This window comes from Globicephala melas, chromosome 16, assembly GCF_963455315.2.
Source record: "Globicephala melas chromosome 16, mGloMel1.2, whole genome shotgun sequence".
NCBI classification, from domain to species: Eukaryota; Metazoa; Chordata; class Mammalia; order Artiodactyla; family Delphinidae; genus Globicephala; species Globicephala melas.
The window spans coordinates 25504460-25576035 of record NC_083329.1 but is presented as its reverse complement, the minus strand read 5'-3'; the positions used below and the strand labels follow the sequence as shown (position 1 = coordinate 25576035).

Genomic DNA, 71576 nt, shown 5'->3' with positions numbered 1-71576 from the left:
ATGATGGAGGCTGGGCTCAGCCACAGCTCCCCACCGACTCCTCTGGGCTCTTTAGCAAGGCCTTAGGGTCACGGGCCAGTGAAGGCCAGCACTGAGTTGGGGGGCAGTGGGGAATGGTCGACTACCCCTGGATTAGCAAAGCTCTTTGAAGGAAGAAGAGGCTGCTGTGGTGGAAAGCTTTGGCCCTCCCTCCTTGCGGGGGCTCCCTTGATTTCTTCTCCCTGGAACTTGGCCAGGCGGAGTCTCAGGCTTGCCCTGTCGGCCCGTCCAGAGCCCTCCTCCAGTCAGAAGGGAAGGACCAGGTCGCTGATGATCTGACCCTGGTCTGGCTGGCGCCAGGGAGCCGGGGTTGAGGCCTCTCTCTATTCTAAAGGGCAAGGGTCAGTTTCTCCCAGGGCGTCTCAGGACACCTTTCATTTGCGGACTGGCCAGCGGCCAAGGTTTAAAGATGTCGGTTTTAAGGTTTGAAGAAGTCGGGGCTCCATTTTCTAGTGAGGCATTTACAGACTTCCTGGGGTTTGGGCGTGGGGGGCAGGGGCAGAGCCTGAGCACTTGAGCGGGAGGCTGCCGTGAAAGCCCTTTCCTGGCGGTGTTTACCCCAGTACAGAATGAGGAAAAGGAGACCTACCAGTCTTTGGGGACCAAGACGAGAGGAATGGGTAGTTGTGGGTTGAGTTTATGGATTATAGACACTTCCCCAAAGCCAAAGCTTTGAGATACATGCAGCGATGAGTGGATCAAAGCAAACATGATCTGCTTTGCTTTCAAAATGTAAACTCAATCCCACCACTTCTTGCCATCTCCACTGCTGTCGCCAGGGTCTAAGCCACCAGCATCCTTCTGTCCGGGACCAGCACAACCTCCTCCCCAGGGCCCTCACTTTCATCCCTCTGCAGACCAGTGTCTACTCAGCAACTCGAATGATCTTTTAAAAATATTAACCAGACCTTTCCACTTGAATGTGTAAACGCTCCTGTGACTTTCTCTCATACTTGGAATAGAAACCCAAACTCCTTCCTGCTACTTAGAAAGACGCCATGGGACCTGACCCTGCCTGCAGTCTGACCTCATCAGGGACCACTCTTCCCTTCATTGGCTCTGCTCTAGACTGAATGACCTCTCCTACCTCGAGAACTGCTCACCTGCTGCTCCCTCAGCATGGGACACCTTCCCCCCGCCATCTTCACGCCTTCCCCAATCAGTCATTCACAGTGGCCGCCCCCCACCTCTGCCATTCCCCTCATATCACCAGCACCTAGTATAATTGACTCCAAAGCACTTGTGAGTCTCTGAAATGCTCATTTGTCAGCCCTCACTAGAATGTAAGCTTCATGTAAGACCAGGGAGCCTGAGGGTCCAGGGACAGTGAGTGAGTGGTACATAGTAGATGCTCAATAAAATACTCTCTGAAAGAATGAGTGAACAAACAAATGAATGAACTGCTCAGGGACCTTCTGAAAAAAAAACCACAACTGTTTATGCACAGCACTGCCAGGGCTGCAGGCTGGAAAAGAAGGCAGAGTGGGTGGGGAGGAGGGAGGAATGGTTGGGGAAGGTGGGGGAGCTCCTCTAATTCCGTGCTGTGGGGTCACACAGGGCGGGGTCACGAGGTGCTACCCTCGGCCTGGGCTTCCTTCCAGGCCTGGCGCACCTTGATCTTCACTTTGAAAGGATCGATCTGTAAGACTAAACCGGGGTTGCCCTCCAGAGAGGGTAGCTTCCCATCATCCGGGATCTCCAGGTCGAACCTCTGCAGCAACCAGGTCATGAAGAGGAAGAGCTCCTGGCGGGCTAGCATCTCACCTATGCAGGAGCGGGGTCCTGCTCCGAAGGGCAAGTAGCTTAACGATGGCGAGATGAGCTTGGTCCCCGTGGGGTCCAAGAAGCGCTCTGTGGACATGGGGAGGTGTCAGTCAGGGCCCAGGGCAGGAGTAAGCAGAGGAGGGGGGGCAACATGGTCCTGCCCAGGGGACCCCACCCTGAGAAGGTGGATCACCTTACTTGGGGGAGGGGGGCCCAGTCTGAGGAGAGATACAGCCCTGCTCTCTGGTAGCCCTTAATCACACAGAGGAGATGAAATATTCAGGACAGATGGAAAGAAGGCGTATTAACAGATGCAAATGCCACCATCCTAGGGGAGAGGGGGCTGACTTCATGGGAGACATATGCCTAGAGGGCTTCTTAGAGGAGGAGATTTGCAGTTGGTGGAAGGAGAAGGTGGGAACCCAGCTGTGAAGAATCTGGCTAAGTCTAGCATAGGATGGGGGTGTCAACAGGTCCACGTAGTTGGAGTCAGGAGTTTGCTAGTGGCAAGCTCAGCAGAGGGGAAGTGGTGCTGGAAAGGTGGGCACAGAGGTGGCTGTGTGGCCAGGGAGCAGGACAGAACAGGGACTCACCGGGCATGAACAGGTCGGGCCGGTGCCACTCCTTCTCACTGTGATGCAGTGCCCACAAATTGACCACAACATCTGTGCCCTTGTCAATGGTAAGGTCACCAATGCTGCCCCAGGGAGGGAGAGGAAAAGAGGGTCTGGAATATTGCCCTTCCCCACCTGCTCAACCCCAAGCCTCTGTGGTCCCCCACTTTGGGGAAAAGAGCCCTTTACTCCCTCATGGCCACTCCCTCATCTTTTTCTCAGCTTCTACCAGGTGGACTATGAATCCAGCCCTTTCCTCCTGACAAGCACTTATGTATCAACACTTGTGGCCCACAGGTATGCATGTTGAGCTGGTGCCTGTGAGTATGTATGTGTGTTGCGGCTATTGGATTGGGTAGGAGCATCCCACACCACATGTCTCCACGTGGCAGCAGTCAGCTTCTGAGGGAGGTCAGGTAGATCTGTGGATTAGTCAGTGGGTGTCAGTGGGTGGTAGACACATTGGTCAATAGGGTCATGGGTAGGATGAGTGGTAGTCAGTGGTTGACTGTAGCCAGCTGGGGGTGTGGGGTGATGGAGGAGGGACCAGGTGGGCTGGATGTTACTGGGAGGGAAGGCACACCTGGAGTCAACAATAGCCTTGTGGGGGATGAGCGTGGGGGACACAGGCCGGATTCGAAGCACCTCTCGGATGGTGGCCTCCAGCAGGACAAGGCGGTTCCGGTCACTGATAGTTGGTGTGCGATTGAAACCTATATTCTGGTCGACATCATCCTGGATCCTCTTCTTCAACTGAGGGCCAGAACAGGGTGGATATTACCAGGGTGTTTAAGCCCAGGAGAAGCAAGGGCTTAGAAGAATCCTACTGTCACATCCAGAAGAACTGGCCCAGACCCTTCCCAGTGATGGCTCTGCGAGCCCAGGCTTTGTTTCCAGAAGACGGGGCAGTTCCACCCAAGGGCCAGAGCCAACCACTGCTTGGGTAAGGGGTGCGGCAGCCCATTCATCCTGCAAAGAAGTCCTGAGGGTATAGTCTCTTCCTCCCTCTCTGCTCCCTCTCTGGAGCAGAGGTGAGTCTGGCTGGGGTCAAGAGTGGTTGGGAAGGCTGGGGTAGGGAGAAGCTCACTGGAGGATAATGTAGCAGGAAGGCCACAATCCACTTTATCACAGAGGTGGTGGTTTCCACGCCGGCCCCGAAGATGTCCCCTATGGTGGTGAGCATGTGTCTGTCTGAAAGCAGCTTTGAATCCTGGTCTGGTCCAGCATTGTTATTGTCTGCGTTCATCTTGGCTTGGATCAGTATGTCCAGCAAGTTAGTGATGGAGTCACTGGTGAAGTTCTCCTGGTTGGGTGAGATTGGGAGAGTGATGAGGAAGAAACCCCATCTGCAACCCCTGCCATACTCTCACCCCAGACTGTAGATACAAAGGCTTCTCCCACTTGGAAGTGAGGGAGTGGAGTGAGGCTAGTCAGGACCCATGAGCTTGTGGAAGTAGGAGGAAGCACTAGGTCCTCTTTAAATTTGGGGGGTAGACAAGTCCCTTCTAGGATCCTCTTCAATTCCTCACTTCTCCACGCCTATTCATTAGTTGAGTCAGTTTTTATTGAGCACTTACTATATGCCAGGCTCTCTGCTAGGTGCAGGAGATCCTACAGTGTCCAAAATGGACCCAACCCTGCTCTCATGATGCTTTCCACCTAACTCATCATCTCTTCTGCTCCATCACCTACCTTACTTTTTTCAAGGATTTCACTCAGCAATTCGTTTCGCATTCGAACACAACTCTTTATCTTTTCCAGGGCTTTGCTGGGGAAAATCTGCAAAGTAGAAATGTCAAATCCTATCTTTCTGACTCTGGAGAGTTCCCACTCTAACCCCAAACTTCAGCCAGAATGGAAGGCAGGATACGGACCCAGAATGGGACCATCAGTGACAACTAGGACAATTCCAAACAAGGGAGAAAGGAGTCACCTCCACGTCCCCTTCCCCATTCAATCAAACATCCAGCACTGATTCAGGGTTTACCCAGTAGTAAGATAGACTTGAGTCTCAAGCCTTGGTTAGGTTCCTTAACTTCTTGAAGCCTGTATTCTCAACTGTATGGGGATAATAAAACCCACTTCCAAGGGAAATGCATGATTAATGCTTGTGGAGTGCTGGTACTGGCACATGGCAATTGGTGAATAAACGAGAGCCATTATCATGAGTATTCAAATGCATAATTTAAAAGCTAAACCGATTTCTGTAGAGGAGCAGCAAGGTTTTAAGAGTCAGAGGAGGTAGAGGTCACTGTGGCTGAGGTGGTCAGAAAAAAAAGGTGGGTCTGGAGCTGAACTGAAAGAGGAAAGAAGAACTGGGGGTGCTGTCAGGGTCTGCTGAGATCTGACAGTGGGGCCCGGCCTCATCCTCACCTTAAACCCAGGGAATATGTCTGACAAAATCTCCTTGCCCTGAGCCTCCAGGATGCCATCATTGAACTTGTATATGGCCTTCAGGGCAGGATCCTCATTCTTGAAGGAGAAGTTGAAGCAGATAAAGCTGATTATGTTGGTCACCGCCAGAGAGAGATGCTCCGACAAATTTATGGACTCTCCATGCCGGGTGGCCAGGGAGTCGCAGAGTAAACTGACTTCCCGATTAACTGAGGGGAGAAAGGGGCATGAGGGTGGGGAATTGAGCCGCCCGTCACCCGCTCTCTACCAGTTCCATCTTAGTCAAGGACAGAGAGCAGATGTCCAGTAGATGGCAGCGGTAGCCAAGAAAATGCTAGATGGAATCATCCAGAACCCTCTCCCCTCCCAAACCTCTTCTCCCTCCAGCAGCCCAGGACTGGCTGGGCACTCACTGATCTTCTCTAGCTTCAGGTTGCCATCCTTGAACAGGGCAAAGGCGTTCTGTGCCAACTTCCGATGCAGCTGCCAGACGGCACCATGGTCGGCGAAGGCGATGCCCTTTTGGTTGTCTGACAGGATGTCTAGAGTCAACTTTGGAAAGCAGGAAAGGACATAGGAATCAGACACCATCCACCGGTCCTAGCTCTGGGGAAGAAGGCAGGTACCTGCCGTTCCGCCTCCGTGTGGGACCTCCCTGCTCCACTCTGTCATGACTGTAAGGCCTTGGTAGGACAGAACCTATGACCTCACACTCCCAACTCCATCAGAGAGACAGAGCGAGGAGAAAAAGAACACTGAATTAGAATGCAGCGGTCCTGGGGTTCAGGTCAGTGACAGGTGACCTCTGAGCCTCTTTTTCTCATCAGTTTCTGACCAGGGGAAGGCAGCTGTGGATGGGATGAACTCTCTAAATTGTGCCTGTCCCGGGAACAGGAGCGGAGACCGAGGACAGCCCAAACCCCTGCCTTTCCCTGGGCCCTCTGGGGGCGGAGGCTGCTGAAGGCACAGCAGCTCAGCCGCCCTTAGTTTATTACCCTTCCATTGCCAGGCTGTGTGCCCACCCCAGGGCCGCATCTGGAGAGTGCAGATTTCTTGTCCACCCAGTCTGGACTTGGGCCAAGCTGCCTCTTCTCAGAGGCACCCCCCAAACCATAAAGCTCCCAAACCTCCCCTCTTCTATCCCCTGACCTGCAAACCCCATCTGACTAGCCTCCTCCTTCCTCTTTGCTCTGGAGAGAAGAGCTCAGCAGAGTTGGAAGGGGGACAGTTGGCCCGCAGACCTGGCTGACTGGTCCAAGGTAAAAAGAGTCAACCCTTGGTCTGATCAAAGATGAGCAGCCAGGGGGCCTTGCCCGCGATGTTCAAGGGAGTTCTCAGCAGCCGGGTGCTGCAGTGGGGGGCTGGCAGTGTTGCTGGATGGTTAACTCCCACTCCCCTCTGCCCCCCAGGAGCAAAACAGAAAGCTCAATAGGCTGGCTCATCAGCATCCTCCCTCAAAGTGCTCCCATGGGTCAGTTCCCTGCGGCTGGAGCAGCTGGAGAAAGCTCCAGGAATACAGCAATCCCAGCCCTCCAAGAGCCAGGGTTTTTCTCCCTCACAAATTTCCACGGAGGACGGCAATCACTCCCCCCCTTTTCCATGTGAAGAACAGCACTCATCAAGGCTGTTTATTGAGCACTTCCTGCACTGGGCACTGGGTAAGTGCTTTATATGCACTGTCTCAGTTCATTATGGAAGTCTAAGCTCAGATCATCATCCAGTTCACGGGCGAGATGACTGTTTTAAGGGCTCCCTGACGCCCTCAAACCACCACTCCCACCCCACCCCACCTCCTGGGAAGCCCAGAAAATGAAATCTTCCTTTAATTCTTCCTGCCTAGTTTAGAGACTGGATGGGGTCCAAGGGGTCACTTCCCACCCACAGCCCCGGCAGTCTGTTTTTGGAAGAATCACAGGTTGTTGGAGCTGGAAGTGTCATTCCAGGCATGGCCTTGCCTGGAGAACTGAACATCCCCAGGGAGTGGTGAGAGAAGAGGGATGATAGGTACTGCTTACCACTTTGGACCGCCCGGAGAATTCCTTGCCCTTCTTGAGAAGCACCTCCCTGGCCAGCTGGTAGTGGCCAATCATCACAGTAGTCTTGGAACCCAGACGAAAGGAATAGATGGGGCCATATTTTTCCTGCAGCTTGAAGAAGTTCACGTGCTGGTGGCCATGTCTGGGGAGGAACGGCAGGCTGCCCACCAGGGGCAGGGATGGGAGGCTCTTGGGGTATTTGGCACCAGAGCCCGTGGTCTTGGGCCAAAATAAATAGGCGAGGGTGAGCAGCAAGAGAGCCAAGAGCACCCACATGGTGGCCGGGTGGCGGCAGGCAGGACAAACAGCTGTGGAGTGGCGTCAGCCACTTTAGGGTGCAAGGAGGCCTTTTTAAGGGCTGCCCTGATCTTCACCTTGACTTTATATTATTGCTCGCCTTGTGGAAGTTTATCCTGGAGCACAGCCAGGCCCGATCCCTCTCCTAGAATGGGGAGAGGAGTGGAGGCCTTCTTCAAGAGCTGGCTCGACTCCAGGGCAAACCCCTAGGGGAGGGGCTAGGTAAGGGGTGGACAGCCGGTCCCTCTCCCTCGCTCCCTGTCCATCAGTGTCTCCAGAGTGCGCCAGAAGCAAATGATATCTAGGTCAGGAGTCAAGGCTTGGGATTTTCCATGCTGTAAAATCACAATCAATGCATAGCTGACACTGTCAGGACTGTTATGACCAGCAGGGATTGTCAAAGCTATTCAATCTTATCATTTAACAGCTGGGCAAAGTGAGGCCTTGGAAGATCAGGCTTGTATAAGGTCACACAGATGGTGATGACAAGAATCCAGCCCTCCTGGCTCCCGGTTGGCTGCTTTTTCTAGGGGGAGTAAAACTCTTGGATTGAGAGCATGGGCCCTAGAGTCAGAAAGGTTTGGGCTCAAATTCTAGCTTGACCACTTTCTAGCTATACGACTTAAAAAAAAAAAGTTTTATTATGTTAAAATGTACATAACATAAAATTTACCATTTTAAGTGTACAATTTCGTAGCATTGAATATACTCACAATGTTGTACAGCCATCACCACTATCTACTTCTAAAACTGTTTTCATCACCCCAAACAGAAGGTGTACCAATGAAGCAATAACTCCCCTTTTCCCCCTCCCCTCAGCCCCTGGTAACCTCTAATCTAACTTGTCTCTATGAATTATGCCTATTGCACATAAGTGGAATCATATAACATTTGATCTTTTGTGACTGGCTTATTTCACTTAGCATAATGTGTTCGAGGTTCATGTGCTTTGTAGCATATATCAGAACTTCATTCTTTTTTATGACTGAATAATATTCTATTATATGGCTATACCACATTTTGTTGGTCCATTAGTCATGGACACTTTGGTTGTTTCCACCTTTGGCTACTGTGAATAATGCTGCTATGGACATGGGTGTACAACAGGGGTCCTCAACCCCCTGTTAGGAACCGGGCCGCACAGCAGGAGGTGAGTGGCGGGCAAGTGAGCAAAGCTTCATCTGCCGCTCCCCATCGCTCCCCATCGCTCACATTACTGCCTGACCCATCCCCTCACCACCCCGCCGTCTGTGGAAAAATTGTCTCCCACGAAAGCAGTTCCTGCTGCCAAAAAGGTTGGGGACCGCTGGTGTACAAGTATCTGTTTGGGTCCCTGTTTTCAATGTTGGGGGGTATATACCTAGGAGTGGAATTGCTGGGTCATATAGTAATTTTATGGTTACTTAGCTGTTCAAAGTTTCAGTTTCCTCCTCTATAATGGGGATAAGAATGGAATGTACTTATTTTTTTTTTATTTATTTTTTTTTTTGCGGTACACGGGCCTCTCACTGTTGTGGCCTCTCCCGTTGAGGAGCACAGGCTCCGGACTCGCAGACTTAGCGGCCATGGCTCACGGGCCCAGCCGCTCTGCGGCATGTGGGATCTTCCCGGACTGGGGCACGAACCCGTGTCCCCTGCATCAGCAGGCGGACTCTCAACCACTGAGCCACCAGAGAAGCCCTGGAATATACTTCTTAAGGCTGTTGTGACTCAGTGAGATAATGCATGTAAAAGTGCTGCCTGGCACGGTGTAAGTACTCATTCAATATTTACTCTTAACATTGTGATACCAAAATGGCCTTCCTACTTTTTCTGAACTCTTATTAGTGGATCTTCCTAACAGACAAAATCCTCATTTTCTGCTGCAAACCTTCAGTGGCTGTTAGTATTAATCAATGATTTGATAATACCAGGTAAGGTCACAGTCCCAAGACAGTGTCAGTCATCACCAGCGTGACTTCTGGTGTCAGTCATCGTAGAGGAGGTGGGTCCTCAGGCAGGCAACCAGGACTCACTGAGTGAGACTCACAAAGGTGAGAGATGGAATTTCTGCCCCTCTCGGGGGGTGATCTGCCAATGTCTGTACTTTGAGGAGAATGGACTGGCGTGAGGGCTGCTGGGATTAGGCAGGAAGGCAGCAGGGCGGGGACCTCATGATGAAGATGAATCCTCAAGGCCTTGTAAACCAGACTTCGCCCACTACTTCAACAGTTCAAATGTTGTTCAGACTTGTAGGCCCATTTGCGGTCAGAGGTATGAGCTGGGGTAGTCTTCATGAAAGAAAGGGGATTTGAGCTAAGCCTTGAAGGAGAGTTGGGACTATTTATTAGGCAGCGGCATGGGGTGGGGGGAGGAGGGGCACGGCTGGAAGGGAGAGCAGCAGAGTCAAGTATGTGGAGGCCGAAGGGGCACGACGTGTGTGGGATGGTGATGGTCCTGCTACAGACGTGAAGGGGGTGTACTGTGGGGCGTCCCTGAGAAGTAAGATCTGACAGGTACATTGAATCAGGCTCTGGAGCCCTGAATTGGAAAGCTAGGGAGGGTGGGGAGCTATTGAAAGTTCTGCGGCAGGGAAGTGACAGGTACAGTGGTATTTGAGGAGGGTGAATCTGGCATCAGTGCTGGGGTAGACTGGATGAGATCTTGTGTAAAGTTTGACAGCTGGGTGAGAAGTGGGGAGGCCTGTGATCCAGGCTGGGCCCTAAGTGGGGTCAACCAGCTGGTAGAGAAATACGAATGAGTACTTTCTGTTCCTAAAGTGAATGCCAAGGTGATTCTCTGACATTTCACCCCCAATCACAAACAAGAAACAGGAATTTAAAAAAGTGGTTGCTTCACATCCTTATCACTATATTGGAGAAGTTATACATGATAATTGCAAAAAATCTGGAGAATGCAGATAGCTAAAACTAAAAATTTGAAACGTATTTTTTAACCTACATGAGGCCATATTGCAGTTTTTTGGCATGGATATTTTTCTATGTTATTAAAATACTTTTCTACAACATTATTATTATTTATTTTATTTTTTTTTTTGTGGTACGTGGGCCTCTCACTGTTGCGGCGCATAGGCTCCGACGTGCAGGCTCAGCAACCATGGCTCACGGGCCCAGCCGCTCCGCGGCACGTGGGATCCTCCCGGACCGGGGCACAAACCTGTGTCCCCTGCATCGGCAGGCAGACTCTCAACCACTGCGCCACCAGGGAAGCCCTACAACATTATTTTTAATGGCTTCATATTATTTCATTGTCATAGGTTATTTCATATGTATGTAGAGGATAGGTTAGCTGACCCTGTATTGTGTTCTTTCTGTTTTTGTCTTTGTTGTTGATATAAACAACACTAAGGAATAGCCTTGTGGTGAAAGCTTTGTGCATAACTGTTATATTTTCTTAGGATAGAATCCTAAAAGTGGAGTTGTTGGTCAAAGGCTTTGTATACATATTTTAAAGATTTCTGACAAATACTGAATTATTTATGAGATGCATTATATTGGTAGATTTCTTGGTATCCCACCATTCCTAGAATAATACTAACTTATCCAGAGTGTCTTCTTTTAATACAGAATTGGATTCTCTTTGCAATTTACTTAGGATTTTCTTTCTTTTGCATCTTTAGTCATATGAAAAAATGGGTTGAAGTTTTCTTATTTATGCCTTGTTAAGTTTTGGTATTATGATTTTGTTAGTTATGTAAAGTTATTGGAGAAACTTTCCATCTTTTTCTATGTCCTAAACCAGATTAAATAGCATGGGAGTTATCTATTCTTTGAAGCACTAAAGAAAGGTGACCATGAGAAGTGTCAGGTCCTAGTGCTTTTTTTGGAGAGAGAATTCTCTAACGTAATTTTCCGGTTTCTTCAATAATTATTAGTCTCCTCAACTCTTCTGAGTCTTCCTGAGTCCGTTTTGGCAATTAATATTTCTTAAAATTTTATGTTTTCTATTTTTTTCTTGACTTGTCAGAAGTTTTATTAATCTTTTCAGCGAATCTCCCCTTGGGTTTATTCATCCAGTCTTTGATTGTTGTGGTTTTATTTCATTCTCAGTATTGATAAATGATCATTGCAAAACATCTTGTATAACTTTATACTAGAATTCGGGCTGAAAGCTTGTATGAATTCCACTTCCCCTGCATCCCTGTTTTCCTTGTTCCTTGTCAAAACATAAGACCCATTATCTACTAGAGCTGAACCTATGACCTGGGAACTCTATTCTTAGGTGTATAACCAACAGAATGTGTACATATGTTCACCAAAAGGCATGTGCAAGAGTACTTACAACAGCACTATTTGTAACAGTCCCAAACCCAGATATTTATGGATTGTAGAATGGATAAATTGTCATACATCATACAGTGGAATATGATACAGACATGAGAATGAATGAACTGCAACTCCATGCACCAACATGGATGAACCACCCAAACATAATATTGAGTAAAGAAACCGGACTTATAAGAATGCATCATTATGATTTTATTTATATAAAATTCAAAAACAGATCAAACTAGTCTATGGTTATAGAAGTCAGGATATCGGTTACCCTTGCGGGATGGTTAGTGACTGAAAGAGGACTCAGGGCGGGGATTCTGAGGAGCAGGTGATGTTCTGCTTCTTGATCTGGTTTTTGGTAACATAGGGAAGTTCACTTTCAGTGGGAAACCAATTATTTGCATGTATATTATACTTCAATAAAAAGTTTACTTTAAAAACAACGTTGTAGGGCTTCCCTGGTGGCGCAGTGGTTGAGGGTCCGCCTGCAGATGCGGGGGACGCGGGTTCGTGCCCGGTTTGGGAGGATCCCGCATGCCGCGGAGCGGCCGTGAGCCATGGACGCTGGGCCTGCGCGTCCGGAGCTTGTGCTCCGCAGCGGGAGAGGCCACGGCAGTGAGAGGCCCGCGTACCGCAAAAAAAAAAAAAAAAAAAAACAACGTTGTAAATCAACTATACCCCAATATAAAATAAAAATTAAAAAATATAAAATACACATGAAAAAAATTTACCTTAAAAAGTTGGGGGGACTCCCCTGGTGGTCCAGGGGGTAAGACTCTGCACTCCCAGTGCGGAGTTAAATCCCTGGTCGAACCCTGGTGGCGGAACTAGATCCCGCATGCATGCCGCAACTAAGAGTCTGCATGCCGCAACTAAGAAGTCCACATGCCGGCACTAAAAAACATGCTGTAACAAAGATCTCACGTGCTGCAACTAAGACCCGGCACAGCCAAAATAAATAAATATTTTTAAAAATTAAAAATGTTGGGTGTCCATGGAGTTTGTGACCTACCTGAGATTGCATGCAACATTTGCATGTACGTATAAATATATTTTTTTCTGGAGAGAGGATCCATAGCTTGCATCAGCTTCTCACAACAGTGACTTCACCGTTGACTCAAGGTTCCCTGTATCCTCACTTATTCCCATCCCCATCTTTCTTTGTTATTCTTCTGCTCCACGCATCCAATTGCTTTTCTCCTTCTCTCCAAAACCTTTCCCCTGACCCCTCTGGTATTCTCTGTTTCTAGAACAAGCATACTTCCTTTTTTTAACAAATAGATGCTATTTTTAAATTTATTTATTTATTTATTTGGCTGCGCTGGGTCTTAGTTGTGGCATGAGGGATCTTCATTGCAGCATGCGGGATCTTTAGTTGCAGCGCGTACACTCTTAATTGCAGCATGTAGGATCTAGTACTCTGACCAGGGATCGAACCCAGGCCCCCTGCACTGGGAGCGCAGAGTCTTAGCCACTGGACCACCAGGGAAGTCCAAGCATACTTCCTTATTTTCCTTATCTGGCTATAGAATGTTCTCTCTACTTCCTGCCTTACCTAAACTGGACTCTTCTTCGGACAGCATTTCCCCCATTTGTCCTTTTGTTTTCTTCCAATTTTATTGAGATATAATTGACATACAGTACTGTATAAGTTTAAGGTGTACCGGTTTGGCTTCATATGTCATGAAATTATTATCACAATAAGTTTCGTGAACATCCATCACCTCACGTAGATACAAACTAAAGAAATAGAAAAAATATGTTTTCCTTGTGATGAGAACTCTTAGGATTTACTCTCTTAACAACTTTCTTTTTTTAAACAACTTTTATATATAACTTACAGCAGTGTTAATTATATGTGTCATGTTGTACATTACATCCTAATATTGGGTTGGCCAAAAAGTTCGTTTGGATTTTTCCATAACAGCTTACAGAAAAACCTGAATGAAATTTTTTGGCCAACCCAATATTTATTTATTTATGTATTTATTTATTTATATTTATTTTTGGCTGCATTGGGTCTTCGTTGCTGTGCGCAGGCTTTCTCTAGTTGCGGCGAGTGGGGGCTACTCTTCGATGCAGTGCGCAGGCTTCTCATTGCGGTGGCTTCTCTTGTTGCGGAGCACAGGCTCTAGCGCACGGGCTTCAGTAGTTGTGACACGAGGGCTCAGTAGTTGTGGCTTGCAGGCTCTAGAGCGCAGACTCAGTAGCTGTGGCACTCGGGCTTAGCGGCTCCACAGCATGTGGGATCTTCCCGGACCAGGGATTGAACCCATGTCCCCTGCACTGACAGGCGGATTCTTTTTTTTTTTTTTTTTGGTCTATAAGTCCTCATCAAGCACTATTTTTTAAAAATAAATTTATTTATTTATTTTTTACTTTTGGCTACGTTGGGTCTTCATTGCTGTGCGCGGGCCTTCTCTAATTGCAGTGAGCATGGGCTACTCTTTGGTGAGGTGCGCGGGCTTCTCATTGCGGTGGCTTCTCTTGTTGCGGAGCACAGGCTCTAGGCACCCGGGCTTCAGTAGTTATGGCACACGGGCCCAGTAGTTATGGCTCGTGGGCTCTAGAGCGCAGGCTCAGTAGTGGCGCACGGGCTTAGTTTCTCCTTGGCGTCAGGTGGATTCTTAACCACCGTGCCACCAGGAAAGTCCGCGACCCAATATTTATTTATCTTATAACTGGAACTTGTACTTTTTAACTACCTTCATCTAATTCCCCCTCCTTCTACCCTTTCCTCTGGTGACCTCAAATTTGATCTCTTTTTCTATGAGTTTGTTTGTTTTGAAGTATAATTGATCTACAACACTATGTTAGTTCCTGTTACACAATATAGTGATTGGATATTTCTAGACATTTCAAAATGATCACCACGGTAAGTCTAATTATGGTAAGCCTATCACCATACAAAGATATTACATAATTATTGCCTAAATTCCCCCCACTGTACATTTCATACCTGTGACTCATGTATTTTGCAACTGGAAGTTTATACCTCTTAATCTCCCCCATCTATTTCTTTCTTCCTCCTATCTCCCTCCCCTCTGGCAACCACCTGTTTGTTCTCTGTATCTATGACTGTTTCTGTTTTGTTATGTTTGTTCATTTGTTTCATTTTTTAGGCACATGTATAAGTGGTGTAGTACCGTATTTGTCTTTCTCTGTCTGATTACTTCCCTTGGCATAATACCCACTTGGTCCATCCATTTTGTTGCAAATGGCAAGATTTTATTCTTTTTTCATGGCTTAGTAGTATTCCTTGTATATATATACCACATCTTCTTTGTCCATTCATCTATTGATGGGCACTTAGGTTGCTTCCATATCTTGGCTATTGTAAATAATGCTGCAATGAACATAGGGGTGCATATATCTTTTCTAATTAGTGCTTTTGTTTTCTTCAGATAAATTCCCAGGAGTGAAATTGCATATGATAGTTCTATATTTAATTTTTTTGAGGAACCTCCATACTGTTTTCCATAGTGGCTGCACCAGTTTACATTCCCACTAACAGTTCACGAGGGTTTCCTTTTCTCCACTAACATTTGTTATTTGTTGTCTTTTTGATAACAGCCATTCTAACAGGTGTGAGTTGATACCTCTGCTGTCCTTTTGAATGAAGACACTTGATGTCCTTGTAAGGCAATGGAATCGACATTCTCTTCATTCCCCACAGCCTCCAGACTACCACTCCTCCACCTTTGAATTCTTGCTCCTTTGCAGTTTCTTTTTTTTTTTTATGAATGTAAAATTTTTATTCATTTCTTTTGGTACAAACTAGTGTTTATTAAAAAAAATATTTAGGAATTTATACTCACAGGACATGTTATAGTTAACATCCAAAGACAAAAAATATTTATTGACCATTTATTATATGCTTAGTACTAAAAAGCTCCTAAATCAGTGTTGGCATTACAAGATTAGAGAGTTGTTTTTGGCTCATGATTGTTATAGAAAAACACTGAGGAAAATTTCAATCATTACAATTGGTAAAAGTATAATTTTACATTTCATGAAGGATAGTAGTCATATTTGGCAATAGCCTCATTTATAAATTGAAGTATACTCACTTCGAGATTGTATTTTGATGCTGTTTCTTTTCACTTCTCGCAAATAACCAACAAGGCAAAAACTGCTTCCAATTGACAGTCCAAACAAAGGAGGAATCATGGCTAACCGTCTGGTTGCTAATATTTGTTAAAGGCAAATTGCAAACTTCGGAGTATGGTTCAACATCACCAGAAGGAGTAAAGTTGCTCCCTCTGACCACCTTATTCCATGAAAAAAGTGTACTTTGACTTCTAAAGTGGATTTCAAAAATTCAGTAGAAAGATTTAACAACTATCAACATTTCCAGCACTGATTTTTCTAATACCCAGAAACATCCACTTAGCAGTTGTAAGACTAACTTGAAAAACTGAATATACAGATGTAAATTATTGCCATTAGCTAGTAGGAATCATCACTTGATTCTTAACCCTGTTTATATTTCATTATAATCATAAGACTGATTTTTTAGAATAAAAAGAATGAAGAACATCTCCATCACGTGTCTTTGTTCCCAATAATCCCTTTCAGATAGATCTGTGAAGTAATACAGAGTACAGTGTCGACATACCTTTCATTTCAAAGGCCAAAAAAAATAGGGCTTATTAAGTAGTGAGATCATTTCTATTAGGCTTTATATTAGTATCAATTAATGAATTAATCAGTCAAACGAGTATCAGTTGATTTAATCTTGCCCAAATGAATGGGTCTCTGTTGGTTGATCAATGCGATAGAGAAACTCTGCAGGTAAGAAGTATCCAAGATATTCCACTATATCTGGGGTGGTGTCATAATGGTAGTGTCCCCCTTCTCCATGATGACTAAAACAATGAGTGTGCTCCAACCGCAAATCAAACCGTGGGTCTCTGGAGATAAAAACTGGCAGGCAAACCAAAGGAGCCTTCATCTCATAAAAACGTAACCATTTATTCACGTCTTCATCAGAGTTCAATGGGCAGGAAGAAAATTCTGCCGGCATAATATATGAGTCTTTACTTTTCCCTTCTGAATCACGAAAGTACCTCCCATTCCTACAGGCTTATCTCCATAATGTTTTTTGTTTTTTGTTTTTTTTTCCGGTACGCGGGCCTCTCACTGTTGTGGCCTCTCCCGCTGCGGAGCACAGGCCCCGGACGCGCAGGCTCAGAGGCCATGGCTTATGGGCCCAGCTGCTCCGCGGCATGTGGGATCCTCCCGGACTGGGGCACGAATCCGTGTCCCCTGCATCGGCAGGTGGACTCTCAACCACTGTACCACCAGGGAAGCCCCTCCATAATGTTTTTCAAGAGTCTGTCTCATACAAGTCACAAAGTTAAGTTTTCCAGGTCTTCTTTTGGATTTCACCTCAATGACTTTTCAAGGTTGGCCTTCACTGGCAAAAAGATTAGCCAGTAATGCAAACCCCAAATCATGATATTTCTCACTGTATTTCTCCAGTAGGCACCCTCCATCTGCAGAGTTAACATGAGCAAAGTAACTTCCATTCACAGGAGGTTTGTGTTCACTTTCTGTTTGAACAACTGGCATAAACTCAGAATTGAATCCAAGAGTCGGAAATGGGCCTGCTCCTGCTCCAAGAACAAAAGCTCCAGGAAGCTGGATTTCTTTTGTGATTTTATTTAGATCATAAACTTTTTTTTTTATTTATAAGAGGCAATAAGTAAGGCACACCTCCTACTTCTGCAATTCTAGTTTTCCCACAGATACCTTTTACAGGAAAGGTAAATGGCTCCTTGGTCAAATTAGGGCAATCAACTACAGAGACCTGGACATCAGCAAAGTTATCCGTTAGCCCCTTCCGCAGAACTCCAGCAAGCTCCTCTAGACTTGGCACATGAAAAGAATACTCAGCACAAGACATCTTCTTTCTCGAGTGCACAGGTGATGAGGTGTGCAAGCAGAGAGAGTTAAATAAAATCGCTCTTTTGCAGTTTCTAACCTCTATTATTGCAATTCCTTACTGACCTCATGTTGCTCATTTTCACTGAAGATTCATTTTAAGATTTTGGGCACGAAGCTTACAACTTTCCTCTCTTCTTTCCGTCATCGTGCATGACGTTATAGTCCTTGGGGGATGATCATCCAACATCCCAAGCCTTGCAGTTCCTTCACCTCAAATCCAAAGATTGTCACCCTTACTTCCATTTCAATTACTCCTGTAATTGAATTACACCCTTAATGGACTCTGAGACCATTAAGTTGTATCTCTCTTAATTTCCACTTTATCACTTCCTTTCCCTCCACCTTAAAGATAAAGAATTGGTACTCCTCATTCTAATCAATCTAACAATTTGGCAAAATAATAATAACTTTATTGAGCATTTGCTATGTATAACATGTACTATTTTATTTAATCCTTATTAAGGTAGGTGCTATTATTATCAACATCTCCATTTTACAGATGAGGAAACAGACACAAGGACTTGCCCAAGGCTGTAAAACTAGTCAGCAATGAAGCTGGAATTAAAGCAATCTAGAGCTCTTAGCCCTTAACTGCAATGCTATTCTGCTTCTCATGATATAGATTGAAATTTTCTGTGTACATACCTTTTGAACCAATTATTCCAGTTCTAAGAATTTATTCTGCAGATGTCTCACAGTTCAGTGTACAAAAACAAATCATTTCTTCAATGTTTACAATTGCTAGCAGTACATCTCCCATCAATAGGAGACTGGAATAAAATGCAGTTCGAAAAAGGAGGAAACACTTTATATGCTTATTATAGAAATATTTCCCAAATATATTGTTAGGTTTAAAAAACAAAAATAAGAATGATGTGTATTGAATGCCCCCATTTGTGTAAAAAAAGGAGAATGTATGTATTTTTTTTTGCTCGTATTGCTCGTATATGCATAAAGTATCTCTGGAAGGACACACAAGAAGCTCATGAGGAACTTCCCAGGTGGCACAGTGGTTAAGAATCCGCCTGCCAACACAGGGGACACAGGTTCCATCCCTGGTCGGGGAAGATCCCACATGCCACGGAGCAACTAAGCCCGTGCGCCACAGCTACTGAGCCTGCGCTCTAGAGCCCGAGAGCCACAACTGCTGAAGCCCGTGTGCCTACAGCCCGTGCTCTCCAACAAGAGAAGCCACCGCAATGAGAAGCCCGCGCACCGCAGTGAAGAGTAGCCCCCCGTCGCCGCAACTAGAGAAAGCCTGCGTGCAGCAACGAAGGGTAAGCTGGGATGAAGTGAGAGAGTGGCATGGACATATATATACTACCAAATGTAAAATAGCTAGTGTGAAGCAGCCGCACAGCACAGGGAGATCAGCTCGGTGCTTTGTGATCACCTAGAGGGGTGGGATAGGGAGGGTGGGAGGGAGACGCAAGAGGGAGGAGATATGGGGGTATATGTATACGTATAGTTGATTCACTTTGTTATATAGCAGAAACTAACACAACATTGTAAAGCAATTATACTCCAATAAATATGTTGGAAAAAACCCCCAATGCAGCCATAAATAAATTCATAAAAAAAAAAAAGACAGTCATGAATTTGGTTGTTAATGGAAAGAACTAAGAAGCTGCCGCTAGGGTGGTGGTGGTGGGAAGAGGTTTTTGGATCTTTTAAAGCATTTAATCATGTGAATGCATTACACATTTCAAAGTTGAGTTAAACTCTAAAAAAAAAAAGAAAAAAGGAAGAGAAGACTAGAAATAGAAACTGTATTAATGACTGTGTTAATTTATTTTTTAAAAAATCGAGGCCTCCACCTACACTCTCGACACTGTTTCCTCAGACCTCTCACAGATACTTGTTTCATTCATCATCTTCCTCCTGCATCTTCAACTCACCCTCTCTGTTGGCTTCTTCTCCTCAGCTGACAGATACGCTCAAGACTTTTATCCCGTACAAAATTTTAAAATCCTCCACTGATGCTGTGTTCCCTGTTCCCTTCTAATTTTCCTTTAATTTCTCTCCTTCCGTGTTCAGACTTCTTGGTAGAATAATATGATGAACACTTGTGTCTCTATCTTATTCCACATTCCTTGTACACTCATTGTAGTTTGACCTCTGACCCCACCACACTGAGAAATCCATTGGATGTCTTTCAGACCTTCTTTTATTTATTTATTTATTTATTACTGAGATATAGTTGATATTATATTAGTTTCAGTCTTATAACGTGATACAAATGTTTTAAAGGTTATACTCCGTTTACAGTTATTATAGAATATTGGCTATATTCTCTGTGCTGTACAACATATCCTTGTAGCTTCTTTTATACGTAGTAGTTTGTACTTCTTAATCTCTTACCCCTATCTTGCCCCTCCCTGCTTCCCTCTCCACACTGGTAATCACTAGTTTGTTTTCTTTTTTTTTTTTTTTGTGGTATGCGGGCCTCTCACTGTTGTGGCCTCTCCTGTTGCGGAGCACAGGCTCCGGACACGCAGGCTCAGCGGCCATGGCTTACGGGCCCAGCCACTCCGCGGCATGTGGGATCTTCCTGGACCGGGGCACGAACCCGTGTCCCCTGCATTGGCAGGCGGACTCTCAACCACTGCGCCACCAGGGAAGCCCCAATAGTTTGTTTTCTATACCTGCGAATCCGTTTCTTTTTTGTTATATTCACTAGTTTGTTTTATTTTTTAGATTCCACATATAAGTGATATCATATAGCATTTGTTCTTCTCTGTCTGACTTATTTCACTTAGCATAATACCCTCCAAGTCCATCCATGTTGCTGCAAATGGCAAAATTTTCATTCTTTTTTTTGTTCTTTTTTTGGGCTTAATAGTATTCCATTGTGTGTGTGTGTATTCATCCGTTGATGGGCACATGGGTTGCTTCCATATCTTGACTATTGTAAATAATGCTGCTGTGAACATTGGGGTGCATGTACCTTTTTGAATTAGTGTTTTCCTTTTTTTTTCAGATATATACCCAGGATTGGAATTGCTGTGTCATATGGTAGTTCTATTTTTAGTTGTTTTTTTTTTTTGGCTGCTTTGGGTTTTCATTGCTGCATGCAGGCTTTCTTTAGTTGCGGTGAGTGGGGGCTAGTCTTCCTTGCGGTACGCGGGCTTCTCATTGCGGTGGCTTCTCTTGTTGTGGAGCACGGGCTCTAGGTGCATGGGCTTCAGTAGTTGCAGCACGTGGCCTCAGTAGTTGTGGCGCATGGGCTTAGTTGCTCCGTGGCATGTGGGATCTTCCCAGACCAGGGCTCGAACCCGTGTCCCCTGCATTGGCAGGCAGATTCTTAACCACTGTGCCACCAGGGAAGTCCCTATTTTTAGTTTTTTGAGAGAAACCTCCATACTCTTTTTCACAGTGAATGCACCAATTTACATTCCCACCAACAGTGCACAAGGGTTCCCTTTTATCCACATCCTTGCCAACATTTGTTATTTGTGATCTTTTTGGTGATACCCATTCTGACAGGTGTGAGGTGATACCTCATTGTGGTTTTAATTTTCAGTTCCCTGGTGGTTAACAGTGTTGAGCATCTTTTCATGTGCCAGTTGGCCATCTTTATGTCTTCTTTGGAAAAAATGTCTATTCAGGTCTTCTGCCCAATTTTTAATTGGGTTGTTTGTTTTTTTGATGTTGAGTTGTATGAGCTGTTTATATATTTTGGATATTAATGCCTTATTGGTCATATCATTTGCAAATATTTTCTCCCATTCAGTAGGCTGTCTTTCTGTTTTGTTGATCGTTTCCTTGGCTGTGCAAAAGCTTTTAAGTTTAATTAAGCCCCATTTGTTTATTTTTGCTTTTGTTTCCTTTGCCTTAGGAGACAGATCCAAAAAAATATTGCTACTGAAAGAGTGTTCAGCCTATGTTTTCTTCTAGGAATTTTATGGTTTCCAGTCTTACATTTAGGTATTTAATCCATTTTGAGTTTTTTTTTATATGGTATTAGAAAATGTTCTAATTTCGTCCTTTTACATGTAACTGCTTTCGTCCTTTTACCTGTAGCTGCTTTTTTAAGGATTTTTTCATCTTCTTTAAACCCTCTCATATGAAATATCACATAGCTCTGGATTCTTGGTAATTCTTTTGTTCCTCTTCTTGTTCCCTCTGTCCTCTCATGGATGTCAAGGTTCCCTAGTCGCCTGTCCTTGGCCCTTCTCCATCTACATTCTCCCTGGATGATTTCACCGTTCTCAAGGTTTAATCTATCACCGATTCAATCTTTTTTTATGGTCATTTTTTTTACTAATGTTCAACATTTAACAAATAGATACTGTTCTTGACCCTCATAGAGTTTAGAAATGGATGGCTCCTGTACTAGAGATGTCAATCATTGCCTCCTATACTCACGTGACTTCACCCACAGTTTGTGCCTTTGTGTCTTGTGACTCTGATTGGAATAGCAGCATATGGCAGAAGGGGAATCAGTTCTCAGACTGAGGTAAGCTAATGACATTCTTTTTGAGAACTTGACCCTGCACCGTCATGAACCATGCGGACAGTGGTTTCAGATGCTGATTTAACAGCCCTAGTCACAATGTGGTCTGGCTGTACATTTTACTTTTCATCCTTCGATATCTATGATACCTCTATCATCTGATTGTTGAAAAATCTTAGTTTATTGAAACATTTACATTTTAATTAACTTGTAAAAAATAAAGCTGCTGTTTCAAAATTAAAACAAAAATCCCCCCAAACCGTAGTCTATCCATATCCACGGGGTATTGGTTCCAAGACCCCCATGGATACCAAAATTTGTGGATGCTCAAGTCCCTTATATAAAATGGCATAGTATTTGCCACTATCAAAAATCCCTCTTAGGAAAAAAAAAAAAAATCCCTCTTAGGGACTTCCCTGGCGGTCCAGTGGTTAAGACTTCACCTTCCAGTGCGGGGGGTGCAGGTTCAATTCCTTGTCAGGGAGCTAAGATCCCACGTGCCTCGAGGCCAAAAAACCAAACCATAAAGCAGAAGCAATATTGTAACAAATTCAATAAAGACTTTAAAAATGGTCCACATTAAAAAAAAAAAATCTAAAAAAAAAAATCCCTCCTAGAGTGCATGTACCTGGTGAGGATGTTTATGACCCCCATTTTCTAGATCAGGGAACTGACGCTTAGAGAGATTAATTAGAACTGTTCAAAGTAGATTCCACAGCTGGAAAATGAGAGTGCCAAGGTTCAAATTCAGGGCCTGTGCTATTAACTACTGTGATTATGATGTGGCAGGCAAGAGAATCAGGAACGGGCAAGGAATCACACTCCCACTCACAAGTATGTAGACAGTGCACAGCTCAACCTCCCAGCCTTCCCCCGACACATACTCCCCCCTCCCATTCATTAGCACCCAAACAGAAAGGCAGAAAGGAATTGGAGCTGCTCCTCATAAAGGATGCCCCCAACTGAGGCGGGTACCAGAACAAAGTCTTTGGCAGATATGTTTACTTTGGAAGAAGAATGCCAAGGGACACGATTCCTGCCCTCAGAAAACTTAGTCTAGTTTATACGCAAAGATCATTTCCTCAATTTGTCCACAAATGTGTGGTGTGCTCAGGGATTGTAATACATGTGCACATACACATCACTGTGTGTAGTAGATGTAATAGTCATGTAAATGCATGTGTATATGGAGAACACTGTAGATTCTCTAGAAAAAAAGTCCTAGTAGTGCCACTCTACTTATTAATGTAATACCTCATAGAGCTGAGCTAAATGTACTTTCATCCTAGCTATGAGAAAAAAAAATGTTTACTAAATATGAGTACAACCTAGACTTTAAGGATTATCGGTTAAACTATTAAGGAATCTTTCAAAGTAGGCTCAAGCACTTAGAAGTATCCATTTACATGCAAAACCAAGGCTCAGGTAATTGCAAATTCCTTAAGGAGCATGCTAGGTAACACGTGATTTAAGTTATATATATATATGTAAATAAATAAATAAATAAATATAAACACACACACACAAATGATAATATAACATTCCTTCAAAAATACTGTATTTAAGATTTTAAGCTAATTTAAACTGGAATGCCCTCTACTTCCTGAAATATTCCAAGCTAGTATGGCTTTATTACACATGAAGAAATAAAGTAATGAAAATTCTAAGAGCTAAGCAAACCAGTTATGAAAAGGTGAGAGATCAGTGTAATGAAGAAAATTAGTTGTCACAGCTCACATTCTAAGATCATATACTGCAATTTAAAATGGAAGTGAGGAAGTAATCCAAAACAAATAATAAAAACAAATACCCATTTTAATCAATGTCTTATTTTCTTCCATTAATTATTTCCATCCCGTTTTAGCTAGAAGGATTTCATGAGGGAGACAAAGTGAAGAAAAGGGAAACACTCTTTAAAAATTATAAATTTCCTAGGACCACAGTAGAAAATATAAAAATTGGATCTGTAGGGGTTCAGAACAAGCCTCCCCCAAATGGGCTACTTTTGCATGAGGCTCATTTTGAACTAAATGCAATCGAGACCCTGCGGGTCCAGGAGAAACTCACTGCCCCTCTCTTAACTACCTAGAAGAATTTAAATTGGGGATTTTTCCTAGAAAAGGTAATTACCAGAGATAAAATTTATCTTAGGGGCCCCATCTACATGGCAGAACAAACATCTAATTATCAAGCATCTGCTCTCCTTAATGTCCTGTGAATGACCCTCCTGTCCTTGGAAGACCCAGACCCCTGCCCCATTCCTTAGCTCATGATGGTGTATATACCTCATTTTACCTTTCTGTCTCTGAACCTCTTGTGTATGTGGGGCCTTTGACCCTCTTTTGTGTGTGGATTCCCATACAAAGTTAAATTTGATTTTCTCCTGTTTATCTGTCTCATGTCGACTTAATACTTAGAGCAGCAAGAAGAACCTAGAAGGATAGAAGAGAGTTTTCCTCCTTCCTGACAAGGGCTCAGTCTTGAAGGGAGAGATCTCGTCTTAATCTCCCACAATAATGCAGATTCTCCATTTGGTTGGAGGACGGGATAAAAGAAATGAGAAGGTACATTTCTGTGATCTTTAAAGTTCCGCATCCTCAAGTAACCATTCAAGGCACTGCCCATTAAGGAGGGGACTAAGACACTCCCCTCATACCTCACAAATCAAAAAGGGGGAAGAGGTCCAAGATTACACTAATGATTGCTATTCAGCATTATAAAACCCAGTATGAAGTTTCAGTAAGGAGTGTTCTAGATTAGGAATTGGGCGTGTTCTCTGCTCACGCCCCTCACTGGCCTTGTGCCCCATCTACTTGAAAGCTCAATGGATATGAAATGTAAGGGGCTGTGATGACTGTTATTATAAATGACACTGTTCCTACCAACACTAATTACCTTCAATGAACCAGGAACCCTAGAGTTCAACAAATGAGTGAAGAGGACACTAAAAAAACCCCAAAGTGTTTTTAGTGTTTCATCTTCTTAGTGTAGTTAGTCACGACTCACTTCAAATAAGAACACACATAAAACAAATTATTTTTTCTTCCCTGGCCTAACAGGCAAGCCTCAATTAAAAAAACAAAACAAAACAGAACATTTTTTGCTGAAGTAGCCTCAGGGAAAAAAGGGAAGAAGAAAGAAGACCACAGCTAAGTTTTTAGGTAAGACAAAAGTTACTCACTGAAGGAAGAGAAATTTTCTTCAGGAGCTGTTCAAGTTGATTGAAAAGATAATGGAAGTTTCCCCTGCTCATCCCGACATGTTGCCAGGGCTTTGGCGACAGTGGTTTGCTTGTCTCCATGGACAAAAGTGACTCAGGGGAGGGGAACTTTAAAATTACTCCTGTTTACCTAATAGAACTCAATGTTCAGAATTAAAATTGGGCCTGTCTAGTATATGAAAAAACCAAGGGAACAAGAAAAGAGTTGAACTACACCAAATGAGCAGAATCTTATTGTAAAGCCAATGTAATTTGACAACCAGGGTTACTATATGCTATTTCTTATTCTAAATCGTCTACCCAGGACCTCCGATCTGCTTAAATTTGTAGGAGTCAAAATCATCCCCTTCGAAAGGACTTATTCACAGATGACTCCTGGAGCAACTGAGGAGAAAAAGTAAGTCAGTCACAAAAGTTATTAAAACCTCCCTCCCTGGAGAACAATCTCATTGATCAAAGTACCATCATGGTTTCCATGCTGGACTCAAGAGTCTTGTCTCTAATTATGGATGGAATTATTACTTTTCTTCATGCTATTTTTAGGTATAGCTTAAAGCTGCCCGAAAGATGTGGAGAATTTTTTGATGGAAGATAATTTCAGTTCATTCAAGTGACCTTGGTGAAGTCAGCAAAGAATGAGCTGAATTCACTGGATGCTGTAGGTGGGCTGCAGAACCTAGATCCTCCCTACAGTTGTATGCTGGGTTGTGTGTATGCATATGTACATTCTTCTGGGGAAAAGGGCCATACTTTTGATAGAATTCTCAGAAGGACATGTAAACAAAACTTTTTAAAGAGCTGCAGACCTAGAGGCTCCTTTGTGGTCGAATGAAAACACTTTCAATGAACGTGTGTCATTAACTTCCATTTGCGCCTGTGAACGTCCACAGGTTTCCATCCAAAGGTATTAATACCCACTGACTACAGTAAGGGTTTGGTGGCCTGTTTGTACAACACTTTCCAATTTTCAAAATCAAGTTATCTAGTACACACAGTGGGTTCCTAACAACAGGTCTCTAAAATTATCTCCAGCGATAGTTCAGGCCTTCACATTGAGGCCTCACAGAGAAGCCCATGGACTCTGATCTTTGGCTCCTGTCTTAGTCTCTCTGGAGCCTTAGTGTCTTCTAATTTAGGGAAAATAATGATAATACTGGCACCAAACATTCATATAATTGTTCGGAGTTGAACCAGTGTTGAACCAAAGAAGCTAATGTTCCTATTGGACTGGGCCATCTTGATGTCAGTTTCAGCACACCAATTAACACTGTCAACACCTTGTCCCTGCAAAACAAACAAACAAAAGTTAAATAACAAACAAACAACCCTAGCACCTTCTTCCAGGAGGTTTCTTATGCAAGTATAACAACTGAGGGCACCAGTACCTAGAAATGCCCTTCATATATCACCATCACCTGAGGTCCTGCCGCTCAAGGATAGAGCCATGGATTTCTTCCCCCAATTCCACTCCAACTAAGCTGCCTTATCCTCTCTCTGTCAGCTTTTGTTCTCCTAGAGGAAAACACTTATCTCACTCCTTTATCCACCTCCTCTCCTGGTTTACTCACTGCAAGCAAGGGCTGAGATCACTTCCCCGGGCAGAAGGAGGGAGAGAAGGAAGATACTACTACATCCTACTACATATATTTTTGCTTTTCATCCAGGCACATACATATGGCAATGATCTTTGTAAACTTCTAAAACATAAAACTACAGTAAGGTGAAACATAACTGTCAATTACCTCACCAATCCTGAAAATGAATGGCCTTCCTCAACACTCTCCTTATCACTGATGCAAAAATTTTGCCTGAAATAATCAGAAGCTGTCTCAAATCTAGTTTTCATCACATAACTCACATGTTTAAGGACTTAGAGGGGGAGATCCTTATCATTTATCTCATAAATACATCCTACAGGTGACTGTTTTCAAGCCTCTGGAAAATGTTCAGTCACATGCATACCCCATAACCATCATTTTTAATGGTGTCTTCAGGTCAGTTTCAGTCACACTCACCTTACTCAGTCCCATCCGAACACGCCCACACTGAAGCCTCCCACTGTCATCCCAAGAAGACCCCTCTCTTTTCTATGATTTAGCACATGTCATACACTGCGATGTTGGGATCCCCTTCCTCAAGGGAAGGTCTCTTACTTCCCCCTCACATCTGGCACGGGCGGGCCTCAATGTTGCGGAACAGTGAATAAGCATTGTGTCCCCACCTCTGAGACACTGATTCACGTCCATCACTCTTTTCGCAAACTTGGCGGCAGATTCACGTTGTCTCTGCAGCCTTCTCTGATGGACCTGTTCTACACCAACCCTTCTGCTACTACCATCACCATCAAGCAGTCCTTCCGGCAACAGATACTCACTGAGCCTCTATCACAAGCCAGGCACTGCTCTCAGGCTGGAAACGAAGCAATGAACCAAACAGATAAAACTCCCTGCCCGCCTGGAGCATACATTCTAATAGGGGAGAAGTGGGGTGCCCTGGAAATCTCACACTCAATTTGAACTTCATTATAATTGAGTTGTTTTGAGTCTATATCGAGTCAAGTGACTGTCTAGACTCCTGTCGGAGATCTTCTGCAAAGATGGGTACCAACAACTCCTCCTAAACCTGCAGACATAGGACTACTCTTCCTGTCAGGAGGTAGACTCTTATTTCCTCTCTACCTGAACCTGAGCTGCCCTGTGACTTGATCGGCAGAATCATCAGAAGTGACTGCTGTGCCAGTTCTGGGCCTGGGCCCTAAGAGGCCTGACAGCTCCCGCTGCCTGGGAAACCAGGTGCCATGTAAAGAAGCTCAGCCTATCCTGCCAGAGAGAAGGCCATGCGGAGAGAAGGCCCCGAGGATGAGAACCGTGGCGCTCCGGGTGACAGCCAGCATGAGGCCGCAGACACCTGAGTGAGGCCACCTCAGACCTTCCAGCCACCAAGTGAACGCAGCCCTGTGAGTGAGCCCAACAAACATCACTGGAGCAGAGATCACCCCCCATGATAAATTCCTGAACTTCCGCATCACGGCCAATGAAATGGGGGTTGTTTCAAGCCACTAAATTTGGAGGGCCGGGAGGGGGAGTTGTTGTTAGGCAGCAACAGCTTAGCCTTAACAAGACAGTGCTCTTAACCAGAGCCAGGGGTGGCATCTTCTGCATGTTTCTAAGCCTTCATTATGTCCATTATGGTTAGGCAAAAAGGAAACATCCAGTCAAAATCTGACGAGGGAATATTCATAAAACTAAATGGGGGAGGGGATTCTGGGAAGATGCTGCAGTATGAAGCACCAGGAATCTACCTCCCACCTAGACAACAACTGCATTGGTAGAATCTGTCTCATCCAACCATTTTGGAACTTTGAAGGCTTGCAACTTCCACGGGAAGACTTAGATGGTAAATTGTGGTGAACGTCAGTCAATTTGGGCTCTTAGCACAGTAGGAGCTACCCATCCTCCATCCCCAACCCCTTGGCAGACAACTGTGCATGTTTTCCTGGAACCACTGCCCACAGCTTGTGGGAGCTAGGGTGGGCAAAAAGGACCCTGTCCTCCAAATATCGGCATCTCTGCTCTGAGTGCTGCTTCTGATCACAGAGCGCAGACAAGGTGGTGGGCGGCCACTGTCACTGTGCCTCCCTGACCCTATTGCAGCCCCTTCCCTCTGGCTGAAATGACTTCCAGGGGGATTAAAAGGCCAGACCCCTTCTCCTCCCCTCCCTTCCACCCCCTGGTCATTTTTCTTTTTTTTTTTTTGGCCACGCCACGCAGCTTGTGGGATTTTAGTTCCCTGACCAGGGATTGAACTGCATCCTCAGCAGTGAAAGAGTGGAGTCGTAACCACTGGACTGATAGGGAATTCCCACCCCCTGGTCAGTTTTTACATTTCCCACTTTCTGGGGCCAGACATTAAGGACTGGGACATTCAAAAACAACTGCATGTATGGAGAAAATTAGAAAGTGACTGTGTGTGCTCAGGGAAAGGCTCAGAAAAGACTGGGAAGACCTTCAGTTTACACTTTGGCTGATCCTCAGCAAAGAGACTGCGTACCACAGTTAAAACAAAAACAAACAATAAGGAAGACAAGCAAACCCTGAGAAAGGGGAAAATCTGGTTTCCAGAGTTATCACATTATTAAATTCAAAAGTCCAGTGTTCTTAAAAAAAAAATCACAAGGCATACAAAGGAACAGCAAAGTATGGCCCACTCAAAGGAATAAAACAAATCAGTAGAAACTGTCCCTGAAAAAAACCTAATGTCTGATAACTAGACAAAGACTTCAAAGTAACTGTCTTAAAGATGCCCAAAAGACTAAAGGGAGATATGGAGAAAGTCAAGAAAACAATGTGTAAACAAAATGGAAATATCAATAAAGAGAAAACTTATAAAGAACCAAAAAGAAATTCTGGAGCTGGAAAGTATAATTGAAATGAAAAATTTATTAGAGAGATTCAAAGAAGATTTAAGCAGACAAAAGACTCAGTGAACTTGAAGATAGGACAATGGATAGACCCTGATTGCTTGGTTTGCAAAAGGGATTCACTGAGGTGAGTTGTCATTGACTGAACGTATTTCAAACAAGTTCTGGTGGTATATTAGTTTTCTATTGTGTGTAACAATATTACCACAAATGTAGTGGTTTAAAACAACACATATTTATTATCTTATTATTTCTGTGGTCAAGAATCCAAGAACAGCTTTTCTGAGCCATGTACTTAGAGTCTCAGAGGGCTGCAATCAAGGTGTGGGCCAGCTTCTCATCTGGAGGCTCGATAGGGGAAGGATCTGCTTCTCCACTTGCCTGGTTGTTAGTAGCAATCAGTTCCTTTTGGTTGTTTGGCTGAGAGCCTCATTTTTTTGCTGGCTGTCAGCTGGAGCTCAGCCCTCAGTGACTAGATGACACTTGTAGTTCCTTGCAACATGGAGTCGTCCAATATGGCCACTTGCTCCCTCACAGCTAGAAAGGGAGAGACTCCAGCAAGATGAGCCTTACAGTCTTATGTAATGTAATTACATAATCACTTACATATAATCACATATCTCCCATCACCTACGCATATACTATTGGTTAGAAGCAAGTCACATGTCCCACCTACAAGTAAGAGAGGTGGAATACACAAGGGCGTGAACACCAGGAGATAGGAATCATGGAAGCCAGCTGTCAGTGGCCAGTCTGTCTACTACAGGTGGCTACTTGTTACCATGGCTCTACCATGGCTCAACCTTTTCCTAAGTTTATGGGTGTACAGCAACTGGAGTCTCTTACACTGCTGTTCGGAATGCAGTGGTAAACTTTGAGAAATGGTTTGGCAGCTTCTTGAAAAGTTAAAGACTTACCATATGACCCAGCCATTCCACTGCCAGATATTACTCAAGATAAATGTAAACAAACTCACATAAAGACTTGTATATGAATGTTCATAGCAGCTTTATTCATAAAACCCCCAAATGGAAACAACCCAAATGTTCATCAAAAGGTGAGTGGATTGACAAAATGAGGTATATCCATACAATGGACTATTTCTCAGCAATAAAAAAGGAACGTATTAGTGATATACACAACTAAGTGAATGACTCTCAGGATGTTATGCTGAGAGAAAGAAGCCAGACCAAAAAATGTACTTCCTGTATGATTCCATTTATATAAAATTTTAGAAACCCAAATTAATCTATAGTGCTACAAAGCAGATCCGTTGTTGCCTGGAGTGAGGGATAGATGGTCTACAAAGGGGCACTTGGAAACTTGTGGGGGTGATGAAAATGTTCTGTATCTTAATAGTGGTGGTAATTCACAGGTGTACACATCCATCACACTCATCAAATTGTATGCTTTAGAAGAATGTAGTTATTGAACATAAATTATACCTCAATAAATTTGATTAAGAATAAGAATTAAATGAAAGAATCAGAGACATGAAACTAGACACTTGGAAGAGAAAGTAATGTTGATACTGAGTATAGGTGATTTTAAACATAATTCGCCAATTTACCATTGTCATCTCTCTCGTGCATTAGCTAAAAAAAAAAAAATAGAGCTACATGAAACACTTCAGATACTAATTCTTTTCAAGGTGTTAATCAGTTTGCTTTAAATACAACAAAGGGGTCATTTATCACTAAAAATTACTAGAGATGTAAAACATTTGTCATACCTGTTGACTATCTTATTTACTTTTTTAACTGCCTGTTTGTGAACTTTGCCAATTTTTCTATTAGCTTGTTCTTCCCGGTTCTTCTGTTTGTTTACATGCCTCCTCAGCCTGGGAGCTCACTGGAGACAAGGACTGCATCTCTTCTCTTTACCTCAGCCCAGCAGTGTTTGGTATTTCGTTCATGAAATGTTTGCTAAAATTGAATTGATCTTAATTCATTCTCATACACTTTGGAGAATTTAACTTTATTACTTCTGTTTTACAGATGAGGAACACAAGATGCTGCAGAGGCTGAATAATTTGCAGTCACACAACTAAACGGCATAATTGGGACTGTAATCCAGGCCTTCTGATTTTAAACCATGGGTTTATTGAAATTGTATTCCATCCCCTCCATTGATGTTTGCCTGGGCCCTGTCTTCTTCAGGATATCAACTGAGTATTTTAAATGAATTTAAAGTTAGCAAAGCTCACCCTCCGCTACGCGCATGCGTCCCTTCCTTTTCCCATGGTAGGAAAAAAAAGACCCCGCCTCCTTTCGCTTTGCTCATCTTTTGGCCCCTGCGACTCGCCATCGCCCGTGGGGAGGCGTTCACTGGTTGAAGTGATGGCGACTGGGGCCCCGGATTCGCAAGCGCGATTCGGTCAGTCTGTGAAGGGGCTTCTCACGGAGAAGGTGAACACCTGTGGTACTGACGTGATCGCGCTCACCAAGCAGGTGCTGAAGGGCTCCCGGAGCTCCGAGGTGAGCTGGGAGTGGACTCTCCGGGCTTAATACCGGGAGACTCGACTTCCATAGCCGTGGGAAGAGGGTCGTGTTGCATCCTGGGAATTGTAGTCCGTGAACTAGTGGCGAAGGGAGAAGACCTCGTTCCGGAGGGCGCGTGTTGCATTCTGGGGTGTGTAGTCTCTGGGTAGGATGAGCGGTCCTGTGAGCCGGGGGGCAATGGAGGCGGTGGGGGAAGAAACGAAATGATGGGAATCGGTGCTTCAAAGCAGAGATCGCCGCAGACGACGGATGAGATAGTGGTCCTAACGAGTTCCTCATTTGTTTCTCAGAGTTGTCTCTAGTGAAGATCTGTCTCTTTCGGCCCCTAAATTCCGCGTGGTTTTGCCCTCAACATTCCAGATTCCACACTTTTATGCATCGTCTGTCCACAGATTTATTCTTTTCTGACTTGTCTTTCTGGCCACATTCTTGGTTTTCTGTTTCTTAGATTAGCTTTCTCCTTTGCCGTGATTTTCCCCTCATCATCCTCTGGCTGATTCCGTGTATGGGATTATTTGATAGCTTGTCACACCAGCAAGCTTTATATGTGTACACTGTCTCTCTCCAAAAAAGGACCTATCCATTGTATCCTGAGGTATTCACCCAAGTGAAATGAAAATATATGTCCACACAAAGATTTGAACATGTTCATAGCACATTTATCCATAATAGCACCAAACTGGAGACAATCCAAATGCCCACGAGGCAGGTGATTGGACAAACAAAATGGGTCTAATGACCCAGGCTTTCAACTTCTAGGTTTTAACCAGGAGAAAAGAAAACATATACATCATTTTGTTACATAAACCAGCCATGCACATAATGTGTCATCTAAGATGTCCAGGTTTGGAGTCTTTAAAGTGGAAGACATCTTGAATACACTTGTAAAACAATCTGGGGACAGAGTCTTTAGATTTCTATGACTTTCTCCTGTAGGCCATTGTCTTGCTCATAATTAACTCAGTAGCAGTGTAACTTAGCTACTTATTTTCAAGAAGTATTTTTGATTTTCAAGTTAGTTTTCATAACAGTAGCACCTCTTTCTCTCCCACTCTTTTTTTACTCATGTTTCATCACTTATTATTTCATTGTTATGTAGTTGCATTAACAAACATAATATGTTTGCAAGCCTTCACATTTGTATATGAATGTTCAAAGCAGCTTTATTTATATTAGTTTAAGGTCCAGTAGAATTATCCTTACAAAATTAGCTTTCATGTTATGTCCTTAGCTTCTATTGATAGTGGCTGCAAGAAACAGCTGAATGAAAAAAGTGTTTGCGGGACTTCCCTGGTGGCGCAGTGGGTAAGAATCTGCCTGCCAATGCAGGGGACACGGGTTTGAGCCCTCGTCCGGGAAGATCCCACATGCCACAGAGCAACTAAGCCCGTGTGCCACAACTACTGAGCCTGTGCTCTAGAGCCTGCGAGCCACAATTACTGGGCCCACATGCCACAACTACTGAAGCCTGTGTGCCTAGAGCCCATGCTCCGCAACAAGAGAAGCCATCACAATGAGAAGCCCACACACCACAACGAAGAGTAGCCCCCGCTCGCTGCAACGAGAGAAAGCCCGTGCGCAGCAACAAAGACCCAACGCCGCCAAAAATAAATAAATTAATTAATTAAAAAAAAACAAAAAGTGTTTGCGTTTACCATAATGCTATTGTTGAAGTCACTGATCTGATGATCCCAGATATGCTTTGTATGAGGTCCACATGGTATACTCATTTTAGGATTCAGTATCAGAGGAAAGTTTATCTTTTTTGAAGAATTGTTGTGTTGCCTTTTACCAAATAAGAATTACGCAACTTATTGTGTTTCACTTTTTGCCTTGGTTGCACAGAAGTTGCTTTGTCAGTTTTAGTGGTAGACATACCTGCTTCCTTCTCCTTTTCATGATTTTTAGATTCTATTTCAGCTTTTCAAAAAAAAAAAGTGTGTGTTATGTCGTTTAATTCATTAAGTCTTCACAATCACTAATAAAGGAGGTACTTTTCTTACAGAGAGGAATTTCACTTGTCCAGGGTCCCACAGTAGCTAGGAAGGGGTAGAGCTAGGATTCAAACCTAGGCAGACAGGTTCTAAGCCCATACTCTATGACGTCACTTCTCACGGCCGCTAGCTAGATGAAGTGGCCAAAAAGCCACAGTGCCACCATTGACTGCCCTGATATGGCTTGCTGCTTCCCGCTCCTGCTCCTCGTGTATTTTTCATGAGGGCTTCTTCTGTAGTCGATTTAGACAGGGTGCTCAGTAAGCGGTGTGGATTGAGTTAAGCTGAAGCCAGTCCAACTTTCTGGGACAGAGTTGACACATATCTCAAGTCTAAACTTTTTCTTTTTTACTGGATCTCTTACATGACACTTACCACATACCATATTGTATTTTTCTGTAGTTACGTATTTTTGCCATTTCCTTTACTAGGCTCTGAGGTTATGGGAGTGTCTTACTGATTTTCAATCCTTCTGAGCCCACAGAGCATTGCTTCTCTCTTCAGCAGTCTCCAGATAGCTATTTTGTTTGAGAAACTGACAATTTCCATGTGTAAAACACTCATTTCACAGCATCCACTTAACACATATTTACAGAGTGTCTGCTATGTGCCAGGAACTGTTCTAGGTACAAGGGAGACGTTGGTACACAAATGTGCCAGGAACTGTTCTAGGTACAAGGGAGACGTTGGTACACAAAACCAACGTCTAAGTAAGTCCCTGTACTTAGAAAACTTCCATTTTAGTGAAGAGACAGACAAAAAAATGAAACACAAAAAAGGTGGTAGTAAATGCTATGAAGAAAAATAAAGCTGGGAATAGAGAGTGCTGAAAGGGTTTTCCCTAAATAGGGTGGTCAGGGAAGGGCTTTCTGAGGAGGTAGCATTCGAGCAGATGCTTGAATGAAGTGAGGGAGCAAACCATATGGACATCTGGAGGCAGTTCCACGTCGAGGATGTGGCAAATGCAGAGGCCTTGAGATAGGAATGTACGTAAGGAATGCAGGGAGGCTGGTGTGACTGGAGCACAAAGTGAGGAAATCATACCAACTTATGTCCATGGCACAAAGAATGCTTGTGCCTAATACGCTCCTCTTGTGCACACCTGCGCTTCTGCTCCTCCAGGTGAATTGTGTGCTTGGTAAGGGTTCGTTGTAGTTTTTTCCTAAGCCTGTGTAAGGCACTTGTGCTTGCTATTGCAACTACATTGTTTCATGGGATGATGTGGGAAATGATGAAATATGAGTGCAGAAAAAAAGAGGGTTGCTGTTGCTATGAAAACTAAGTTGAAAATTAGCAATACTTGTTGAAGAGAAGTACCAAGACAAACTGGTATTGAGTTAACTATGAGCAAGACAGTGGTCCAAGCCTGGGAGGAAGTTCACTGAAATCTAAAAAGATTCTGTACTCAGGTGGTTTTACAGGTGTATTTAAGATGTTCCACTTTAAGGAAACTGAAACTGGAAATCTTAGGTGATACGTTACGTGTGTGGTTGGTTTATGTAAGAAAATGATGCACAATGTCAATGACTTCATCTGTCATCACAGAAAAGGCCTTGGCCCTACATTCCAACAGCCCCTGCATTCCAGGCCATCACAGGTCCCGTCAAGCCTATCTTCTAAATACCTCTCAAGCCCCCCGTGCCCCCTTTTTTAACTGCCACTTCTGTGGTTCAGGTCACTCTCATTGCTCGCCTGGAATACTGCAGTGTTCTCCTAACCTGTCTCTCTGCCTTTAGTCCCCTGTCTAGTCCATCCTGTTTACCACATTCTAAAACAGTAAATCTGATCATGCCACTTTTTTGTAACATTATATTACTTCGGAATTCTAAACAGCAGCCGTTAGGTCTCAGAAGTCACTTCTTTTAGGAAGCCTTCCCTGAGCACCTAGCCAGTAATGGGTTAATCACTCCTGCCCCCCGAACTCCCAGGGCATTCAGTGCTTCCCCCTCAGCACTTACCACAAGGTATTGTAGTACCTTTGTCTTCTTTGTCATCCCAGCCTGTGAGCCCTGTAAGGATGGGGGCTATGTCTCTTACTGGCTCATAAGCGCTTAGTAACTATTTGTTGACTGAATGAGGAAGATTCTGTTAGAACTCTTTCTTTTCTGCCATCGGTTTGTCAGTCACCATCCATAGGAGTTTGGAGTTTGTCACTTAAAAGTGGCCACAAGGAGGGAACAGGAACTCTCATACCTGGTGGGTGGGAATGCAAAATGGTATAACCTTAATGGGGGGTGGGTGGCAACATGTAGCAAAATTAAAACCCTCTGATCCAGCAGTCACAATCAAGATTCTGAGTCTATCCAAAGACATGATGGCAAAAAGATACAAAGAACTATGAGGTATTTTTTGTAGCACTACTTCCAACAGCAAAAGACTGGAAACAGCCCCAAAGTCTATAGCGGAGGACTGGTTGAATAACCTTATGAGACATCTATTCAGTGGAGTGCTCAGCAGCCCTGGAAGAACAAGGTGGAGATTCAGTATATACTGCTGCAGATCCATCTCAGTAGATATTATCAAGTGAAAAGAGCAGGGTGCAGAAGAGCGCATATGGTAGGTTACATTTTATGTAAAGGGGGCAGAATATATACATATGTGCATTGTTTGTAAAGGAACAATGGAAAGATAAACCAAAAATTAATTTAAAAAATATTTATGCATAGGGGAGAGATACCGGGGAGGGGAAGAGGCTGGATAGGTCTTATTTTATTGTTTTGCCTTTAGAAGCATGTAAAGTTTTATTTTTATTTTGTACATTTATTTATTTTTATTTATTTATTTTTGTCTGCTTTGGGTCTTTGTTGCCCTGCGCGGGCTTTCTCTACTTGTGGCGAGCGGGGGCTACTCTTGGTTGCGGTGTGCATGCTTCTCTTTGTGGTGGCTGCTCTTGTTGCAGAGCACGGGCTCTAGGCACGTGGGCTTCTGTAGTTGTGGCATGAGGGCTCAGTAGTTGTGGTGCATGGGCTTAGTTGCTCCACAGCATGTGGGATCTTCCCAGACCAGGGCTCGAACCCATGTCCCCTGCATTGTCAGGTAGATTCTTATTTTCGTTTTTTGTTTTTTGTTTTGCGGTACGCGGGCCTCTTACTGTTGTGGCCTCTCCCATTGCGGAGCACAGGCTCAGCGGCCATGGCTCACGGGCCCGGCTGCTCCGCGGCATGTGGGATCTTCCCGCACCGGGGCACGAACCCGTGTCCCCTGCATTGGCAGGCGGACTCTCAACCACTGCGCCACTAGGGAAGCCCTGTCAGGTGGATTCTTAACCACTGCGCCACCAGGGAAGTCCCAAGTTGTGTTAATTTTTAAAGTTAAAAAGAAAAATAAATAAAAGTTGCTGTGAGGGAAGGAATCTGGAGGCTGGAACAGTGCTGGTGTCCTGGTTAATTTGAAGTCATCTGTCCCCCTTTCACCAGAATCTCTGACCCAAGGGAACAGGGAGGGTTGGTAGGACACACATAACAGTAGCTCCCTTTACATGGTTGGACTGCATGTCTGCCAGGAACAGGGTGCCACAGGAGGCCAGAAACCTCTGTTGATCTCTTCTTGCCTCTCTGTGAGGAGGCAGATCTGCTGAGCACAGGCCACCCAGCTGAAACAGAGCTCACTCAGCCTTTCTCTCTTGGCCTCAGGGCCCAGCTATCAGGGAACTCATCAAAGTCTGCTGCCGCACTTCTTTCTTTCTCTTCCCCAGCTCCATCTGGCCATCCTTTACACGGTGGTTTCCCACTTGAAAGCCCAAGCTTCTCCCCAGGCCTTTTTACCCCCTCTGTGTCTCTCATTCCATTTCTCAACAGCTACCTTCCTTCTGTCCTTTAAAGCCCTATCCTAACTCCTGCCCTCTCACTCCTCTCAAACCACCCCAAATCTTAAGTTTGCCTTTAAAGAATCAGAAGTTAGGTTCTCACCGGGCTTGTGGAGCCAGAGTTTGTTTTCGCAGACTTTGCCTCTCAGCACTTGATTAATAAACTCAGCAGTTACGGAGGACTTGATTTCTCAGGCTGTGGCCTTCAGAACAGATGTCGAGCCCATGCCAGAACTGCCGTAGTGACAATGAAATGGATTTTCAACATGACCAAATGGGAAATTATCCTCCTTTACATTTGGAGGGTTTATATTTGTATGGGGTGGGGGGGTGGGCACGGAGAAAGGGTGGTGGTATAACAGCTGCAGAGAGATTACAGGAAGTTTGGAAGTTTTGATTATTACCATTTTATTTTTGTCTTCCAGCTGCTAGGTCAGGCTGCTCGAAACATGGTACTACAGGAAGATGCCATCTTACACTCAGAAGATGTAAGAAACAATTTCTATTATGATTTGGGTTTTATATGCACAGTTTGTTTGGCTTCAGGGAAGTGGAATGTTCTATTTCTCTGTTCTTCTTTTTTTTTTTTTTAATGCAGAGTTTAAGAAAAATGGCAATAATAACAACACATCTTCAATACCAGTGAGTATTCCCTCTCCAGTGCCTACTGTACTTATTAAGCAATCGTTTTCTGCAGGCTGTTTCTTGTGGCCTTTGTGTTTCAGCACATTTTCCTGTGGAGGCAGGAGCTGGGAGTAAAGGAGGGGTTAGTCAAGGATGTGTTCCCTCTGGAAGAGATGCTTGAGACTGCATAAGAATTTGGGGTATGGAGTGTGATCAGAGTGGGCACCACCTTTGTGAACCTCTCTGATAATTTGAGGGCTTCTCAGAAGGAGAGACTGCAAACCCCATAAGGGCAGGGCCCATCCAGGACCACACACATGCACAGCGCTTGGCACCCAGTAGGCACTTAACCAGTATCTGTCCACTGTCTGTGCCTGAGGTCTTTCCTGGAGCATCTGCACCTTCCCTGGAGAATCAAGTATAACTATGTTCTTTATCTTACATTCCCATATATAACCCAACCCTAACTACATATAAATCATCCAGGAGATTTTGAAATATAGAGACCCCTTTTGGACAAAATTATAATTTAATTAACTTGTCATCTTATTTCATTTTGCTTTTTATTTTATGTAGTTGACATTATACTTATGTATCTATTAGAAATATCTGACTGGGAATTTAACTCTTGATATCTAAATAGCTAAATACTCATTTTTTGGGGGTGTGTACATGTCAGGTATGTGACCGTTTGGCTCCACATACCCAGACTGAATTTGAGCCATACTTGTAGTTTGTTAGACCACAGCCCTCACTCTGATAGAATATTATTACATCTTTAGGTTTAGAATCATCTTTTCAGCAACTCTGCACTCAGATATTGAACCTCTGTTCAATAGCACAATCTTAGGATAGGATGGACAGAAATACAAAATGTGACAAGCTGGAAATTTGTTCTGCCTATATATACATATCTGACCAAAAATAACTTTTACTAGTTTGCTGCATTTTCTTATGTTTATTTTCCTCTTTCCTTTTCTGATTTAGGCAAGAAGCTATTCAGAAGAAGTAAGTAACCCCAAAGGTAGAGGAGTGGGGGGCCAACTAACTGTAGCAGGCTGGGGGGAATTATGCTGCTGGGCCTAGGATCAGTACAAAACTCTGGTTCACAGAGGCCCTTAAGTTGCCATGTGTTCTAGGATAGCTCATTGGGAATATAAAGAATATTTCAAAGGCATGCAGTAAGTCAATTCACTGCTAGCAAAGGCTTTCTAAAAGTTATAGAGTGTAGAGACCAACTCTGAGGGTAGGAAACCTTTTACATTGGTAATATTCATTAAGTAAAGTAAATGTGCTAAAGTCATTGAACAGCCTTGTTTCTGTTTTAAGTGGATTAAATCTGTCCCTTGCAATGTTGTTTACACTACTAGTTGGCTTTACAGATCTTTTCTTCATAGTTTAAACATGTCTGGGACCCTAGTGGACCAACAGAAATTTTGATTTAGTTCAACAGAACTATGCATATAATATACTTTGTGCAAATCATTTGCACAATGAGATGTCCTTTTTTTTTTAACATTGATCGCATTTTTTTTTTTTTTTCAGTATCTAGTCCTCCATTTTTTCTAGGGAGAACATATGAAATTGGACTTGCAGGGACAGGAAACCATTGCATACAAAGAATGTAGAGGAATACCCCTATCTCTGCATCCAACCATGGATGTGACCCCATCAATAGCCCCACATTTAAAGCCAAAAGAAAGTACTATTGCATAGAGAGGGTTGCTATGACAACGAGATGCTCATTCTAGATAAACCTTTTTCTCTATTCTAATTTGTAGTGTTGAGCAGTCATCAAACCTACAGGACCAGTTAAATCATCTGTTGAAGTAGAACGTGTTATGAGAGGGCAAAAGCACTTTGCCTGACACTGAGGAGGAAATATCTTACATAACCACTGTGCTATGGGTTTGATTTTCCATTTTCTTCTCCAAAAGTTAAGTTAGAGTAAGATCTGTGATGATGAACAGTTTCTCCTGAAAGGAAGTTAAGTGATTGAATTTTTTTTTTCTTTTTTTTGGCGGTACGCGGGCCTCTCACTGTTGTGGCCTCTCCCGTTGTGGAGCACAGGCTCCAGACGCGCAGGCTGAGCGGCCATGGCTCACGGGCATGTGGGATCTTCCCGGTCTGGGGCACGAACCCGTGTCCCCTGAATCGGCAGGCAGGCTCTCAACCACTGCGCCACCAGGGAAGCCCCTAAGTGATTGAATTTTGAAAGCACTTATTGAATCAAACCAACCCATGCTCTTATTGAATTTTTAAGTTGCTCTGTTAATTTGATATTAAAGCAAAATTAAAAGATGTCTTCGTTTTTCTCATAGAACTTTGATATGTCAAAAGCCATATTGTCTAAATGTGTTTCTTAAGCAAATACTGAGTAGTGTTTTAAATTCAGACTTAAGAGCTTCTATTGTGAATGTATAAGAATGATTAATACTGTTTTTAAAGACTTCTTTCTTTTAATCATACATTCAGGAAATATTTTAATTTCATGGTCACAGAATGGTGATTAAGTAATACCTGTTGTTTTCTTTTCTTTTCTAGTAACTAAGAGGAGATAGTTATTTTATTTGTTGTAGCAAATTCCTACATGAAAATTAGGCAAATGGTATCATATCTGGCCAGCTGCAACCTCCTGCCTTGACCTTCATTCCTAGGGTTTCTTTGTTGTTGTGACTCTTGATTAAGTGGCCTTGGGTTCATTTTGTAATTTTGCTAGTCATCAGCAAATTCACTTGTATGACATTATTGTCAAGTGAGAATGCAGTTGAGTTACTGTGATTCCGGTATAGGGTTGTGCCATGTAGAAAACCTTAACGTTTATTGACATTTACCTATGTTCATTGAATTTATCTCATTAAATGTCATTACCGTTGTCTGTTGTCAAGTCTGAATGTCTATGCTTTATTTGAATTTAAAATGGGACTTCCAACCTGTTTTAGCTCAGTTCTTAATTCACTAAGGTACTGGGAGAAAGCTGACATAAGAAAATGGTGTTTTTACTGAAAGAAAAAAGGCAAATATGAGTCCAATTTAATTCATATTCTATATCATCAAGTTGACTAATCATATCAGATTACATTTATTCCTCATTTTATATATATATACATTAACTTAAAGTAAAAAAACAGTATGAAGGAATTCACTTATACATTCATTCTATAAATGTTTATTACAATTATTAAATATAAACAGGTTCAACTTACCTTAAAAAGAAGGCTTGCAAACTTACAGCAATTGTCATATTAGTAGTAAAACATTTGATGTTACTATCACAGTTTCTATTCAACATTTTGCTGGAAGCCACACCTGGTGCAGAAATTAAAATTAAATGTAACTATTAGCAAGGAAGAGACAAAATTGTTATCATACAGTAGGATTATCTACTTAGAAAATCCAAGGACTGATTTTTTTAAAAAGTCACCAGTTTAGAAAACAAAACAAAGTTTAACCATCCAAGTATACACAAAGCAAAGAAATATTTAAGATGAAAAACAATTAAACTATAGTCTATGTTTTCTTCCTCATGCTGGAACAAATATTAAAGAAGCAGTGACTGCTTATGTTATATCTGATAAAATAAATTTCACAATCAAAATTTGAATGGTAAATAAAGATGAAATTTACATTAAATAATGAAAACCTAGTAGTACTGATTTAGTCATTTTAAAGAACATAATGCCAAAATACATGAAAGAAAAGTAGACAGAAATGTGAGAGCAGGCAGAAATGTATACATACTTCGATAGTTTGTTTCTTATAGAAATAGGTTAATATGGAGACAAAAGGTACTTCTCTAAAATAACATCTGTGTTGTAGAGGATATGTTGGAGGATAATTTCAAAATAATGAAAATTCAAATCTATGCAAGCAAATTTATGTGATGATACCCAAGCAGTACTATAAAGAAAAAAATCATGCTTTAAGTATCTGTATTAGGGATAAGGCGTAAGTAAATGTTTTCTTTTTTTTTTTTAAGGAGTTTGTGGTTAGAATTTAGAAAGAGAACAAAAGAAATCAAAGTGGAATAAGAAAACCAAGCATGAATGACAAAAATTAGAAAAATATATGAAACCATTAATTGGTTCTTACAGATTAAATTGGTAAAATGTCAGCTCAATCGTAAAAGTACAAATTAGTACATTTATAATTGAATAGGAGATATATAAAATAAATCAATTAGATTTGAAAAGAGAGATCTGTCAGCTTGATGCTAAAAATTTAATTACTAGTATCAAAATATCTGGCTCCTTATAATGATATAATATGATAAAACTGACATTTAAAAGAGAATATGTCCAGACTGGTTATGAGAAATAATCCATAAATTGTCAGAAATAACCAATTAAAATGTCATCTGCTTGTGATGGCTGTCCTGAGACTTTTCCAAAGTATCAAATAACAAATCATTTCCATATACTCCCAAAGTATAGAAAATGATAGCAAGATACCCAGTTCCTTTGCTGAAGTAAATGTAATTTTCATTAAAAAAAGTAAAAAGCAATATAATATAAAGACATTTAGGAGATTCTTATTTATGAACATAGATGCAAAAATCCTAATAAAATCTCAGAAAATTGAATAGAGAAATATTTGGAAGAACTGCTAACATAATTCTAGAGTTACAAAGTTCATATAACAGCTGCAGAACACATTACATTAATAAAAAACAATAAAATCGTACATCACTGTAATATACACCAAAAAGGCATCTGAAAAAGTTCAATGTCTATTTCTAATTAAACTTAAAAAAAAACTCTCTAAAAGTATGTTTTAGAAGAAAGAATAATAGAACCCCAGAATATTAGAGCTGTATGGGGCCTCACAAGTGATTAAATTCTAGCCTCATGTTTTATAGATGAAAAACATAGCCAGGGAGATTAAATGACTTACCCAAGGTCACTGAACTTGATGGTAGGTCTTCTGACTACTAGTCTAGCTTGCTATTATCTGTTACTTTTCTTATAAATAGAAACAAGGGTGCTTCCTGTCATTTCTAGTATTTAGCATCATAAAAAAGAAAAGGAAGTAATTGAATCCAATCCATTTACCCCTGCTACTTCATCTCTGGTAAGTAACCAGTTGGTCATCTAGCTTCTGCTTGAATACTTCTAATGTTTGGAGAATCCTTTACTTAGTGGTGGTGGCCATTTTGGAAAGCTGTACTTGAAAGATGGTTTTGTGTACTGAACCAAAAATCTGCCTTTCTGGACCATCCTGGAATTGTCGGACCAGTAGCTTCCAAGGTGGGATGTGTGGAGGTATGCACAAGGCCATCCTTTGAGGTAAGGGAAGAAAATATCTGTGTATATTTATTTTTTATCTTAAAAAGAGAAAATTAGCTTTTTGCTAATATTTAAAATATGGCTTGATATGAGATATCTGACTTGGCCTACATAGCATACCTATCATTTAGCAGGGGTGATATTAAAAACAAAAAATTCTGTGGCTGAAGCACTGACCAATCAGAATGAATGATGGTCACAAGCAGTCTGGTCCAAAATCAGCCCTGCACACTAGATACCTGAGGGAAAACTGGGAATAACTAAATGTAAGTTGATGGTGGTTTGTTTTATTGCAGTTTATCTGTGTGTGGTTAAGTGGATTTAAGGCTTATCAAATGATTCTTGTGAATAACCACAAATTGAAGATAATACAATAAAACAAGCACAAGTGAACAAGTGGAAAATGATAGAGCCTTTTCCTTAACCTCCCACTAATCTGTCCTTTCAAGATAAAGTTACCATTTTAACAATGAGTGAGAAAGTGACAACTTTTCTAAAGGAACTAATTTTATGGAGAGAGTGTTTTGAAAACTAATATTTTGGAGTGTTTTCACCATTAAACAATTGCCAAAAACCAGATATCTATAAAAACGTATTTTTACACACTTAATAGAGATATTCTAACCTATAAAATATTCCAAAAAGGATCATTTCCATGGGTTTAATTTGTTAAAAATATAACACCTTCCTCTTAACATTTAACAACAACTAATTGACATCTGGGAAGATTATTATTGTCAGATGAGACTGAAAAATGAGTATGCTTTAGTAAATCTTCCATTCAGATATCCTTTCAGTTGGAACCCCATATCGCCTTACTATCCTAATGAATAGAAATTCTTGTTATAACCACAAAAGGAAATAAAGTATACCAGTGTAGGAGTGTAGAAATTAATTAAATTAATTTTTTTTTTCTGCAAGATGAAATGACAATACTTAGAAAACAAGTGAATTGACCAAAAAAATACTAGAGGTTAAAAATGAACTTAGCAAAGTTGCTTTCCTAAATACAATTCAAAATAGACTGAGATTGATTGGTATGGAATCATTGATATGATTCCATCACTATGACATTCTGGGAAAGGAGGGAGAACAGATCTATGGTGGTTTAGAAGCTGGGGTGGGGAGATTTACTATGCAAAGGGGCAGGAAGAAACATTTGGGTGAGAGCCTTGATTGCGGTGATGTATATACCTTGTTAGAATTCACAGAACTGTACACTTTATAAAGAAAGGTGAATTTTACTGAATGTAAATTCTCTCTCAATACACTTGAGTTTAAAAAGTGGACTGAGAAAAGGTGATTTCATTCCCAAAGGGGGCAAAAATCAGTATATACGTGGGTGTTCATACGAGCATTATAAAATGAAAAGCACAGTGGAGCAATAAAGGAAGATCCTTAATAGTAAGAGCCTCTTCCTGGTTGGAAAGACCAAAGACAGCCAAGCTGACTTTGGGCACACTAGGGCCGTAGCGCGAGGGAGGACTCGTGGTCGGACTGCGCAGGTGGGTTCCTGCCCGGGGGCGGGGCCTCGGGAGCGCGGGGCCTCGGGAGCCCTGGGCCTACGGAGCGCTGGGCCTCGAGAGCCGGCTGCTGGGGACCCAAGTTCCAAGGTCTGGAGGCCGAGGAGACAGTGAGTGTGGTCCCTCGCTTCCCCGCCCGCCCCCAGGGCAGGCTCTCTGCCCCTAACCCTGCTACCCCCACCGCCCACCATCACCACCCGCTGCGCTCCCGCCTGCCATCCGCCCCTAGACCACCCCTCAGTCCCGGGGCTCCCCTCCCCCATGCGGGCTCAGCGCCCTCGCCTTTAAGCTGCCTTTTCTCCCTCCTGGCAGTGGCCACCACCCGTGACGCTGAGATCTGGAAGGACGTGCAGGTAGGTGCTCGCAGTAGGGCCTATGGCTGCGGTGGAGCCTCAGCTGAGTGGGAGCTTTAGGCCTTTGGAAGCCCGGCCTGGCCCGCCAGGATCCCTGGGGTGGGGCAGGGCCAAGTCCGGGCTTAGAGCTTTGTAGCGAGCAAAGGCTGGCCAGGCCTGGGGGCGCTGTTGGGGGGTTGGTGGGGCGTATGGGCGCCTCCACCCTGAGGACACCAACTCGAACTCTTCTTTTCTCACCCCTCACCCCACCCTTGGACCCTGGGTCAGACCTACTACGGGCAGGTGCTGAAGAAATCAGCAGACCTCCAGACCAATGCGTGTGTCACTGCAGCCAGGCCAGTCCCTAAGCACATCCGGGAAGCCCTGCAGAATGTAAATGAGGAAGTATCCTTGAGGTAAAGTGCCCTGTGCTGCCTCCACGAAGACCCCAGACAGCATCTTTCTCAAAATATAGTGATGCCAGGTCGCTAGGGAATTAACCCGTCTCCTCCAATCCATGGGGCTTGCCTTATCTATTATAAAACTGGTAAAGCACAGCACTGATCGATCATCTTACTGCTCTGTTGAAGAACTTCCAGTGACCCACACATATGCCCCTTTACTCACAGGATACATTCACACTCCTTGGAGCTGACATTCAAGCCTGTCCACGTTGGCCCTCCCTTCCTAACCAACCTTGGCTCCCTCTGATGCACTATGCTACTGTAGCCAGACCTTTCCCTTCCTCCTGCCATCACACTGCCAAGATGATTTCTGCCTGCCCGGCATGAAGTTATCAATCTGGAATGCCTTCCCCCTGCTTTCTTTCTTCCTTTTTTAAAAAATTATTTATTTATTTATTTTTGACTGCATTGGGTCTTCATCCCTACGCGAGGGCTTTCTCTAGTTGTGGCCAGCGGGGGCTACTCTTCGTTGCAGTGCGAGGGTTTCTCACTGCGGTGGCTTCTCTTGTTGCGGAGCACGGGCTCTAGGTGTGCGAGCCTCAGTAGTTGTGGCACACGGGCTCAGTTGCTCTGCGGCATGTGGGATCTTCCCAGACCAGGGCTTGAACCCATGTCCCCTGCATTGGCAGGCAGATTCTTAACCACTGTGCCACTAGGGAAGCCCCCCCCCCCCGCTTTCTACCTTCCAAATCCTACCTATCCAACGCTTCACTGATGTCCTACCTACTTTGTGAAGCCTTCTTTAATCCTTGGGCACCACTTTCCCAAACCACTATAACACTTACTTCCTGTGCCACTCAGTTTGTAAATAAATCATGGAAAATGTTTTCTGTGTTTGCGTTTTATCTCCCTCGTTAAATACACTTAAGGGACGGAATTCTTGTCTTACCTTTCTTCTTCAATAACTAGCAAGTCCTGGACCTGCATAAGATGCTCAGTTAATGCCTAACAAATATTTTAGTTGGTTTATTTGTCTTAGTACCTGGTGCAGTGCCCATCAATTCAATGGTAAACAAAGCAGATAGAGTCCCAGCCTTCATGGAGCTTCCGGTGTAGTGAGGGAGACTAAACATCTAAAAAGAAATTGAATGAATGATGGAAGGAAGGAAAGGAGGGAGGGAAGAAGGAAGGAAAGGAGGGAGGGAAGGAGGAAGGATTTATAAGATTTAATGGTTCCACATCTTCTCGTCTCTAAAGGGAAAAAATGTGTATATATTTTCTATTTCCCAGATATTATGGCTGTGGTCTGGTCATCCCTGAGTGTCTGGAAAACTGCTGGGTTTTGGACCTGGGGAGTGGAAGTGGCTGAGACTGCTATGCACTTAGTCAGCTGGTTGGTGAGAAGGGACATGTTACCGGAATAGACATGACAGAAGGTCAGGTGAGGCAATTATTTCAAGGATAAGGAGGAAAAAATTCTGAAAAGCATTCTTTTAGAGATAAAGTTGTTTCCTTGTGACTCTTCAAGGATAATTTAAGAAGGGTGCTAAATGCAGTGCTCGCTTGTGCCATTACTGCTTCCTGACCTGGAAACCGAGAACTTTGACAATTAGGGGCTTCTCTGGGAGAACAGAGTCAAAGGTTTGATCTGATTTATGAATATCATGATGACTGAATGGAGTTTGATCTTTTCCTTCTTTCTGCCATCTATCCTGAAAGATTTTCTTATTGCGTGAAGAGTTTATTCAAATAAAACCCATGTATCAAACGGGGTTTATGCCCCATTGAGTTGTCCCACTCTGTAGTATATCCTGCATGCGCAGATGAACCTCGTTTACGTACCTAAAACATTCTGGGGGCAGTTCATTCCATTAGTAATAGGAAACTTTAGGAAAAAATTAGTGCATTAAAAAATGTTGATTATCAAATCTATTTTTTTTTCTTCCTTTAGGTAGAAGTGGCTAACAAGTACATTGAATATCACATGGAAAAATATGGCTTCCAGGCACCCAATGTGACTTTTATTCATGGCTACATAGAGAAGTTAGGAGAGGCTGGAATCAAGAATGAGAGTTATGATATTGTTATGTAGGTCTATGTCCTTACTGTTGTGAAGATAGCCCATTTCCTATTGAACACATGAATGTCACCACTTTTTGCTGAATGGATTCTTATTTGGGGGGTTAAACTAAACTTAGCATAACTTAATAAAGGGATGGAGATGGCCTGGGGCCCTTGTGGTCCACCAGCCACAGAACACACTAGCCTGAGAGAGAACGTATTTTAATTTTTTTTTTGGGGGTGCATTGGGTCTTTGTCGCTGTGCACGGGCTTTCTATAGTTGTGTCGAGCAGAGGCTACTCTTCATTGTGGTGTGCTGGCTTCTCACTGCGGTGGCTTCGCTTGTTGCAGAGCATGGGCTCTAGGGACTCGGGCTTCAGTAGTTGTGGCATATAGGCTCTAGAGCACAGGCTCAGTAGTTGTGGCACACAGTTGCTCCATGGCATGTGGGATCTTCCCAGACCAGGAATCGAACCTGTGTCCCCTGCATTGGCAGGCAGATTCTTAACCACTGCACCACCAGGGAAGTCCCGAGAATGTATTTTAAACTTAACCGTGGTTTACGAATGAGCCCAAAAGACCAGCAAGACCAATGAGGCTGCTTATACAATATGTTATCTTCAGTATTATTTTCATGGCAAATTATAGGATTCTGTGTTGCTGTTTTTCCTCTGAGTTGTCAAATCATGCCTTAATAAAGCTGTCTTTGAGGAACTTAGCCTATTTACATGTGGCATAAGAAATGCCTTGTGCAGTAGGCATCTGGTCCCAGGTCATTGTGTTGCACAGTCAACATCAGGGCAGAAACAAATAAGAAGCATGCCTCAAAATTTTTTCTACACACTCAGACTTGCTAACAGTTTATTGAGATTTCAAACACTCTGTCCATCTCCCTTATCTTGGGACAAAGTTGAGTGTGGGGAAGAGAGGAGGGAGGTGGGAAGAATAGTGTAGCTTTGAGAAAATGGTGGGAACCACCTTTAGGTAATCTCCAAAGGATTTGAAGGTGTCTAAGTAGTCTGCAGATGTGCTTGACATTCTGTCTCTTCTTTTTTAGATCCAATTGTGTCATTAACCTTGTACCTGATAAACAGCAAGTGCTGCAGGAGGTATATCGAGTGTTAAAGGTGAGGGGAAGAGGGAGACCAGTGGTCTTTGAACATCAGTGAGAGCACATGGGATATGTCCTGTTCTTGTCCCCTTGAGCTGAGAGCTCAAACTCTCAATTTCTCCATTAAATTAGAAAGAGTGGCAAAATGTGGGAGTGACAGGAATACCCTAGATATGAATTTGTTTTCCTCTAGGTTGCAAAAGGTGATAAATCTGAGAGTCACGATTGTGATTGAATATGTTAAAATTTGCTTTCTTGGCTGTTTTTCCTCCTGCTTGCTGCTGTACATAATCCTAGAATAGCATCTGCAGAGCTGCGGGGACCTTTGGACTGACTACTAAGGTTATTTTGAATATACGTTCCTAGCATGGACAGTGTTTCTCAGGGATCCTTATTTTGTATCCATCAGGGCTCCAGATCTTTGGGAAGTTAAGGAAGATGGATCTTTTCCATTAACTAGTCTCTTAAAGGAAAACTTGCAGGAGCTCCACACCCTCTATATGTATCATGAGATGTATCTCTTCATGACAGAAGATAGAAGATTATGAGATTCTTGGTTTTATAGGGCTGTTTTAGAGATCAAATAAGAATATCAATGTAGAAATGATTTAACAATGTCTTAGTGAGTAGGCCATTGTATAGACCAGCTCACTGTTTTCACCAGGGTGTATGTGTAGAAGGTAGAGACATTACTATAGAATCTAGATGTCCATGCTCTTGAAATTAGTTGAATAAAATCTTAAAATTCCTGATCACTCATATGCCTCAGATTTTAAGGACAATGTTTTAAAAAGATAATGTGTTATTATAAAAATAAATAACATTACAAAAGTTATATAATTTTTAAGGGAGAAGAGTTTATGAATACCGTTTACTTCTGTTAGTTCTGTAACAACCTGGGGTTGCTTTTGCTTCAGATTGGTTAAGCTTGGAAAGTTATTTTATTACCTGTTGAGTGAGGCACTGAAAACAAATCTTGGCAGTTGGCTATGATTATAACTAGGGAGGCAGCTAGTAGTTATTTGTCCAAAAAGGGTCAGCTCAAGAACTTCGGTTGTTTTTTTAAAACTTGATTTTAGCCCCTCATTCCTTTGCTATCTGGGACTAATGTAATCTTTAACCTTGTTTGGATTAATTCTGCTGTTTCAGCACGGTGGGGAGCTATATTTCAGTGACGTCTATGCTAGCCTTGAATTGCCAGAAGAAGTCAGGACACACAAAGTTTTAAGGGGTAGGTTTTTGTGTTTTATTTTGTTTTGAGGCAGATACTTGTCCAAGTACAGAGTTCCATCCTGCCAATATCCAGGATGAGGCTTTGTGATGTGGGAACATGGGATTAGTTCAGGAGGCTTAGGTTCTGTTCCTCCTCTGACACTCAAATCTGGTATGACCTTGGACAATTTAATTAATCTCTTTGAGTCGTGTGTTCTGTACTGTAAACTATAGGTAATAATTCAGTCTGCCTTAGAGGGCTGTTATGAAGATTAAATGGGATAATGAATGTGAAAAATTCTTAAAAGCTCTAGTGTGGAAATGACGGCAGCTGCTCCAGAGTTGATGCTGCCTCCTTAATTTCCCATGTTCTCATCATTATTGTGTTGTCGATTCCTTTACTGTCATTTTCATGGAGTCTCTGGACGTTGAGGAGATAAATGCATGTGTTTGGTCAGTCTGGTTATGAAATCAAAAGTTCTTAACTTTTAAAATAAATTATGTTAACTTTTTTCTTATTATACAAGAAGAAATGGATATTGTTAAAAAGCTGGAAAATAGGGAATTCCCTAGTGGTCCAGTGGTTAGGACTCCGCAGGGGGCCCGGGTTCAATTTCTGGTCGGGGAACTAAGATCCCGAAAGCCGTGTGGTGCAGCCAAAAAAAAAAAAAAAGTTGGAAAATACAAAAAAAAAGTTACTACTAAGCACATAACCCAGTAATAACCTCTTTTAATAGCTTAGTATACACACTTTTAGGGTTTTGTTTTCCTGTGGGTGTGTATAATAATATTGGGAGTATGCTGCATATAGAATTTAGTATTCTAATTTTATTTAGCATATTTCCTAAACCTAAAACTTAAAAAAAATTTAGATGTTTGTATTATGCAACTGTATTGTACAGCTGTACCATAACTTATTTGACCATTTCTCTATTGGTGATGATTTAGATTATTTCTAATTTGTTGATGTAATAAATTTAAAAACTGTAAAATGCCTTATGAACATTAATAGTAATTACTGTTCTAGTAGCAGATCATTATGAGATTAATCTGGAACTAAGAGGCAGTTTTGGAATTTTTCTTGTATGTTTTTTTACATAGAGTGCTTTTCAGAATGTGACCTAATACATACATGAATATTATGATTGATAGAACCAATATATTAGTGACTGTCCTGAACAATGGTTCCCAGAGACCATTAGCTAGCATATCTGGTTTCAACCATGACTTTCTATACCTTGGGGGACCCTCAGGTCCTTCTTCTATTTTTCTAGAACCTATGCTTTAAGTAATACCATAGCCTAATCAATTATACAGAAGAATAATTCCCTTAATACCTAGTTGTATTGGTTGATCTGTGATTTTTCTTGTTTTTAGGTGAGTGCCTGGGTGGTGCTTTGTACTGGAAGGACCTTGCTATCCTTGCCCAAAAAATTGGGTTCTGCCCTCCACGTTTGGTCACTGCCAATTTAATTACAGTTCAGAACAAGGAACTAGAAAACATGATCTGTAAGAAACAGCAGTAGGGACTGTTATAACTGCACCCTGAATGGTTCAAATTTGGTGATTATCAAGTGTCTCCTGAGTGAGTCTCACTGAAGGAGACTTTTGTCGTCTGGAAATCTCCATCTTGTCTCCTGTTTAATGGCAACCTCCCAAAGTTTGGCATTTAATAAAGCACTTTGAAGTTATACAGTAAATAGAGTGATGGGCCCATAAAGATAATTGATGGCATGCAAAGAAGAAATCGTCTTTATAATATTAAGCCTTCATCTGCTGAGCAAACCAATAGCCGTTGGAGTGCTGGAGATGAACCATGAGTATATTCTGTTTTTAGGTGACTGCCGTTTTGTTTCTGCTACATTTCGCCTTTTCAAACTCCCTAAGACAGGACCAACCAAAAGATGCCAGGTTATTTACAATGGAGGAATCACAAGACACGAAAAAGAACTAATATTTGATGCAAATTTCACATTTAAGGTAAATAAAGATTTCCGTGACTTCCAGCATTCTTCCTATTCTTCCCTTTGCTCCAGGAGCCTTTTCTTAACCTTCCATTGCTTCTCACTTTTCTGGTCTTGGTGTACGTGCGTTTGTCTATATATATACACACACATATACATATACGTATATACATATTTGCTGAACCATTGAAAAGTAAGTTGCAGATATCATGACGTTTTACCTTTAAAGAGTTCAGCATGCATCTCCTAAGAATAAAATATTCTCCTACATAACCAAATACCATTGTGACTTCTAAAAAACTTTTCTATGAGAAACGTCATTCAGACATCAGATTAATGGAATTATAGAGAAAGGATGGAAAAATAGGAGAGGACTGCATAACAGTATTTCAGTTGTTTAATTGTATTGTGGAATTAAGGATTGTTAGTGTTTAATGATGACATTGACATTTCTACTACTCTTTTTAGAGTAGGTTTTGTTTTCTCAAAACAGAGATGTACAGCCTTTGGAATTAGATACCTGGTTTCAAATTCTGGCTCTGTTATTTATTTATTACTCAGGTAAACTTGAATGTGCCACCAAAATTGTTTGAGATACAATTTGCTCCACTGTAAAAGTAGGGATAATAATACCTACAGGGCAGAATTTCTGTAAAGATTAGCAATAATATAGCAAAACATTGGTACTGGGAACTCAGTAAATAGAAGATACAGTCATTATTTGCTCCAAAGGTGGAAGAACTTTACTGTTTCCTTCATCTGATTTTTTTGTCTAGAGAGCATTTTCAAATTTCTAAAATACGCCCTGGTGCAGCAGAGCCATTAATGCTTTTTCACTGATACACTGCCACTTGCCTGCTTCATTAGGTTCACAGGATCAGAGTGGGAAGGGCCTTTGAAATCATTACTCTGGTCTACTGGCTTTCAAAACATTTCTAATAGCAGAATTATTTTTTATTGAGATATAATTGACATATAACATTATATTAGTTTCAGGTATACAACATAATGATTTAATACTTGTATGTATTGTAAAATGATCACCACAGTAAGTCTAGTTAATGTCCATTACCACACATATTTACAAATTGTTTTTTCTTGTGATGAGAACTTTTAAGGTTCACTTTCTCAGCAACTTTCAAATATATAATACACTATTATTAACTAAAGTCACTATGCTGTACATTATATCCTCATGAGTTATTTATTTTATAACTGAGAGTTTGTATCTTTTGATCCACTTTAGCCATTTCGCCCACTCTCCAACCCCCCCAGAATTATTTCTTTCAGCAAAATTTTAGTTAAAAGACCGATACTTACTATGTGTCCGTCATTGCTTTATATAACCCCAGTATCTGAAGGGATACAAGCAGAGTTTATCTGATAGGAGCAGGGATTGGACAGCTCAGAATCTCCTGTGTTCGCTCCTGGTTCCCAAGGCGTAGACCCTTTACACCCCTCCCAGGCACCCTGGAACGCAAGGAAATACACTTTAAAAGCCACTAGTCCAAAGCCCTCATTTTAGCAATGAATAAGGTGAAACTCAGAGAGCAGTGGTTTTCTACATTTGCCTCTGAGCAGAGACTAGACACTGGAGCCACGAGTGCCCTTTTTTTTGCACTGTCACCAAAGGAAAACTGATAACGACACTGGTCAGTTCCATGTGAAAATAAGCATGAAGCTAGCAGCAGGGTCTGAACATGAGAAAATACTTATGTCAAAAGGTGTGGTCTCCTTATTTTGAGATACTGCTCATTAGTAGAACTTCAGGGTGTTTTTCTTCTATTGAGACAAAAGAGGCATCTCTAAGAATGTGTTTTTCATGCTACCCTTCAGAAAGATGAAACTGTTGAAGTGGACGAAGAAACAGCAGCTATCCTGAAGAATTCACGATTTGCCCAAGATTTTCTGATCAGGCCAATTGGAGAGAAGTTGACGACATGTGGAGGCTATACTGCTCTTGAAGCAAAGGTTTGCTCGGCTTTCAATTCCCTAACCTCAAACAGAGAACCATTTAAAAAATCGTTATGGTCACCACAGACTGCTAAAGCAAAAAACAGAGCATTGTTCTTTTAGTTGGCCATCATAACTTATTTCTAGCATTTTTGTACCTATAAAATGATTTACCTTCATAACTTCATTTTCCTGGACTTCCCTGGTGGCAGAGTGGTTAAGAATCCGCCTGCCAATGCAGGGGACACGGGTTCGAGCCCTGGTCCGGGGAGATCCCACATGCCGCCGAGCAGCTAAGCCTGTGTGCCACAACTACTGAGCCTGTGCTCTAGAGCCCGCGAGCCACAACTACTGAAGCCCGTGCGCCTGGAGCCCATGCTCCACAGCAAGAGAAGCCACCGCAATGAGAAGCCCGAGCACCACAACGAAGAGTAGCCCCCGCTCACTTTTTTTTCTTTTAATAAATTAAAAGAAAAGAAAGGAGAAAGAAACCATAAAGGAAACGACTACATAAAAATTGAAAACATCTATTCAGGAAAAAAAAAGCAAATAAAAAGATAAATGAGAGAAAATATTTGCAAAATATAATAGTCTCCTATAGAGCAATCAAAAATGAATATCACTCTAATAGAAAATGGTTAAAGGAATTATTATAGGAAGTTCACAATGCTCTATGTGAACATTATAAATTTACTTATGTTTTCTTTTAGTACTTTTTAAAAATGAAATAAAATTCATGTAACATAAAATTCATTATTTTAACCATTTTAACATGTACAATTTAGCAGCTTTTAGTATATTTATAAGGTTGTGCAACTATTACCACTATCTAGTGCCAGAAAACTTTCATCACCTGCAAAAGAAATCCCATGCCCATTAAGCCGTAATTCCCCAATCTCCCCCTCTCCCACCCCTGGCAATAACTAATCTGCTTTCTGTCTCTGGATTTGCTTATTCTGGACATTTCATGTAAGTGGAATCATACACTACGTGGCCTTTTTTGTCTGGCTTCTTTTACTTAATATAATATTTTAAAGGTTTATCCATATAGCAGTATTTCATTCCTTTTTATGGCTGAACAGTAGTCCCTTGTATTAGGGACTAAAAATGAGGCTAGACCTCTTTTTTTTTTTTTTTATCCATTCATCAGTTGATAGACATTTAGGTTGTTTCCACTTTTTGGCTATTGTGAGTAGTGTTGCTGTGAACATGCCTGTGTATGTGCTTCATGTACTTGTTTGAGTAGTTATTTTCAATTCTTTTGGGTCTATATCTAGGAGTGGAATTGTTGGGTCATATGGCAATTCTCCATTTAAGTTTTTGGAAAGCCACCAAACTGTGTTCTACAGTGGCTGCACCATTTTACATTCCTACCAGCAGTGTACAAGGGTTCCAGTTTCTCTACATCCTTGCCAACACTTGTTATTTTCTGTTCTGTTTTGATTGTAGCCATCTTAGTGTGAAGTGGTACCTCACTGTGGTTTTGATTTGCATTTCCCTAATGACTAATGAGGTTAAGCATCTTCTCATGTGCTTGTTAACTGTATAATTTCTTGAGCATTTGTATATTTTCTCTAGAGAACTGTCTTGTCCTTTGCCTGTTTTTAAATTGGGTAGTTTGTCTTTTTGTTGCAGAGTTGTAAGCGTTCTTTATATATTCTGGATACTAGACCCTTATCACGTACATGATTTGCAAAAACATCTCCCATTCTGTGTGTTATCTTTTTATTCTCTTGATAGTGTCTTTTGATACATAAAAGGTTTTATTTTGATGAAGTCCAGTTAGTTTTTCTTTGCTCGTGCTTTGGGTATCATCGCTAAGAATCTATTACTTAATCCAAGGTCATGAAGATTCTTCTAGTACTTCCATGGTTTGTTTTTCACATTTAAATTTTTACTCCATCTGGAATTTATTTTTTTAATGCTAAATTCCTCTTTTTAAATTAATTTATTCATTTACTTTTTATTTTTGGCTGTCTCAGGTCTTAGTTGTTGCATGCGGGATATTCCTTGCGGCACCTGGGCTCTTCGTTATGGCGTGCTGGCTCCTCTGTAGTTGTGGCATTTGGGTTTTTTCTCTCTAGTTGTGACGTGTGGGTTTTCTCTCTCTTGTTGTGGCGCACAGGCTCCAGAGCACGTGGGCTCTGTAGTTTGCAGCACGCAGGCTCTCTAATTGAGGTATGCGGGCTTAGTTGCCCCACGGCATGTGGAATCTTAGTTCCCTGACCAGGGATGGAACCTGTATTGGAAGGTGGAAGGTGGATTCTTTACCACTGGACCACCAGGGAAGTCCTTAGAATTTGTTTTAACATAAATATTCAGGTAGAGTGTCGCTATTTTTCTGAATATTAGCTAGTCAAATTTTCCTGTTTATTAATTCATTGCTCTGCTGTTTTGGAATGCTAATTTCTATCATATCTAATTTCTTAAATGTATATTTGAGCCAGTATTCCAGCATATTCGAAAATGAATATTTTCTAAAATGTCTTAGATTCATATTTAGAATTATTCTAGTAACTGAAATACTGGTGTAGCAATTTTTTTTTTTTTTTTTTGCGGTACGCGGGCCTCTCACTATTGTGGCCTCTCCTGTTGCGGAGCACAGGCTCCGGACGCGCAGGCTCAGCGGCCATGGCTCACGGGCCTAGCCACTCCGCGGCATGTGGGATCTTCCCGGACCGGGGCACAAACCCATGTCCCCTGCATTGGCAGGCGGACTCTCAACCACTGCGCCACCAGGGAAGCCCTGGTGTAGCATTTTTTAAAGCATTTTATCACAATTTATCTCAGGTCATCTCTCACAACTTCCCTGTGAGGAGGGCAGATAGGTAGTTTTAACAGATATTAGCATCTCTCTTCCTCTTATTTATTTTTACCTTTTCCCCATTCATGCTATCATAATTATTTTATTAATCCATTCATTATTTTATAGTATTTTATTATTTAGAACAGGCTTAGTGATGGATTTCAAGTCTCTTTTGTCTGATAGAACTTCCTTTTTAAAAAAAATTTATTTTATTTATTTATTTTTGGTTCTGTTGGGTCTTCGTTGCTGCACCCATGCTTTCTCTAGTTGCAGTGAGTGGGGGCTACTCTTCATTGCGGTGCGTGGGCTTCTCATTGCGGTGGCTTCTCTTGTTGCGGAGTGTGGGCTCTAGGCACGTGGGCTTCAGTAGTTGTGGCTCGCAGGCTCTGGAGCTCAGGCTCAGTAGTTGTGGCACACGGGCTTAGTTGCTCCGTGGCATGTGGGATCTTCCTGGACCAGGGCTTGAATCCGTGTCCTCTGCATTGGCAAGTGGATTCTTAACCACTGCACCACCAGGAAAGCTCCTCTGATAGAACTTCTAACATTCACCAAAGTCATTACAGTGATGCACCTCAAGGCACTGGATGTTGGAAGCCCAGGGAAATAAGCTACTGATCTTGCTGGGGCAGGGTGGTGGCACAGCATGGAGTTTAAGTACACAGGTCTTGGAGTCAGATAGACTAGGTTCAGATCTTGGCTCTGCCAATTATGTGTGATCTCGGATACCTTACCTAACCTCCCTAAACCCTCAGTTTCCTCATGTGTAATGGGGAGGTAATAATCCCTTTTTTCCTCAGGTTGTGAGAATCAAATGGAATGATACATGTAAATGTTGGCCAATGCCTGGCAAATAATACATACTTAAGAAATAGAGGTGGTTATGGTTATGGACTTGTATTTGTTAATATTCTTGGTCCCTTGGAACCGTGTTCTACGTATTTGAGTTCTGACCATCTTTGCAGGATTCTTTTATCATTCTCTCATAAACCCTTTCTCCTGAGCTCAGAATTTCTGTAATCTTTTCTCCATGAATTTTACTTTCTGTTGTTTATATTTCATAGAAATTTTGGATACATGGGGCACACATTGATACACAAGTAACTCTTGTGCCTTTTCCTCCCTCCCCTTTTGTTACCTCACAAGCAGTCTTTTTTTTTTTTTTTTTGGCCACACTGGGCAGCTTGTGGGATCCTAAGTTCCCCAACCAGGGACTGAAGCCGGGGCCCTGGCAGTGAAAGTGCTGAGTCCTAACCAGTGGACCTCCAGGGAATTCCCAAGTAGTCTTTTTTTTCTTTTAAACATCTTTATTGGAGTATAATTGCTTTACAATGGTGTGTTAGTTTCTGCTTTATAACAAAGTGAATCAGTTATACATATACATATATCCCCATATCTCTTCCCTCTTGCGTCTCCCTCCCTCCCACCCCCCCATCCCACCCCTCTAGGTGGTCACAAAGCACCGAGCTGATCTCCCTATGCTATGCGGCTGCTTCCCACTAGCTATCTATTTTACGTTTGGTAGTGTATATATGTCCATGCCACTCTCTCAGTTTAAGAGTAAAGCTTATTGGGAATTCCCTAGTGGCCTAGTGGTTAGGATTCCAGGCTTTCATTGCCGTGGCCCAGGTTCAGTCCCTGGTTGGGGAACTGAGATCCTGCAAGCCAGATCACTCTCCAAAATGGTAAATTTGTGGTTGAGGAAGTTCAGTTGGAGACAAGAATCCTGGGGCCCAAAAAACCTGGTATGTTCTTGTTTGGCCACTATTACCAGCATGAATCAAGTCCAAGCTAAGTGTAGAAGCCACCTCTAGAGGTAAAGAGTGATTTTCTTTCTTTGCTTTATTCAGTTCTTGAGCACTCTGCTATTGTCAACTCTTCTGTGTTTCTAAGGAGGTAACTTTTGGGGGGAAAGTAGAAAAAACTTGAATTCTGACTTTTCAGTCCATTACATTTCATGAATGTGTTATTGGTCTTTTGAAATTCTTGGTATTTCACTGATAACAAAATCTTGCTGGTCAGAATCAATGTTTATCTTGAAATATTTTCATCATTCTAATTCTCCTGTACCTGGTTTCCTGAATCCTGGCTCTAAAAGATGTCAGAAAATTAGTTACAAGTAAAGGGAGTCTTTTCCCCAGCCAAAGCACTTCCACTGCACTCTGGCTGGGAAACTGTAGTTAAATGAGTTTGCTTCTGCAGGAGATGATTTTCTACTAGCATAGCTCTCCTAGCTAGCAGCACCTCATGTGCAGGAGGGTTCTTGACCTCAGGCTGGAATGCAACATTCTACATGTTTGAACTGGTTTATCAGAACAATCTCCCATCTGTCCTAGCTTATTTCTTTCAGCCTGTGGTTGTGCCATTGTCTTGCCATCAGCTCCACGTTTCTGAAATGGGAATAATTGACACTGAAGGAAGATTTAAAGAATGAAACAAGTGTGTGTCCTAGAAATATAACCTTGTGCTCTCGGGGGAGGACATTCTTATCTTTTTTATGGAGGACCTTAATGATAGATTCCTGAGTACCGTAAGCAGGCGGCATGTAGGGAATTGCTTGTATTTCTGTTTTACTATCAGTTACTGCAATAGAGGAATGAAAGTACTGCTTGTTACTGAGGGTTGACTCGATAATGACTGTTTTTGAGAGCCCTTTTTTTCTTCTTCTCCTCCTCCTCCTTTTTTAATCCTGAGAAGGAAAATGTATTTTTGCTATTTAAAAGAATTATGTTATTAAAACACTGCAGCATCTGAAATGATGCAAATAGGAGGTGTGCTATGTACTGTCTTGTTCCAGTTAACAGTCGTGGTAGTAATCACATGGCAACAGTAGTAATAGTATAGAGGACCTAGCCTTTATCGAACAGTTAATATGTTGAAGGCACCACGTCATTTACTCTTCACAATACCCCTTATCTTCATTTTACAGATGAAGAAACAGGCTCAGAGAGATTAATTTGCTAATCCAAGGTCACGCAGCTAGAAAGCAGTGAATCTGAACCCACATCTGATTCTAGAGCTGACATTCTTCTTATTTATTTATTTTTGGCTCAGTAGTTGTGGCATGTGGGCTTAGTCGCTCCACAGTATGTGGGATCTTCCTGGACCAGGGCTCAAACCCACGTCCCCTGCGTTGGCAGGCGGAGTCTTAACCACTGCGCCATCAGGGAAGCCCCTAGAGCTGACATTCTTAACCAGTATGCTGCACTACCTCTCCGTATCTATACTGTTCATAGAAGCACAAGATGTTGGTGCTGGAAAGGACTGCTTGTCAAGGTGTCCCACCTTTTATTTCTTTCAAGTCTTGAGAGCTTCTGGGGCTGAAAGCATGCATTTGGAAGTGATATTGATATCACTTGTACACCCTTCTATTTGCAGTGACCGCCAATAAATAATGAGTGTAAATTCATGTTTAATGAGTTCACCTTCATTATTTAAGGTGGCTTGTTCATATTCTTGACTTCCAACCTTTTTGCCTGGTTTTTCTCTGACCCCCTTGGCACTGCTGGTGGAGGTATCTCATTTGAAGATGAAAGGAGGAAAAATAAAGAGTGCCGTCTTATCTTTTGAAAATTCCACTTACTCTGCCCTGAAATCTTGCTGGTTGTGGTTGGCAATCTCAACATCTGAACATCAGCAACTGCTAATGAGGGTCCTGGTATCTGGGTCTTACCTCCTTCTCTTGCACACATTTCTAGAAATTAAAGTAAGAGAAGGGAAGAAGTTTCAGCATTTCAGTAGCTCAGTTCCAAAAAGGTAAAAGGCACAAACAAATGGGAATCCCACAAAACGAAACAAAGCAGAATCAACTCTCTTGGCCCCAAAGGGAACACCTTTCCAAAGCTGTAAATGAAGTTTACCTTGAAAGTAGTGATAACTTGATTAGAAACTTCAGGAAAAGACAGCTACCTTTATAAGTTAGTGACTGATGCTACTCCCAGGACCTCACAGAATTGTAAAATTTTATCCTCCTTCTAGGTAAATCAGCCTAAGTCGAACTGAAATGTTCGTGTTTGGGTCTGTTGAAACACCTTTAACTTGTCCTTTCATTTTGGTTTGTCTTTTGACAGGATATAATAAAAGATCCATTCAAGCTTGCAGAAGGGTCTGACAATGCGAAGTCCAGAAGTCCCCCTGAAGCTGCCAGCGGCTGCTGAGGCACAGAGAAGTGCTGCTAAAACAACAGCTGACCAGAAGACAGTGGGCAGGAGGTGAAAGAATGAGTTACACGTCTTAACCTGCTCTTCCCCACAGCCCATACCACAAGAAAGAATAAAAGGCAAAACTCCACCGTATTTTAGATTAAAATTAATGAATTATTTTTACAAAGTATTAATTAAAGGTTCACAGCAAAATCATCTAAAGACTAGTTAAGCAGTTTTTCTCTTAACTGAGTCTGGTGCCACCTAGTGGCAAGAAATGGAACTGAGAAGCAGTCTGAAAGCTTGGCTGATGGGCAAGAAAGGCTTCGGAAATAACAGTTGGCCAAGGGCCTCAGGGAGAACATCTTCCTTCTGACCTGCATAGCACCTTTTGGACTTTTCACCATGTTTTTTCATTAAACAGAGCTCCTACTGAACTCATGCTAATCATGCCAAAAGATTGCCAAATCAAATTTGGTAGGAGTGCTCTTGAGGTAATTGGTCTTTTAAATCAAACAATTTTTTTTCTTCTTTTTAATGTGCAGTTGAATGAAGAAAACAAACAGGTAATCATTTTTTGACCTCAGTTTACCCTAATGTGTGACAAAATAATGACCATCTGCAGTAAATCTTAACCGGATCAGGAAAAGAGTTTGATAATTTTTTTTTTTGCAGTACGCAGGCCTCTCACCATTGTGGCCTCTCCCGCCTCAGAGCACAGGCTCCGGACGCGCAGGCTCAGCGGCCATGGCTCACGGGCCCAGACGCTCCGCGGCATGTGGGATCTTCCCGGACCGGGGCACGAACCCGCGTCCCCTGCATCAGCAGGCGGACTCTCAACCACTGCGCCACCAAGGGAAGCCCAAGTTTGATAATTTTTAAAAGACAAGCTAGGAGATCTAAAAATGGTAGGTTTTCTTTTCCTTTATAAGCTGCCCTGGTTAAACTTTTAGGAAAGTATTAAATTTAGTTCTAGTTTCCATAGTTAAAGAAGAAGATTGAGGAATATTTCAAGGATGGTTATATCATTAGAAATTAAGAGCATTAAGGGAAGGTTCAAGAGTGAGTAAATAAATTGAAGACCAGTTGTACCTGAAGACTTTGTCAGGGGCACAGAAAGTGTAAGTCATATATAAGCCATGGTCCTTGTCATCGGGAGCTGATAGTTCAGTTTTTAAATAACAGCCTTTAAGCAATGAAGAATTTTAATAAGAAAATCTCAACTAGTCGCTCAGAGCTCAGTGCAAAAAGAATAAGAGGGGAGGGACTTCCCTGGCGGTCCAGTGGTTAAGACTCCGCTCTTCCAATGCAGGGGGCGTGGGTTCCACCCCTGGCTGGGGAACTAAGATCCCACGTGCCACATGGCACAGCCAAAAAAAAAAAAGGGGGGAAATTGGCATGACCCAAGAAATTTTTTCATTAGAGGTATGGGAATACAAGAGGTCTTGTAAAACATTGGAATGAATTTTACAGGACAGACCCCTCTTTTAACAAAGCTGTTCAAAATGGAGAAATTCTCAGATTTCTGAGTGGGTTCAGCTGTAGACCCTAACTTATTACTACAAAGTGAGGAAAGGGCAGATGGTATCTTTTAAGCCCGATTCATCTGTGTGACCTTGATTCTAAACAGTGCTTTCTTGGTTCTAGAGTTCAATATCTACCCAATCATAATCTACTTCAGTGACAGCATTAGTTAGAATGGTACAGCTGGGATTAGGCATACTTTACTATTCATGAATGCTCGATGGTCCTGAGAGGGGAAAAGGTGAAAAGAAAGAGTGTTCTGGTTATTTGGTTTATTAGGCTTTTCAAAATTTATGAGGAAGAGGTATTAGCCTTAGCTTGTCATTCTGAACTTCTCAGTTCCCCCAAAAGATGTTGAGTGATGATATTGGTCTAGAAATTCACATTGTTCTTTTCCTAAGAGTAACATACTTTAGGGCTTCCCTGGTGGCTCAGTGGTTAAGAATCCGCCTGCCAATGCAGGGGACACGCGTTCGAGCCCTGGTCCGGGAAGATCCCACATGCCGCGGAGCAACTAAGCCCATGCACCATAACTACTGAGTCTGTGCTCTACAGCCCACAAGCCACAACTACTGAGCCCGTGTGCCACAACTACTGAAGCAGGTGTACCTAGAGCCCGTGCTGCACAAGAGAAGCCAGCACAATGAGAAGCCCGTGCAGCACAATGAAGAGTAGCCCCCACTCGCCGCAGCTAGAGAAAGCCTGTGCCCAGCAACAAAGACCCAATGCAGTCAAAAATAAATAAAATAAATAAAAATTAAAAAAAAAGAATAACATACTTTATACATTATTTTCATTTATTAAAAATATACATTTTGGGCTTCTCTGGTGTCGCAGTGGTTGAGAGTCCACCTGCCGATGCAGGGGACATAGGTTCGTGCCCCGGTCCGGGAAGATCCCACATGCCGCGGAGCGGCTGGGCCCGTGAGCCATGGCCGCTGAGCCTGCGCGTCCGGAGCCTGTGCTCCGCAATGGGAGAGGCCACAACAGTGAGAGGCCCGTGTACCGCAAAAAAACAAAAAACAAACAACAACAACAACAAAATATATATATACATTTTAAGAATTGTATTTGATCTGGAATCTAGAAAAGATATATATTAGACAATATAAAATTAAAGTAGATATGTTTTACCCAGAGAAATGCCATAAACAGTTACTTAAATATTCAAAAATAGGTGAAATAGACAACTAGGAATATTTGATCCTTATGAGAGTGAGAGGCAGTATGGAATGATGATTAAGAGCAAAAAGCTGATGCCAAACATTTTCGTTTTTTCCCTCTTAACTGCCATTTAGCATTTTGGCCTTGAGAAAATAATTTAACATCTCTGTGCCTTCGTTTCATCTGTATGAAGTTCTCTGAAAGAGCGCGTGGCACATGGTTTAGATGATTATTAGTTTAGATCTACTGATACATGGTTGCTGCGAGCATGTGATGTCAGGACCAGCTAAAGACCAATGCTTCTTTTGCTGCCAGGACGTGGTTTATGAAGTTGCCTGTAGGTCTTTTGACAGCGGGCAGCTTTACCTCCAACATTTTATTAGAACCATTTTCAAATATACAGAAAAGTTTAAAGAATTATAGTGATGACCCATTTACCCACCACCTAGATTATATACTTGTCAGCCTTCTGCAATCATTTAATACGTTTTGACATATTTACTAACAGCAGTGCCATAGAAACAGAGGCCTAATTCTTCCCTCGCCACAAACCTTTTTCAAAAGATATTGGACTTAAAGAGTTAAAGGAGCAGATTTTCTCTTAATTGATTATTGTATCAAATACAGTATTTTCAGTGCTTCATTATCGCAGGGGGAGGATTTATTAAAAATCATGGAAGCCTGCAGAGGCTTTTCAGCTTTTACCTGCTGGGGGAGGCACAGCAGTAGCCTAAACAGGACCCCTACCCCCACACCCCTTAAGGCACACATGGCTTTAAAGGTCATGCCAAGACAGCAGCAGAACCCTCTCCTCTTAACTGATTCTTGGCCTTTCTTCTGATGGCTCCCAACCTTATTAGGTTGGGAGACCTATTACATGAGTTCAGCAAGAAATATGAACCTATCTATCCATTTCTTTGTAAAACAAAGAATGTTGCTTGCTGTCAGGTTCTGCAAAGATTAAGTTGTTAGCTACTGCTGCCACTGATGACAGTACACCCTGAAAGGAATTCAGGACGAAAAACAGGATGAACCACTCTGTGCTTTGGAAAAACAGGTCCCTTAGATAGTTAGATATAGCTCAAGAAAAATTTTTGTGAACCCAGATTCTTACATCTTTACATACATAGAAAAGCACTAAAATGATTAACTGAGATATCTGTTCCTTGTGACTAGCAGTAACCTTTCACTGAGATGTATGCTTGATTACACATATTCCCCAGACAAAATCATCTTTACACTGGATTCTCCCCCTAGCTCTTTAGAGCAGTCCCCCCAGAGCTACCAAGAGGCTGATTCCCAGGCTAGAGTCCTCAGTAAGACCCTGAATAAAACTCAACTCACAACTCTTACGTTGTGTATTTGTCTTTCAGTCGACATTTTCATTAAGTCACTAAATATTAACTATGTACCTACTGTGTACCAGACACCATCCTAGGCCTGGATTGCTAACAATGGAATATTATGCACCCCGGGGGCCAACAGGATAAAAACAGCCAGGCATATTTTCTGAACTTTGTTGGTACCTGTCCTCACTTCTGTGCTTTGCCAAGTTTCTTCAATTGTACACATGCCACAATTTGGATCTAAACAGAGTTTCTTTTGTAGACCCTGCCCTAAGAGTCAGCAGAGGGAGGTCTCACTAGATAGTCAGAATGAACTCTTTTGTAAATATGAAGCTGGAAGTAGACAATCCTAATAATAACCCATGACTTGAGCTTTACTGCTTCATTCCAGTCTCTGTTCAACTGCTGATCCTGCAGTTCCCGTAAGCACAGCTCCCACTGAGGTTAATGGGAGTGTTCTGCGAATGTAAGTTTTGTACTTCATCTTCTGCCGAGTGAGCCTTGCTTGTCTTGGATGGTTGACCGTCGTCCCGATCCCCTTCCCCAACAGGCCACACTAGTCCCTCCTTTCATGTAGCAGAGCCGTACAGCAGTGACAGGCTCCAGGTGAAGGGAAAATCAATTGAGGACAGAAGTGTTCTGTCCGTTGCCTCATATAATAGCAGAGTGCCTCCTATATACTGTCCAGAAGCCAGAGAGAGTAAAAAAGTAGAATGGTGAATTGATGATGTTCTGGGTGCTCTGTAAGCCAGACTTGTGTCCTCTGACTTTGCAAACTAGGCTGAAAGCCGTTAACCTTCTTCTCATTCATGGAAGGAAAAGTGATGCAGGAGACAGAAAGCAGGTGTTCTTTCTAGATCTGACTCTACTGCTGAATTAGCTACTTGCCCCTCGGAAAATCATTTGTCCACTTTGGGGTTCGCTTTCTCCAGCTGTAAAATGAGGTTTTGAACTTGGCATACTCTAAGTTCCCTTCCAACTCAGACACAGACTTATAGGTCTAGATTCTGGAGAGGTTACAGAATTTAAAAAAATTGTTTGAACTAGTTGCCCACATTTATAAACCAGAAGGTTTTCCATAACATATGAATTTCTGGCTTCTCTTGAAAAATTGGCAACATGAGCTCTGCATTTTGCACAGCTGCCATGGCCCCAGTGAGTATTGGCTCCCCTGTTACACAGGGCGTGTCCCTTTAGGCACCGTCCCTACCCAGTCAATGTTGCCGACCCCTGTAGGCTTTTTGAGTTTGTGGCCCCATTTTAGGACTAGAATTAGCACAGTGTCATCAAAATTAAAAGTGAGGGTATTTTCCCCATTATAGTTCAAATGATGGCAGGCCTATGGCTTAATCTATGACTCTGACTTACATGTTTAATTCATTACAAGCAGAAGCCAAGAAGGGCACGTGGAGCTTGGCAGGGATGCTCACAGGAGGGAACCAAAGAGCACTGGAGCTGCTTATGGTAATTTGACATATAACTCAGAGCCTGTTTGTGTTAGGTGAGGCGTCCTGGACGGTTTATTCTCTGTTCTGAGTTAACAAGCTTCCATCACATCCCTTTCTTTGTGAATAGGAAATGAGCATCCTCAGGAAAGCAGAGCCTCAAAATGTCAAGTTGCTCGGGAGGAAAGGTTTGCACAGCAAGCGCAGAAGGATTGGTATGGCTTCTAGGCTTAGTAGTTAATCTTGTATTAACTGTCCTTATTTTCTTTTTCTTATTAACCTTATTCCTTTCAAGGGACCTAACTAGGGAAATGTTGTGAAGGAGGTGTTTTTATTTTTGCTTTTCAATCATGTAACAGGAGCCCATGAGGCAACCCTTTACAAATGGTGATTTCTCATGGTAAAGAGGAAAATTCATTGCTTCGTGTGCTATTTATAAACCATGCCAAATATCCCCAGTTGTTTCTTTTCTGAAGAGAGCTCCCCTATGCCTCCCTCATAATGCTGATTTTTCAGAGGAGAACACTGAGGCTGATTTTAAATGACTTGCACGGTGGGAGTACAGTCTAAGACGGGTTAGAACCAAGACTACACCTAGCTCTTCTGACTCCTGGCGTACCCCTGCATCAGAGGGTTTGTCCTTGCTCTCCTTTCGGGGATTCCCAAATTTTAAAATATAGAATTAAAAAGGGAAATAATTACTATAAAAGTAAAGATAATGGTTACATCTAGGGTAGAGAACATGTGTGTGATCTGGAAGGGCTATATAGGGGTTTTCTCAACTAGGGGGTGGCTCCCGTTACCATTATAAACAATTACAAAGTGAACATAAGGGGCTTCCCTGGTGGCACAGTGGTTGGGAATCCGCCTACCAATGCAGGGGACACAGGTTCGAGCCCTGGTCCGGGAAGATCCCACATGCTGTGGAGCAACTAAGCCCATGCACCACAACTACTGAGCCTGAGCTCTAGAGCCCACGAGCCACAACTACTGAGCCTACGTGCCACAACTACTGAAGCCTGCGCATCTAGAGCCTGTGCTCCGCAACAAGAGAAGCCACTGCAGTGAGAATCCCACGCACTGCAACAAAGAGTAGCCCCCGCTCGCTGCAACTAGAGGAAGCCAGCGCACAGCAGCGAAGACCCAATGCAGCCAAAAATAAATAAATTAAAAAACAACAACAACAAAGTGAACATAATCTTTGCCTGGGACTGTCCTAGTTAGCTTCAAACTAGGTTAATTACTGATAGTACCTTTTTTTCCACTCTCAAACAGGTTCTGTTTTAAATGATAAATTATGTGGTCAGCTACTATACATTTATGCTTTATGAACCTTTATATATGTTTATTATATGTCAAAAACTTTTTTAAAGTTAAAAAATATATATCCAGAAATCTGACCTATGTTCAGGGGGCCAAGGCCCACCTGGGAAACCTTGTGTTTGCTCTAAGAATCATGATTACTGCACAGACCACCGTGGCCACAGCTGTGATTCAGGTGTGGACTTCCAGAGTTGGGGGTTGTGGTGTTCCATCTTGGTTTTCTGGGGGCTTCTGTGGCATGAGATAGTCGTCTCTGTTTGTTTGTCCTGTATGTTGCTGGAGAAGTGGTGTATCCCTTAGTCATAGTTGTGAAAGTCAGTCAAGATAATATGTGAGAAAGTGCTTTGTAAACTGTGAAGATTTTTTTCTACATGGAGTGGTAGGAGTTCCCTAAATCCAATTGGCAGGCAGGGCCTCAGCATCGCTGCACTGGCACCTGTCAGTTAATCTTCTTGTAATACAGCTCCTCTACTTAGAACATTCTATAGCTCCTGAAGAATGAAATCTAAACTCCTAAACTTGGCATTCAACCCACCCCAACCAACTTTCCAACATTATTCTTGCTGTTCCTCTTCAAGGGCCATAGAACCAAATTCAAGCATATGGTGTTCTAAAAATGCTGCTCCCTTTCCAACCTCATCTCACACTTTTCTCTCCAGTAGAATGCCTTTTTCCTCTTTCTTCTCTCTCAATCCCTTTTTCTTGGACTGAATATTTGTCCCTCCTCCTTGCATTCATATATCGAAGCCCTAACCCCCAGAGTGCTTGTATTTGGAGATGAAGCCTCTAAGGAAGTAATTAAGGTTACATGAGGCCATAAGGATGGGGCCCTGATCCAACAGGATTAGTGTCCTTATAAGAGATACCAGTGAGCTCTTGCTCTCTCTCCATGTATGCACTCAGAGGAAAGGCCGCTTGAGGACAAAGGGGTCATCTGCAAGTCAGGAAGAGAGCTCTCACCAACAACCGACCTCACAGGACCTTGATCTGGGACTTCAGACTCCAGAACTGTGAGAAAATAAATTTCTGTTGTTTAAGCCACCCAGTCTATGGTATTTTGTTAGGATAGAGCAGACTAAAACACCGGTTCTTTGAGTAGCTTTTTCATCTGCATATCTAAAAATGTCTCTATTCTAACCTATTTTTAGTTCCTCTGGGATACCTATTTGTTTATTTTAAATATCTCAAAGACCAACTCAAAGACCATGGAGCTTCCCTCGATTCCTGCATTTTATTTTGTATTTCTTTTTAAGACATTCGATGTTCTATCCTGCACTATGTAGTTATTTAGTACATGTTTGCTGACCTCCTTACTAGTAAGTTTTTGGGGTAACCTCTGATTCAATATTATAGCTCCACAATGCCTAGTACAGCGCCTGGAGCTTATTAGATACACAATCTATATAAGTTGAATGAGGGAACAAATGAATGAAAAAGAAAAAAAGAAATGGGGTGAGAAATAAGACACAAACTTAAAGTTTAAAGAGGAAGCAGAGGGGCTTCCCTGGTGGTCCAATGGTTAAGAATCTGCCTTCCATTGCAGGGGACTTGGGTTCGATCTCTGATCAGGGAACTAAGATCCCACATGTCACGGGGCAGCTAAGCCCGCGTGCCGCAACTACTGAGCCCACACGGTGCAACTCCTGAGCCCACGCACCTCAACTAGAAAGCCCGCATGCAGCAAACTACAGAGCCCACGTGCTCTGGAGCCAGCGTGCCACAACTAAGACCCGATGCAGCCAAATAAATAAATAAAATAAATATTAAAAAAAAATAAAGAGGAAGCAGAGAATTGAGATGTGGTATTAATAAGTGGGAAGCAATAAGTTAAATCTTCAGTGTAGTGGTGTTTCAAATAAAACAAATAGGTATCTCAGAGGTACTAAAAATAGGAGAAGAATTCTTTCCCACTGAGGTCTGGCATGTTATTTGTCTATACATGGAGATCTGACTAATTATTATAGTAGAATTTTTGCTCCAGCTCCAAACAATTTGGAAAAAAGACCATAGGAATGAATTCAGCTGATATGGGAAAACTGGCATTTTATGACTAGAGCCATAATCACAAATTAGAGCTCTGGTATCAGACCCAGGGCTCAGAATTGGACATTTAGGATCTGTTCTTTTCCCTGCAGTCTCATCCCTAGTTACCATCCTCCTGTCAGAGTCTGCCTTATCTCCCACCTCTTCCTCACTCCCCAAATGTAGTTTTTAAATTTAGATTGTTGGATGGGCAATATTCACATGGATCAACATTTTAAAACCTAAAATCGCAACCTGGGTTGAGTGTTTTAGTCGCAATGATAAGGATAATGGAGCTCAGAACATTTCTTTGTCCAAGACTGAGCTGGAGACTGCAACTGGGGTGGCACAGCAGTCAGAAAGAACACCCTAAAAGATCCTAGAAAGTCCCGCAGTCGCAGGGCCTGGCAGTCAGGAGGATAGGGGGCCTGGAGCAGGGCAAACAGTGGACTTGGAGCAGCAGAAGGATACTTCTTGGGGCTGCCCCATGGAGGTTTAGGAGGAGCCGGCTCCCTGGGAGGATAGTGGGTGTGGGGTGCTGTCCAGTGCACCGTGAAGGGAGGGGGCAGGGACCAGGATGGAGGGCGGAGAGGGAGGGAAGAGCTGGCAGAATGGGAAGTGGCAGGGGGCCACCCACCATCGGCAGGGATTCGCTGTCAAGGAGCTTGCACCCTTCTCAAAGGAGGAAGCTTTTGTCACAACTCTGTAAAAAAGCCATGTTTTCCCTTCTCTTTCTCCACAGTGACTATGTCCAGAAAATATCTAGCAAAGGAGGGAAATAGGAAAACCCAAAACAAAAAGCCTGAAAAAGAGAAGGCAAACTGCATTGCTGACTTTATTTTGTTTTGTTTGCCCTCTGTTGTGAAAAGTTCTCATTTGAGCTAAAAGAGTTCTATGTCTTTAAACAAGTGGACAGTGTTGTTTCAGGGGGAGCAGGTTTGGTTGGAGGGAAAGTTTGGGCAACTGGAGCATCACCCAGTTCCTGTTTTTCCTCAAAAGATCCGGTGCTTTGGTGAAATTAAAATGTCACTGTTGAAGCAATAACTTTGAATATTTTTCTACAACTAGGCATTTTTTTTCCGGGGGGAAAAGCTTTCTGTATAAAATTAGAGCTTTATGTTGAGAAACCAGATGTGTAGAGAGCCATTGGTTGTTACTTGCTATCTTTAAAGTCAAACTCTAAAAGTCTTTTAGGTCTGGATGCAGCGCCTTCCCAAATCTCTGAACCTGCAGACATGGGAGCATATTCCATGCAGATGAGAAAACTGAACAGGTACCCTTCCCCTTGAGGATCCAGTAAAGGATTCTAGCAAGAGAGGGTTGGTTAGGGAAGGTATTTGCTAGGAGGTTCTGCTTTACCTAAATGATGTGCTGAAGGTCAAAGTCAGAACCTACCTAGGATTAGACATCCACAGCAACCAGTTAGCAGTCTTGAGGTTTTTGTAGCCCTTTCTGGAGGTGAAACCTCCTAATCACTGGACGCCCAGGAAATTCCCTACATGGAGACTATGATGCCCCCCTTCCTACCACCACTGCCACTCAGGATGAACGTCAAATTCACACAGGGGACTGCTG

At 42.5% G+C, this 71576-nt stretch overlaps 3 protein-coding genes and 1 pseudogene across 3 annotated transcripts; 2 read left to right on the top strand and 2 right to left on the bottom strand.

Annotated features, from left to right (window-relative positions):
- Positions 1-1590: 1590 nt before the first annotated feature.
- On the bottom strand, positions 1591-7123 carry CYP17A1 (cytochrome P450 family 17 subfamily A member 1). Its single transcript, XM_030865582.3, has 8 exons — positions 6827-7123; positions 5225-5363; positions 4791-5020; positions 4110-4196; positions 3505-3720; positions 3001-3170; positions 2397-2500; positions 1591-1890 (listed from the first exon to the last, which is right to left on the bottom strand). Exons 1-8 carry the CDS (start codon positions 7121-7123, stop codon positions 1604-1606), a joined length of 1530 nt encoding a protein of 509 aa, XP_030721442.1. The 3' UTR covers positions 1591-1603.
- An 8979-nt stretch (positions 7124-16102) lies between these two features.
- LOC115858010 (ester hydrolase C11orf54 homolog) lies at positions 16103-17358 on the bottom strand (annotated as a pseudogene).
- A 14410-nt stretch (positions 17359-31768) lies between these two features.
- BORCS7 (BLOC-1 related complex subunit 7) lies at positions 31769-41262 on the top strand. Its single transcript, XM_030865499.2, has 5 exons — positions 31769-31940; positions 38189-38251; positions 38362-38405; positions 39375-39395; positions 40169-41262. The coding sequence occupies exons 1-5, from the start codon at positions 31803-31805 to the stop codon at positions 40218-40220; spliced, it is 318 nt and encodes a 105-aa protein (XP_030721359.1). The 5' UTR covers positions 31769-31802; the 3' UTR covers positions 40221-41262.
- A 3974-nt stretch (positions 41263-45236) lies between these two features.
- On the top strand, positions 45237-61213 carry AS3MT (arsenite methyltransferase). The gene is given in 11 exon segments (XM_030865500.2): positions 45237-45305; positions 45508-45548; positions 45816-45943; positions 47222-47372; positions 47883-48019; positions 49050-49119; positions 50253-50334; positions 51693-51824; positions 52153-52295; positions 54116-54250; positions 61106-61213. Coding segments are annotated over 11 exon segments (1128 nt in total). The 5' UTR covers positions 45237-45304.
- Positions 61214-71576: the final 10363 nt, after the last annotated feature.

Coding starts and splice junctions, on each gene's coding strand:
- CYP17A1 (XM_030865582.3), bottom strand. CDS start 7,123: ATGTGGGTGCTCTTGGCTCTCTTGCTGCTCACCCTCGCCTATTTATTT. Junction 3,721..4,109: donor AAATCCTTGAAAAAAGTAAG/GTAGGTGATGGA, acceptor TCACCCAACCAG/GAGAACTTCACCAGTGACTC. Junction 1,891..2,396: donor GCCCGACCTGTTCATGCCCG/GTGAGTCCCTGT, acceptor CCATGTCCACAG/AGCGCTTCTTGGACCCCACG.
- BORCS7 (XM_030865499.2), top strand. CDS start 31,803: ATGGCGACTGGGGCCCCGGATTCGCAAGCGCGATTCGGTCAGTCTGTG. Junction 31,941..38,188: donor AGGGCTCCCGGAGCTCCGAG/GTGAGCTGGGAG, acceptor TTTGTCTTCCAG/CTGCTAGGTCAGGCTGCTCG. Junction 39,396..40,168: donor CAAGAAGCTATTCAGAAGAA/GTAAGTAACCCC, acceptor TCTAATTTGTAG/TGTTGAGCAGTCATCAAACC.